At 33.8% G+C, this 60948-nt stretch overlaps 2 protein-coding genes and 1 long non-coding RNA gene across 3 annotated transcripts; 2 read left to right on the top strand and 1 right to left on the bottom strand.

The window, feature by feature from the left end:
• Positions 1-420: 420 nt before the first annotated feature.
• LOC148277797 (alanine aminotransferase 2-like) lies at positions 421-19346 on the top strand. Its single transcript, XM_088232374.1, has 10 exons — positions 421-640; positions 3270-3359; positions 5074-5171; positions 5741-5934; positions 6848-7050; positions 9682-9810; positions 12629-12835; positions 14374-14517; positions 17207-17321; positions 18832-19346. Exons 1-10 carry the CDS (start codon positions 518-520, stop codon positions 19014-19016), a joined length of 1488 nt encoding a protein of 495 aa, XP_088088500.1. The 5' UTR covers positions 421-517; the 3' UTR covers positions 19017-19346.
• mgl (low-density lipoprotein receptor-related protein megalin) lies at positions 19337-47448 on the bottom strand. The gene is made up of 20 exons (XM_088232378.1): positions 47445-47448; positions 42041-42346; positions 39641-39895; positions 38990-39166; positions 38257-38483; positions 37878-38147; positions 36192-37797; positions 35855-36114; positions 35469-35772; positions 35084-35374; positions 33820-35001; positions 33289-33739; positions 27216-33155; positions 26962-27120; positions 26652-26878; positions 25525-26562; positions 25274-25441; positions 23800-24079; positions 22607-22839; positions 19337-21745 (listed from the first exon to the last, which is right to left on the bottom strand). The coding sequence occupies exons 1-20, from the start codon at positions 47446-47448 to the stop codon at positions 21573-21575; spliced, it is 13551 nt and encodes a 4516-aa protein (XP_088088504.1). The 3' UTR covers positions 19337-21572.
• Positions 47449-50985: 3537 nt separating this feature from the next.
• On the top strand, positions 50986-57165 carry LOC148277795 (uncharacterized). The gene is made up of 2 exons (XR_015823368.1): positions 50986-51118; positions 53748-57165. It is a non-coding gene; the product is annotated as an uncharacterized LOC148277795 (long non-coding RNA).
• The last annotated feature ends 3783 nt before the right edge of the window (positions 57166-60948 follow it).

Here is a 60948-nt window from a genome sequence, read left to right as displayed (position 1 = left end):
TCCGATGCGTAATAATAAGTTTCAGAAAAGTTAAAGAATATAAATAAATAATCATGTATAAAAAAATCTCTTGCGAAATATGCGAGAAAATCATCAAACAAAAAAATCTCTTCTATGCGAGAAGTGTAAGTGTGTTATTTATAGTACTTTAAAACTTTTCTATTACTTTTACGCTAAAAGTGATTATTATAACAAGTATTTATAATATAAACACCCATTGACTGCAAAACGGGAATTATTTATTTTACTGCATACCGCATGGCGCAACCAACAAAAGGTTTAATTTACATTGAAATCATACAAAATATTATGTGGATACATGAGAATCGTTAGGGTTAATTATATACAAACAAACATAATATTATGTACACTAAGATACGGAAGATTGGGGGTAATGTTTTGATATAAACATCTATTTTTGCTGCCGTATCTTTATTAGTACTTTTCACCTCGCCCTGGGCACTTTTCACAAACGCGTTACTTTATACAAGAAAATATAATATTATTTATATCGAGAATGGCTCATGCAAAGCGTTGTATATCCATGGATAATGTAAACCCTAATCTTAAAGTGATGGAATATGCTGTGCTCGGTCCCTTGAACATAAGGGCAGGTGTGATTGATAAAGAATTGTCTAGTGTACGTATTTTTGTTATTTTAAAATAAACACTATTATTAAACAAACAATATTTAAGGCTCAAACTATACTGCAAGAATCACTCGTTTATGAGAAAAAATCCGAAAATGGTAGATAAATGATCTAATTATGCGACATTTCTTCCGCATGGGATAAAGCGATTTTAAGGAATTATTATTTAATATGATGAAAACTATTTTTTTTAATCATGCGGGCGCCGTGTTACAGTTGGTTAGACGGCTAACTGTGAAACTAGCGTCGCGGGATCGATTCCCGTCAGTTGCAAGATGGAAATCCAAGAAATATTTTTTTCTCAGTTGGCCTGGGCTGGTATTATGAACTCATAGCGCTTATTTACGTACTAAAAACGCGCTATACCGCGCTATAAATTCGTTCATATTACCAGCCCTGGGTGTTGAAGTGTACTTTTCATAATTTCTTTCCATATTCTTTCTTTTCCACCTGCTGATAAGCCTCTGAAATAAAGGCTTAGCGGTTATTCCCATAAAAATAATGAAAAAAACTAACTAAACTAAAACACGAAGTAAAGTAATCAAAGTGATTGTGTTTTGATTTTGTGTTTTCCTATTGAATACGGGTTCACGAATTTGATGATAAAGCCCAAATCTACATCAGGGCCCCGATTACCATTGTAATAGAATTGAATAAGTTAACAGATTCAGTTATCTATAAAGTTAAATCAAATTTCCTGTATGAATAGTAATATTCATATCCATAAAATTGTTTCCCTAAACATGTTCAATTACAAGTTACCGACGAAGGTACTTTAACCTTTCATACAAATATACACATTTTCGTACATAGATATCGATTCTACTTTATACCGTCTCGATATGTATCGATGAAGATAGCGTTTGTAATTGTTACCTTGATCTATTTTAGTAAATGTGAAATCTAAAATGATTTCCACCAAAAAAATCTAGATCCTATCTCGAGTTTTTTAGTTAATTTATCTGACGAAAACTAAATTTATCAATTAGTTCTAAAGATTTTAAGATCTAACTTAATAAAGCATAAATAAACAATAATGACATGAAAAAAGTCAGGTGTGCGCTTTATGCGATGTTATTTTATACCGTTTCGATATGTGCCGATAAAGATAGCGTTTGTAATTTATTAAATTATATTTTATTTAACATACCTATCATGTAAACAAAAGGTGGCGCTACTCATGATCTTTAAAACAAGCGTATCTTATATATTTTTTCAAAGCATTGATTACTTAAGTAATTGAACGCATAAAATGATATCAGTTTAATTTCGTATTTTAAAATTCATGCAGCATTTAAATTTGTTGCAACAGAGAGGGAAAACTTTTTTGAGAAGGGGAATATGGGAGTCTAGGCATTTACAGGGCTTATGATCTGTCATTGGCTGGTTTAAGTAGCCACTTTACGCACTGTGTAACATTCACTATTCTACCCATGTTTGAACATCCACATTTCCTTAACTCTTCCATCTGTTGACTTTTGAGAGAGAGAGTTGAGGAAATGTGGATGTTTTTGTCTTGGTATTTTTACAGGACCTCGACTCACATGTTTTATACGTGTATGATTCATATAATTAATTGTAGTGCTTTCGCACTTATAGATTACGCAGACAGGGTATAGTCTAAGCTTATAACCGAGTTGCACAGTTTAAACCCGCGCTGTGCCAGTGGGTACTCTGCAAGACATTTTTTACATTACATTTTTTTTTTGCACCACAACAGGCCAGGAAGCCTAATTACAGTGGTGAATTACATCACAGAGCACCCAGGCTTAAGAAAAATCACATTTTAATTTTTGTGTTCTCACCGGGAATCGAACCCGGAACCTTCCGTGCGTGAGTCAAGCGTCTTGACCACTACACCACGGAGGCCGCCATCGGACATCGGACCCTCCCTTCAAACATAGGCAGAATGGGGAATGTTACAGTGTGCAAAGTGGCCACTTAAACCAGCCAATGACAGCCCTGTAAATGCCTAGACTCCCATATTCCCGCTCCGCTATCCTGAACAACATCGCTCTGGATATTGATCTGATCCATGTATTCGAAGAGGTTTTCCGGAGCAGGATTCTCCTACTACTTTGACATGAGTCTCTTTCATGTATTTTTTTCTTTTTTATAATTTGTACTTATTGAATATATGTTTGTAATGTTTTTGTTATATTCAAAATAATTTAATTGAATTGAATTTAATTGAATTAGCCTTCTCAAAAATGTTTTCCCTCTCTGTTGCAACAAATTTAAATATGAACAACTCCTTAGGGAGAAAATCCAGCCAGTCTGCAAGCATTTGGAAATACTCAAAACATTGTTGATTTATGCAGCATATTCAGAAAATTTTGATAAAAGGGTTGTTTTTTTAAATGATAATGACTTTAACCATTATTAAAAGATTTTTCATGAAACGTAGGTCTCCCGACCAAAATTTTTCCCGTCAAATTTATTTGAGAATAAAATGATTGACAAAAATAAAATTTAAATCTGAGATGTACAATTTGAAGTACGAAGCTGTAAAGTGAATATTTTTAAAAATTAGTAATTTTAACATTTATGTTAACATGTAACCAACATATTATTATTTTTCTGGCATTTTTAATATTATACGTATATCAATTGTTTCAGGGTGTTAAAAAGCCATTCAAAGATACCATCAAAACAACAATAGGTGATTGTCATGCCATGGGTCAGATACATATGACGTATATTCGACAGGTAAATAATATTAAAAAATAATGCATGATAATGTCTCGTAAATAATAATAATGAATCGTCATTGTACCTACAACCCAATAACTTACTATTGCCAGTCCTTTTATTATCATTTGCTAATAACAAAACATATTTTGTACGTTCTGAAAAGAAAACAATCAGATTTTTACATTTTGTGTTAAACAATTATTTTCACGGTGTCATTGAAAATTTAGAGAGCCTGAAGTTATACTAAATGTAATGTACCTGGTTTCTTAATATCTGAATAATTTTACTACTTCACGATAGGACAAATTAATGACAACATTGTGACAGCAAAATGATAACTTTTTACCTGTCGATAAAATTGTTAGTTTTCTGTTTTTATTTTATTTTATTTTTATTTTTATTTTTATTTTTATTTTTATTTTTATTTTTATTTTTATTTTTATTTTTATTTTTATTTATTTCGAATACAAACAGATGTACAGGTTAAATGAATATTTTTTTTAAAAAACTATATAAAATGTATACATAGTAGGGCCTGCCATCCAATTATATGTATTCACTAAATAATACTGTAATAAAGCGACGACGGCTTGAAGTTTAAACTGTATAAATAGTCAATATACTATATATTAAAATAAGATAAACATGGACAAAACAAAGAGATAGTGGAAAGGAAAAGAAGGAAAGGAAAGGATAAGGAGCGGTAAAGGATGATTGAAGGAAAGTAAGAGTGGAAAATTGCATTTGATTTAAAGATTAAATGAATTATGAATGAAGAGCATGAATCAAGCCTATTAATTCTCTTCTGTACATATTGTATGGAGTGTTAAATATATCAAGACTATTAAATTTTTTGTTAAATGTTTCACATATACGAGGGATCGTAGAATGTTTCCGATGATTAGATTTAAATTTACGAATATAGAAAATATCAGAGAGTCTAGTTGGCCTGTTTATTAATATCAATATCTTGTTTTATAATGGTTCAAAATGATAAAGGCAAACAAAAACAATATATAGATAGTAATATATAATACTGCAAACATAGAATTATAATATACCAGAAGGCGCGTAGAACTAAGTTCGCATACATCGTACTCTGTCCAAAAGTTTCCCAATTACCCCCCCTGCACGACATCCCGCCTGCGCGCTTGCTTGAAGTGGTAATGTTGCTAGATCGCGAACAATATGTTATCATAACACAAGTATAAATTAATATTGTGTTATGTCATGTTATGTTTTAACGCAAAAAATAATATATATACACTGACTGGACCAAAAAAAACAGGTACTTTAATTAGGCAAACGTAAAAAAAACATTGAGTAATAATTTAGTTACTAAGTAAATTTGCACCACTTAATATTTTATTGAGGCTTATTAATAGAAAGCCTGGTGAAAAATTCGACAACCCTGACAATACTAACAAAATGTCCACCTAGTTTTATTTCACAATCTGACACGTCTGTCTGACGTACCATCGTAAAAAAATATTATTTGTGAATTCGCTGTTTACACATAAAATGTGATCACCCCCCATTCCCATTTTGATACTTAAAAACGACAAAACACGGCATAGTTGAATTTAAATCGGCATGGAAGTTGTGTACTACAGAATAACTAATGGCCAAAACGTAAAACTACTTATTTATGAGTAGTTTAGTCGGCTTCAGTTTGATTATTATAATTCTATGACGGCAAAGGTAATAAGTTGTTGTTTCTGAAAAATAGGTTCTTGCTTTGGTAGCATACCCCGAAATACTTATGAAAGATACACATTTTCCAGAAGATATGAAGGAAAAAGCCAGAGTAATTCTCAAAGAATGCAAGTAAGTTGAAAAAATAAATTATTTATTGTGAATTTGATTCATCAACAAAATGTATCCTACTGCGTGTAAAAAAAGAGTGGTTCGTGATTCTTTCCTCTCTAACCTATCCCTACTCCCTACGCTAGCGGTGAATCCATAAATTAAATTAATATAATTTGGGTGAAGCAACCATTTTTTTTCTTCTTTTTAATAAAAACCTTTATTAGCATAAATAAACAATACATTCAGTAAAAAAATGGAACACTTAAGGTTGAACTTGCCATGATGAGACACGACAATTTAAATTTATTAAAACAATTTGCCCCAAAAATTATCAGCTTATACAAATACGCATGCTTTTTTTTTAAATAAAGAAGAACAATTTGTTGCAAGTTGCAATATTTGTTAAACTTTTTTCCCTCTATTTTGCGCCCAGTTTTGACAGAACGCAATTCATACGTTTATTTACTTATAAAATCTTTTTTGTGTGTGAATTTGTAACTAATAAACATGTAATCTGTAAATTTGTATTTCTGCCCCTATTATCATGTTAAAGAAGATAAGTGATATGTTTTTGTTCTTATTAACAGAGGAGGTTCTATTGGCTCTTATTCCGATTCTTTCGGAATTGAAATAATAAGACGGCACGTGGCAGAGTACATCACTAACCGCGATGGCGGTATTCCCAGTGAATGGCAAAATATTATCCTTACCTCCGGCGCCTCTGAAGCAATAAAATCAGTCCTTAATCTTATAGTTTGTGATGTCAACGGAAAACCTCCTGGTAAGAATAAACTATTTTAAAAATATTTTTTAGCAAATAAAAACAGTATTCAATACCACAGAATTAAGAATAGTCACGAAGGAGCGTAGAATTACATACATTTGAATACATTGGACTGTGTCCAAAAATCCCCCCACTATAATCCACTTTCGCCGCGCGCATTCGTGATGTCGCCGCGTAATGTTGCACGATTAGAAAAAATATAATCATAACACAAATGTAAGGTAAAAAAAAAACAATCTGTTAATTTCTCTAAAATTTTATTGTGCACGCGGAAATATTGATTCACACAACAGAGTAGATAGGAAAGGGTCATTTAATAAAAGTTATTGAATTATTTAACTTTGAACTTAAAATATAAAACAAATTTAATTTACATAAAACGTATATTTTTATATCATGTCAAATAATTTTGATGTTTTAAAGATAATGTCGGTCAAATTATGTCCACCATCCGAGGTCCAATTTTCACTAGTTCTCTCATTAGATGAGCAAATTAGGGTAAAAAAATTTACTACCCTTGTAGCACTTAACGAAATGTCCATTTTCTTTTCTTCGACAATCTGACAAATGAAAAAATAATTTAATTTTTAAGTAATGTATTTGCTACTTACATATTCATTTGCTAATTACAATGAAGTGTGATCCCATCCTGTTTCTTTAAGATCCTAGCAGTATTTCTACATTTTAAAAGGATAAAACACGCCATAGTTGAATTAAAATCAGGAGTTGCATACTGAGCGACGTCTACAAAGAAACTAATGGGTCATTTATGAGTAGTTTAGTCGCCTTATGTTTGATGCTCGTATGCGGTTTCTGGACTATTCTTAATTCTATGATTCAATACTCTGATTCTTTCTTTTCCTTAAAAACTTTAATTACGTTTTTTTATTTATCAGGTATTTCTTTGCAGGTTGCCTCGTTCCAATACCGCAGTATCCACTCTATTCCTCCACATTGGCGGAGTTTGGTATAGCTCAAGTAGGATATTACCTGAATGAGTCAGATAATTGGAGTTTAGAGCTGTCGGAACTAGAACGAGCTGTCACTGAAGCTAAAAAAACATGCAACCCGAGGGCTATGGTCGTCATCAACCCGGGAAATCCAACGGGGCAGGTAAGTCTACGGAAATTTCCTGTGTATAATCAATCATTTTGATAGCTGGAAAAATCCCTATCTATATATGATCAAAACAGTGGATCAATTGGCAGAATAAAGGTTATTGTTACATGTCAGTATTTTTTCAGAACTTTCAGGCAAAGAATTAAGAATAGTCCAAATAATTGTTCCTCCGGAATCAAGTTTTTTCATTTTTCCCTCATAATGAAAGATAAAGATGCTTATCTAAATAATTATTAATCAATTACATTATTATTCGAACTTGAATCCGATAAGCTTCTACTATTATTCTTGCTCAAACCAGATGGTGCGTAAATTTTCTTATTTTACACCCAAGATAATAAGATGATATTTTTGTCAAAAAATCATAAATATTAATCATTAGTAAAGATTCAATGAAAACAAGAAAAAAAAATGTTTTGGTATTTGTACATTTTTTTAATGTACCATTAGTAATGGTCCATTACAAATATATATATTTATATTTGTAAAATCAGTTTTTTAAAAAAAAAAAAATATATATATACTACCGTTCTTATAATTTACCTAAATATTTCAATCTTTGTGGCAATTTTCAACGAGTTGTAAATAACTCCCTATTAGAAAATAAAAATCATGTTGGGGTAAAGTGGGGTTCGAACCTCGGACCTCTGATCCGTGAGTCCGCTACACTAGTCACGGGACCACAACCCGATCCGAGGTTATGATCCCGTGAAGTGTTGTAGACCCACGGATCAAAGGTCTTGACCAAACCATCTTATATAGTAATCCTTTGTTGATTTTATAAATTATACCTGTCTCAGATTTTCATTCTAGTTTGTCCTTTAGAACCTTTTACCAAAAAACATTTGACTTCTAAATTGTAACTATTAACGGTCTGACATGACATGATTAGAAAAGTAGCGTGGGTGTTTGCCTTAGAGAGAGGTGACTATTTGTTGAATATTTCTAGTCTACAAAAACATTGACTCTTTTTGTAGTACACTATCCAATAATTTATTTATTTAAACACCTTGTAGGCTTTTACATGTTTTACGCATATATATACATATAAAGACAGACAGTATTTTACGCCAAAGTAACAAAAAATAAAGAAAAAAATAAAAATATGAAAAAAAATCATCTTTATATATTAGTATAAAATATATTGGTATACTATACATATACTCGTAGTGCATACATACATATATTGCAGTGGAATGAAAAGAAATGCATTTTTAAATATAAAGATAGACATGTATTTTACACTTTTGTGTAAAATACATGTCTTTACTTTTAGTAGCCAAAAAAAATTAATTGAGAAGATTAAGAAAAATAAAAAATTCAAATAAATAATCATCTTTACATATTAGTAATAAATATATGGGTATACATAATAATAGATACATACATATATTGCAGTGAAGAGAACAGAAGTACATTTTTTCGTATCAGTTATATTAAGAGAATCTTAAAATTAGAAGAAGTTCGAAAAAATAATAATTTAGAATACAGATATAAATCAATAAATGGTACACAATTGAAATCAACATAGTATTATTAAGGTATTTCAATTTGAAGATAGTAAATTGATACACTGCATTTTAAAATTCAAAAGTGCTTCTTTTGCAAAAAAAATCATTTGCAAAAGCATGAATTCTCCTTATTGGCGAGTGTGCACTGTAGTTTGTTGTAGATATATTTACATAGAATAGTTTATTAAATTGATGCACTATCACTACTGGGACCATTACAGTTCAATGTTCCCACCCGTAGGTTAAGAAAAAAAAAGTGCTGTTCCTTGATCAACATAGATCAAACTGTGGGCTGAATGCACCAATGTCCCATTTTTGTCCTATTTGTAAACTCAAGACAACATCTGGACTTTTTCAGTTTAACATTAAACAAGCACTAAATAAACAGTCCAGATTTTGTCTTGATGTTGTTAAATGTTGTGTTATGCTATGTATGTACTATGCTGTTTTTTATTTTGTCTCTTATATTTTAATTTTGATTTTATTCACTTTTGTATATGGACAATGGTCCGTTAATTAATATAAACTAATTAAATGAATAGGGAAATATCACGTACTACGAATACCGATAAAAATATATGAAAGGGATTTAGAATAATTAATTGTATTTTTTAAATCAATATGGATATAAAAGAGAAATGTTTTCAATCATAAATGTAAAAAAGAAATTTTTTAAAAATGTTGCTAGAAAAATGCAACATGTTTGGCCTTGGCAGTTGTGACGTCAAGATTCGTGACAATATTCTAAACAAATTCGAATGGGCAGGAACAAATAAACATAAATCGTGACGTATTAGGGGCATGGCCAATGGAACTACCGTTTTTGCGGAATTCAAAATTAATTAAGTATAATTCAAGTCATTAATACAATAAATTATTCTCCAAGAACCACAATTTAAGCATACATCTCACTCCTGCATTCAACACGTTGCTTGATAACATCAGTATGCGTTCTGTGTTGTAGTGTCTTTTTGCCAGATTGATTTCAATATTTAGTTTATTTCAAATGTACTAGTTTATCCAGTTATCTTCAGTTTGAAAAATAATTCAACAAAGCGGTAGGTTTTCAATGCCGTCAATTATTATTTTTCTTTTCTTTTTTATTTTAATTTAGGTGTTATCAAGAAAAAATGTGGAAGATATAATCAAGTTTGCATACAAAGAAAAACTGTTTTTGCTTGCTGACGAGGTGTATCAGGGAAATGTGTATGCTCAAGGATCAGAGTTTCATTCCTTTAAAAAGGTACTGATTTATTAAACATTTATCATTTATTTACTAACCTGCAAATTATAATATATTGTGACAGTTTATTTTGAAAATTTTTAATCTTTAATATTTGAAAAAATGTATTTATGATCACTCTTTAAAAGTATTTTAATGCAATTTTTACTTCAATGCATTGGTTATTAGAGTTTGAAACAAACACGGCGGCTAGTGTGGGTCCCATTTAGAATTAAGAAAGTCGTACTTACGAAAGGTCCGCCTCGTGGTGTAGTGGTTGGCGTATTTGCTACCATGTTTGAGGTCCTAGGTTCGATTCCTGGCAAGGTGGACGTGAAGTATTTGATTTTAAAGGTGATTCTACACTGCGATGTTTCATAGTTCCTGCACTGGCAGCTGAGGCATAAGACCAATCACCTTACCTTCTACATAACAAAAATGACAAAGGTGCGCTGCAATTGGAGTACCAATTCAGTGCCACATTTTTCCTTATTTTGAGAATAATAAATTACGACTTGATTAAAAACATGCGATAGAAAGGCGTTAACATCTTCTTCTTCTTATGTTACTTAGTTATATATTTTCTCAATTCTACCAATACTAATAATTTTTGTACAAACTACTTTCAAAAAGAAATACTCTGACATAATAAATTATTAGTGTTCCAGTATGCAAAGTAATAATTTACTACGTCTAGATTCTAGACGTAGTAAATCAGCCATACTCAACTTGCAGCCAACCTTTTATGTGCGGTCCGAAACACATTTATTATCAGGAACATAATTAAAAAAAATTGCATTCTATGTTTTTAATATCTTTAGATACGCGGCAACAATTATTGCTCTCAGTGAACTGACTGGAACTGACACCGGTGGAATACAGATATGATGGGGAAAAAAAATATAGTGAAATACGCTGTTGTTTTTTTATATTTATTTATTTATTTTAGATTTTTTTAACAATGAACATGAGAGGTAAAAACAGAGTATTAAAAAAAATAAAGGATAATTACATAGCAATGAAATGAAATACATATTAATAGTAAAAATGGTAAACAAAAATCCCACATGGCCTGTTTGTACAAGAAATGTTTATGAACTTTTTGCTCCTATAATAAATAGACATGTATAATATTTTTGTGTAATATAACAAAGAGAAAAGAAAGTATTCTGTAAAAGATTATAAGATACTTTTTTATTTTATAGTAATTAAAAAAGGAAATAAAAAATATAACAAAACAACAAAAATATTCTATGCTGATAGAAATGTGTTAACAACATTATGTTTTAGTTTTTAAAAAAATTTGCTCATTTATCAAGTGGCGACGCCCTAATCTTAAATCAAAAGGGTTTTAACCAATACTGCTTTTGCCTTATACTTATACCATTAAAGTGTCCTATGCACCATTAATTGTGGAAAGGGAATGATGTTTTTCCCTTTACGATATTTGTTTGTGATATCCGTATATTATCTGCGTAACTTAGTATACATATGTATGTGACCTGAAGAAAACAAAGGTTGAGTGTGGCTGGTCTGATAATAATAAAAAGAACTAAGTCACGATAAATAAATAATATGGTTCTGAGAAATATGACGTTTAAGTTGACTGGTTAACAAAAAATACATATTTCTATCGCAGTATGGACATTTATTCAGATGGGTAAATAAAACCTTTAGGATTTTTTATTACCGTATGTATATCAATGCTTTTCAACCATTTTCTCCCTTAGAACTATCATTTTATTCAACTTTTTAACGCTTCACAACCCTCTAAGGCAGTGGTTCTCAAACTATTTTGACCCACGGACCCCTTTTCATAGTCAAAACTTGCCCACAGACCCTGAGTGAAAAATGACATAAATGCATAATAGAAAAATCACAAATTTAACTTTGATGTCTTGAATGGTGACGTAAAAATAAAATATAAATAAAACATTTTGTTAAAGAAGTATTTATTGAAATTATAAGTTTTGTTTTAAAATACAAAAAAAATTAATGACTTGGATGAACCTGATGGGATGTTATGAGTGTATTTATGTCCGGCTTTATATTTGTGAGTAGCAACCGCAAATCCCCAAAAGCACTAATTTCTAGTCAGTTTCTTTTTTTTGTTATGAGACTCATTGAAAAATTTTATAACTTCAGTAAATAACGTTTCACCTTTAGTATCGGTTTCCAAACATTTAGCAAATAACATTTCTTGGGAAATTTTTACTTCTTTTATAAATCTCACATAAGCTAAAAGTAAAGCTTTGTTTCCTGGTAATGTTGACTCGTCAAGCTGTATAGATAATTCAGATGTTTTTAAGTAGTCACATAAAGAGTTTTTTACTCACTGAGCATATTATTCTTATTTTGTATTAAACCTTGCGTGGACCCCCAAATCAATTTTAATTTTCCACGGACCCCCTGAAAGATCCTGGGGATCCCTAGAGGTCTGTAAGGACCACTTTGGGAAGATCTGCTCTAGGGGGTTAACACTGCTGTGTAAAAAATAAACTTTTTTTGTTGTTTTTTTTCAATGGAAATATTTGTATTCTTATGATTAACTCGAATATTTTAATTTTGGGCACCATATTCAACGAGTTGTAAATAACTCACTATTATAGAATGGGAATCAAGTTGCGGTAAAGCAGGGTTCGAACTTCTGTCCACTGATCGGTGACACTAGCCACAAGACCACAACCCGGTTAAAACAACTAATGAAAAAGTTTATTACAAAAAATATATTTTATATTTTTTACCATCTTTTCATCGCCAAGACAACGATATGGTCTAATAAAGTTTTGTTAAGAAATGTGCTGAATGAAAAATCCCAAATTAATATGAAATTGAACAGGTTCTGACAGAGTTGGGGCCCCCCTACTCCACGCTGGAGCTGGCCAGCTTCATGTCTGGCTCCAAGGGTTATATGGGGGAGTGTGGGCTGCGCTCCGGGTACGTAGAACTGGTCAACCTCTGTCCAGATGTCAAGGGAACCCTCCTTAAGGCCATCTCTGCCATGCTGTGTCCCAATGTCATAGGACAAGTGGTCATGGATTGTGCGGTAAGTATACTATTTATTTATTTGGATGCACCCTGACAAACAAATAATGCAGTTCTGTGAGTGAAATAGAACCAGAATGCTGAATCACCGTTTTCGACTCGATGAATACTCTCAGGTGAAAATTTTGAAAAAGGAATCGAATGGAAATAAGTCCGCCTCGTAGTGTAGTGGTTGGTGTGTCTTCCTAACATGCTTGAGGTCCCGGGTTCGATTCTCGGCAGGGTCAAACTGAAATATTGCATTATCTCTGATCACCTTACTTTCCTGTAACAGGTGAATGAGATACGCTACAATACAGTGCCTCATGTCGCAGTCCAATTCTCATAATAAATACAATATTTAGAACACATAAATAGCAAAAGCATAATTGAAAGATAAATAATGGAAACATATTGACATACATACATGAGTCGTTTCTGGTTGTGTCACTATAAACTGTTTTTGTAATCAACTAATGTGTGAATAATTTTTTTAATAAATAAAGTAAATATTCCTCAATAGGAATTATTGTTCTATAACACAAACCTTTTAAACTTTTTCAAAGATGGTGAATGGTAATTAAATCTTAAGTGTAATTATTATATGAAACAGAAACTTCAGGATTTTCTAGTTATATTAATCCTTTAAAATACTTTATTACTTAACTTGATTTTAAAATCTATTTTTTAATTGTTTTAAACTTCTATGCGTTATATATTTTTTAGGTTTAATTTTTGTTTCCAAATCTTGGGTAAAAAGAAATGTATGTTTTTAAAAAAACAGTTAAACCAAATAGGTTCTTTTCAGTATTTTAAAAGGTAATTTTACCATATATGATAGTAAAAAAGAATCTATCTATATAATACAGCACAAACTAACATGGCAGATCTTTAAGTTGTTTTGTAAAACCATCACCATCATCATTTACTTATCCGCACCTATTGTTGCATAGGTTATTACATTGGTATTTCAATTGCAGAGTATCTTGATCATTTTTGTAATCAATCATTAATTTTATTTTATTTTTTTATTTATGTTAAGGCAAGAATGATTTGTGCGGTTTTGAGAATAATATTTTTTTAGGTTTTTACATAATTTAGAACAATAAATTTGGATAAGTGCAAAACCACTTCAGGGGATAAGATTGACAGATCAGTTTTGTTACATGGAAGGTAAAATGATAGCTCTTACGCTTACCAGTCAAGAAACAATGAAATATTCACATCCACCCTGCCAGAAATCGAATCTAGTTTGATGAAATAATATGTTGAGTATATAATCCTGATCATTCTGGGTAAACGTGAATGAATGTAATAACTAGTTCTGTGATGACGGAGGAACACTGTTTCATTATTTGTTTGTTATCTTATTGATTATTAATATTATATAGTTCCTGGACTAAATCTGAAGCGTAAGACTGCTCGTCTCGCCTTCATGTATTAAATGATGAAGATACAATGCGATCGAAGTACTAAAGCACTGCCCCATCTATCACGGGATAATAATGAAGAATTTACTTTTTTTTCCTTACTGTATTATAAAAATTTGGTTCATTAAAGGTGGCCCCACCCAAGAAAGGAAGTCCATCGTATGAACTATTTGCTAAAGAAAAAGCTGAGATTATTGGTTCTTTAGCATTCCGAGCAAGTATGATTGCTAATGCGTTTAATCATTTTGAAGGCGTCCACTGCAACCCGGTTCAGGTATTTTACTTTATTTATACTTAAGTACCCATTTTACATGTCCGAGTAGATGAAAAATACAATTCTCTGCGTGAAATAGAACTATAAATCTAGTCGAGTGTTTTCAACTCGATGGCACCTCTCTGATAAAATTATTAAGAAAAGAAATCCATATATAAAGATTTAAATTTATATTATTTTTTTATTATTGAAATTTTTTTCACATAAGCATTCTTCTAAACAATTTTTTTAATTTCCGCCAAACTGCAAAAGCAGTTTTTTTGCAGGGATTTCTCTCTTTAAACATTTTGGTAACACAATATAATAATGTTTACATAAAATATAAAAAAATCTTAAATATATCAATAAAATAAAAGTTTAAAAAAATTAAATACAAGTAAATCAAGTATTTTTTGATAACGAAATATATAAAAAATAATAAACAAACACTTTTTTTGACACTGTTTTAAATTGTTTGGTTTCCCCATTTTTTAATTTTTTTTTACACACTAAACTTAGTATTTAAGAGAAAGATTTTTAAAACCAATTTTACTTTGTTTTTATTTATATCACTATTCTTTATTTCGTCCGGGAGTCTCTTTACTATGCGAGGGAGTATATACGCCCTGGTCCTCTCTCCATACGCATTTATAGCTCTTCTTTCTATGAAATTTCCTCTCACTTTTTGGCGCGTTTCATGCTTATGTGATATTGGCGTTTTGTAGAAATTCATGAAGTCCTCTGTTACCAGGCGATAGTATATCATATTCTGTACCGTCAAAACTTTACACATCGGGAAAAGATTTTCATAGTCATTTTGACAAGTTATCATGTTGGCTTTACTTGCTAACATTTTAAGGAATCTAATTTGTAATTTTTTTATCCTATTTGTATACGTTCAACAACAACTCACTCCATATGATATAATTGACTCAACCAGCGCATAGTATAAACAGTACAGGGTGGCCCGCGGAACACAGAATTTCAAATGATTAAATTTTATATGTACAGCTTTTAGTTTTTGGCAAACACTTTCTACATGTAATTTCCAATGAAAATTATTTTCGATAGTTAAGCCTAGATGTTTGTTTGACCATTTCTATCGTTTGACCGGCACAAGATGATTTTTTCAAATGGAGACATTCATAATCGTGACTATATAATAAGTCCTCTCCGTTGGCGTGTTCACCCGCCATACTTGAGATCCTGGGTTTGATTCCTACCAAGGTCAACATTGATCAATATTGATTTTAAATGTTTTACTCTGCAAAATTTCACCATCCCTTGACTAGCACCTGAAGCGTAAGACTGATCACCTTACCTCCATATGACAGGTGCTCGAGATACGCTGCATTTATTGTTCCAATGCAGCGTTTTTTGCACGATGATGACAATTGTAAATATGTTAGATGTATCACAAATTAAGTGTTTCAAATCGTATTTACTTTATGTTTTTAAAGTTTTAATATCTTCTCTAATATTTATTATTTGGTGCTAGCAAAACAATGTCCATTCACATTTATATCAATGCATGCCCTATGTATTAACATGTACAAAAATAAATATGTATATTTTCAAGTTACAGCTATTTTTAGTGGTTACTTATTTACGATGTATGTAGATACTTACATCCTATGTATAGTTTATGTAAACATAGAAGAAGAAACATTTATTGTGTTATAAATTCCCACCCATAGTAAATCATATCTTTATCTTGAGTCATTTTTGATAAGTTTTATTTGTTTTCTAAAATACTGTTTTTTAGAAAAAATACCTACAAATAGATTTTGTTACTATCCATTATGTTTGGTATCAAAGGCTAAAATATAATTTTTGTAATACATATTATATCGTCAGGTTTCTGGCACAAGTTGGTAGCTACAAATTTTGGAAAAGTGAGATGTCTTCATAAATGGCATCAAATATTTTGTTTGAGTTTTTCTACTGACATTTCTTGGTGGAACTGCATTTTAATTATAATAATAAAAATACTTTATAGTTTTATTCCACTTTTATTTATAATTACTTTATAAATTTTTTAGCAGTGACCGGGTTTCGTCGTGACCGACATCGTCAGATTGGTTTATAAAATAATTATAAATAAAAGTGGAATAAAACTATAAAGTGTTTTTATTATTACAAATATTGTTGTACAAAAAGTAAATAAAAATATTTCATATTTTATAAAAGCAAAAAAATGTATTTTACAATATTCAACTTGCAGTTTTATTTTGAATTGTTGATTAGGGATGCGCTTTCAACTTTAAAAGTGTAATATCTGACAATTTGTAACTCTTGTGCCAGAAATGTTATACTTTTGTTTCTCAACACCGATTTATCTTCCTTCTCCGAGCAAGACACTCCCTTATCAGATAACTATTTCGAGTTGCACTTTACTGTCATATTTTTGCATTTTAGAGAGAAAGGGAAAGGAAATAAGCGAAGAAAGTTTTTTCTTATCCTTTGAGGATAAAATTCAATGTTCTTTTTTAACAAAATTAGAGCCTACTCATATAAGATTGTTCAAATTTATAATGACTGGAAACCACAATTCTTTTAATACTAAGTAACTTTTATTTGCTTAGTATAAAAGAAAATAAAGAAATAAAATAATGTTGTAATCAATTTTGAGAAAAAATATTATTGTTTTAAGATACCAAAAAAAATTTCACACCACAATAATTATTCCGATAATATTGTGTTGTTTCAGGGTGCTTTATATGCTTTTCCACAAATAACGCTGCCTCCAAGAGCCATTGAAGCTGCTAAGAAAAAAAGAATGCCAGCGGATACTTTCTACGCCTTTGAATTACTTGAAAGAACTGGTAGGTATTTCCAAATCAAAAGATTTTCAAATATTTTCTAAAACAGCACAAAACAAGTACCGTACTCATAGTTAGAAAAAAGACTGATCAGACATCTAAAACTTTCCTTGACAAAACTTTTAACTTCAATTTTATTAGGTATCTATTACAGTACCTAAAAGATCATAATTTTTTTTCGTCAATTTTTACCAAGCAAATACAAACAAACAAGTGTATGAAATCAAAAATTCTACCGTACACTTGAATTACATAAAAAGTTAAGTGCGTACACACGCTTTTTAGGAATAGGAAAAAGTCACACGGAGCCAACTGGCAATAAAGTGTGAGCAGGTGCATTATAATGGTGCAAAAGCCGTGAATTGTTTTGCCACAAATCTGGACGTTTTTTTCGGATTGCTTTACGCAAACGGCATTGAACTTGTAAATAGTACTCCTTATTGACTGTTTAACCTCACGGCTAGAATTCATGATGCACTATGGCCATTGAAATCGAAGAACACAGTGAGCATCACCTTCACGTTCGACCACACTTGTCGAGCCATTTTCGGTAGCGATCCAGAATGCCTCCTCTAGGACGATCGAGCCTTAGTTTTGACGTCATATCCGTAAACTCATGTTTCATCACCTGTTATAACACGTTTTAGTCACGTAAAGTCAATGACGATGCAGAAGCATCGTCATTGACTTTATTTAGTAACACCTGAGCAACTTCCATTCGCCGCTGTTTTTGTTCAAAATTCAACAATTTTGGAATAAATTTTGCCACCACGCGTTTCATACCCAAAACATTCTAAAACATTTCATGGCATGAGCCAATCGATATGCCAACATCATCAGCGACTTCTTCGATTGTGATTCGGCAATCGCTCATAGCCATTTCATTAACTTTATCCACGTTTTCATCGGTTGTTGATGTGCTGGGGCGTCCGGGCCGTTCATCATCTTCAACTTCTTTACGGCCATCTTGGAAACACTTATACCACTCGTAAACTCTTGTTTTACTCATAGCAGACTCACCATAGGCCTTTGTTAACATTTCACACACTTGGTTACACTTTATTTTATTTTTTTACACAAAATTTTATACAAATCCCAAAGAAATGGATCAAATTCCATTTTTTTAACAAATGAAAATTGCCGAGCTCATAAAAACATGTCTAACCTTAGCGGCTGCCACAATATGGATGAAAAATTTAACATACCTCAGGGGCATATATATCAACATAATAAATGTAAAAAAAAACAATCCGCTCTCCAAACCCGCGAAATTAAAAAAATCACATTATTTTCTGAACACACCTTGTAGATATATGCAAATGTAAATGTGATTTCTATAAAATCATTTTATTTCAATCCTAATTATCCTAAAATTATAGTATCAATCCTTACCATGATATATTATGCCTATCCCCGAGGAATAATGTGTAGGCACCATGCTATGATATACCTATTTATTTATTTCATATATATATATATACATGAATTTTTTCCTCGATTTATTATTTTCTAGGTGTCTGTATTGTACCTGGCAGTGGGTTTGGACAGAAGGAAGGAACATTCCACTTCCGAACCACCATTTTGCCCCAGACTGAAAAACTCAAAGAAATGCTGCAAAGATTGTCAAAATTCCACAAGGAGTTTATGGACGAATATGGCGGTGTTGATGAATATCCAATGCGTCTAAGTCATATCTAATATTTTTTTGAATCAATTAACTTTAGAGGTGCTAAAAAAATACGAAAATAAAAATGTATTCAGAAAACCTTCTGTAAAGAAATGGCAATTTTAAAGTTTTTTCATTTAGTTGACAAATAATGATCCGTATGTTGTTAGCCTTGTCAGCGCAGTAAACATACAGTAAATTATCTGAGAAATGTATGAATATATTCATACATATTTTCGATTGGAAAAATTTACATTTCAATAAAAATATTATTTATGTCTCTTTATAATAATATAATAAGGACCACAGAGAAATTGTAGATTTGGTGGGTTTGATAAATTATAACAACACATTTAAACAAATCGTAGTAATTTTATTTATATCATTAAATGGAAAACATAGACAATTTGTTCCCTCTTTCATTTAAAAATATTAAAGGACATTTTACCTGTCTCTGTACCTGTACACTTCTCATGATTTGATCATCCTGAGGTTCTCAGCCTGAGAAATAATATAATGATTATAATAAATAGGTAGGTATATGTTTTATTACAAATAATACATTCATCGCTAGATTTGCGACACAGGAAATATATTATTAGGATTAAACCATATTCATTTAATAATTCATTTTAAATACTACATTTCTGCATACTATACAAATATTGAATTGACTGATCTGTTATTAGAGCCATTTAATATCCATGTCGTTATTTAAAAGTTAGTTTCAACTAATTAGGTAGCAAAAGTTTACAAATGATATTAAAACTGCATTCACTAACAAGTTTACTATTTTAAAATGTTGGTCATTTCCATAAGTACATTTTGCATTTGAAAGGATGAATAATGCAGAAAGCGAATGACCTATTTCAAATTTCTTTTGAGCGAATATTTTTATTTTATTTTGGCTTGTCAGGGGTAAATTACTTTTAAGTTCTTTATACCCTTTTATCAAACGGTAAGAGCGCAAGATTAATTAAAAAATATACACTAAAAAAAATATACATAAAACAGTTATCCATATTAACTAAAGAAACTGCGATATTGACAATTTAAATACATCACTTACATCTAACACTTTATTTATGAATTATTGGTATTTTAATTGGACGGTGTCACATGATATATTCATTTCATATTTTTACAGGTAGTCATCTAATAATATTTCATGGCATACGAGATACATTTAGCATCATTCGCTTTATATATGTCATTCGTTAAAATTATAAAATCTTTTACGGAAACAAATATGCTAATATAAATCACATTGTCTTTCAAATAATGTCTTGTGTATAAAACACATAATCTTCGCTAGAGGAATGACTTATTAAGGAATGCCTGAATTAAAATATAATACTTATAGTTCAAAATAAAGATGCAATAGGGCAAAGCAGTGGAAACAATTAAAGATCTAGATGTTGGAATGTAAGAATCACGAGGATAAAGTATCCTGTTGGAATTACACTAGATCTACAATTACAGCTTCAAGAAGACTAAATTTGCAGATATATATATATTAAATTGAAGCATATTTACAATTTACTCTACACCTTAATCCCGATAAAAAAATATTTGTCTCTCTTTAAAAAATTACCAACATTTATGATATTGTATAATAATATTTCTCTTCTCCATTGCTCTGATAAAAATCCATACATTCAACTCTTTTATTCGATCACATTTTTTATTTACACTTATAAAACAGTTTTCGCAATATATTAAACCTACATACATAACATTTAAATAAAACTATAGATGTATGGCAATCTATTTAAGCCTTTTTCATATTTAATAGATCAAAATAACATGGAAACTACTAAATTGGTTGTATACCTACTGGGCTACGTCAGTTTCTTGATCGTATTATAATAAATTTAAGATTACTTTTATTTGCATTCTCAACATTGAATCAACAGAAAAATAACTTTCATAAACAATATTCAAAAGATAAAATAGTACATTTTTAATAACCGACAACAAATAATATTTAAAACGTATTGCAGCCACACACATTTCAATGTCCATTTACACAATTAAAATAGTATCCTTTACAAATGAATAATAAAAAGTCATAGCATTGGGAGATATATAAATTATAATCATTCAATGAGTAGTAACTTTTTACACTTTCTTTTTATAGCACTGGAGCTTAACTTTAGAATTGTGCTGATTTGTGCTTGAAATTGTTCTACATATTTGGGTTTATTTTGGTCAATTGATTGTAAAAAAGTCGTAAATAGTTGAAATTTATTTTAATTAAATGAATTGAATAGTCATTTGTTTTTTTTGTTAGTCATTAACTTTTTTGTGTAAGTTCTGTAATTTTATTGTAAAGATTTGCGGTAGACACATTTTTACTATTGCATGATTGCTCGCAAATTTGAGTAAAACATCGTTGAAATTTTACTTATTGTCAATTTCGGTAAAAAACAACTGTCATAATGCGACAGAACAGCACTATATTGTCACAAGGCACGAGCGGCGCTCTACCAGAACACGGCGTAACCCTTACTAGAGAGGTTGTGGCACAGCGAGCTGATGTTGGGTACGTTGGAGACGCTAATTCTCCACACGGGGGAGGCGGACTGCTAGCAATCCTTGTCTTCCTGCACCAGGGACTGGGTATCCTTGCCCGTGTCGACGTGCGTGGGGTCGAGCTGGCGCTGGCGGCCGCTGGGCGCGCGAGGCTCCACGGAGCTCGGGGACAAGATGGCCGACTCCACCTTGTCCTTGGACACCTCTGATGGAACTTCGTAAATACCTGGAATTATAACATTTTTCTCTCGTGAAAAACTACTTAAAAAAGGAGAGATTTTCCAAAAAAGATTAATTCAAATTATCTCATTTATTTTTTTAGTTTGCTTTATTACATTATTACATTACACTAAATTTGGAAAAATAAAAACAGTTTAACATTACAAGCATAATCACCATCTTTTAATGCAAAATTTTCATAGATTTTGAGCTGTTGAGAGAAAGACATATTACTTTTTTTCTAATTATTATTGTATTCTTGTATTCAATAATCACATTTTTAATATTTAAAGCATTAGCTTTGTGGTCAAAGATTTCAATAAATGTTAGTAAATATTTGTATATAACCACTTTCTGACTTTTCTATGTCTACCGGTTTTGCCAGAACACTGCTTTTTAAAATTTTATTTCTTAAGTTCGCTTATATTACAATAAGCATATAAACTAATATTTACATCATCTTACAGTTAACATAACATTTCTTGTTAAATTCATCAAAACTCTTTTCTTTCTTCATACATTCAGGCATCTCTTCATACATTTTTAAACCTTTCTACACGACACCAACATGCACATCCATTTGCTTTGGCTCCACCTTCACATTGGTATTGGCTTCTAATAGCATATGTCCTATCAGCACGTTGATTTGACATTTTTATGCAAATACTATGGAACTGGTAGTGGTTTGGAAGTAGGTGAGGGACGGAGAATGTAAAAGTGTGTGTATAGTAGCTTGTTTCTTTATTGATGATTATGACTCTTTCTATATGACATCAGCAGTTATGCGTGCACTAAGGAAAAATCACATTTCAATGTTATTTTATTTTTTGTAAATACAATCAGTATCCAAGCAATCAAAAGTCCTCACCCATTACACCCGAGCCGTTCCCTCCTTGCACAGCATCGTACATCGGATTACTGAAGTCTCTATTCTTCCCGACCCTCTCCAGGCTGTAGGCCATGTCGATGGGTTCGCCCACCGGGTTGGATTGGGGCAGGGTCCCTCCCGCAAATGGCGCTCCCCCAAATTCTACATTAGAGCCTTGCCGGAAGGAAACGCTCTGTGAGGACGCTAAACTGCCTAGGCCAGCTCCTTTGACACTGCAACAACAAAAATTCATTATTCTGTAGAATATTTTAGTGTACTAAAACATAGTTATTTGAGTAGCAAAATCAATCAACAAATTAATAAAAAAATATATAAAACGAGAAAATAATGTGTCATCACTGACCCACGTCAAGAACACTTCACAATATACTTTTATAATTCATTGTTTTACTTTATATTTTCTACTTTTCATCAGAATTATTTTTAATTGTCACCTGAGAAAAATACAATACTCCTAAAAATAATACATCAAACATTTTTAAAAAATATTTTTAAAATACCATGAAATAATAAAAAGTAAAAAAAATAAACTTAAATGAAAATTTATAAAAAATATTTTTGAAATACAATGACTTTATAAAAAGTTTTAAAAAATTACTTAAATGAGCATTTTTTTTCAATAACCGAGGTTATAAAAAAATATTTGAAGAATAATAAAATGTACACATTTTTAAGATAATGGTTAAAAATTAATCATCATCATTTACCCCACCCCACGCCCGGTGGTGCATAGGGCACTGAATTGAATAGGGCACTCCAATTGCAGCGTATCTTGATCATTTTTGTTATTGGAAGGTATAGGTCATTAATCATCACTCTTATGTCCAGAAACAAAAAACACTGCACCTTTAAAAAACAATATTTCACATCCACCCTGCCAGAAAACGAATGCAGAACCTCAAGCATAGTAAGCAAATGCACCAAACACTACACTATGAGATGGATTTATATTCACCCAATTTTCCTTTTCAGGATTTTTACCTGAAAGTAGCAATCAAGCCCAAAACGGGTTCTAGTGATCATTTATCAGTGTGTAACATTCACCATTTTGCTCGTGTTTGAACATTGAACATCCATAATTCTTTAATAAAATTCTTCCTTTTGTTATCATACAAAGATTAACACATACTAATCATATTATTTAAATGATAATGTGAGGTTTCATCACTTACAATGGCCGTTTTTTGATGACAAAGCAGGCAGCTACTGCTATAAGTACCAATAAGGTGACAACTATGGGAACAACGATAGCGGTTGTCTTGGAGGACGAGCCCCCCGAGGCTCCTGCAGCCCCCGGGACCCCGAGCTCGCAGTGCGTCCCCTCCACTCCCGGGGGGCATGAGCAGCTCAGGCCAGAGCCGTCCCCAGCAGAGGATTCCTCCGTTTCCTCCATGCAAATGCCACCATTTTGACAAAGGCAAATTCTTGGAGCAGGTCTTGGTCGTTCCGCAGCTGTAAAGAGTAAAAGGGAACGATAAAAAAATATTTACCTAAGGTATTGACATATGTAATTGTTATACATGAATGCTATACATATTATACAATGTTTATACATGAATAAAATATCCATATACTCGTATACAATTGGTGTCAGTAAATTTTACAAATAACAGGATGAGTGAAAGTTGGAGATGAAATAAAAATAGACATCAATATTCATTATGGAGTCTTGCAAGGATGTATACTTTCTCCCATTTTCTTCATCTTGTCTACAGATATAGTCCAAGAGGCACTAGGAGGAAACATCTGATGGTATAAAAGTGAATGAACAAATCAATAATAGTCATTATGTAATAGATAACGTTAAAGGATTAAAAATGTTGATGAATAAAATTGATATGGCCTGTAACACAAGAATAACAGAGACTTCAACCTCAATCTGTGTATGCGAATTGTGCAATGCTATATCTTTTCAGTACTTATCTACGGTTTCGAAAGCTGAACTCTCTCTCAAACTACCACAAAGAAAATTGAAGCATTCAAAAGTGGTATAAAAGAATGCTTAAAATATCATGGGTAGACAGAATTCGCAACAATACAGTATTAAGATGCATGAAAAAAAAGAGAAATAGTAAATATAATTAATTTAAGAAAGCTACAGTACTTTGGACATTTGGTGAGGGGAGAGAAGTACGAAATCTTACGAGAGTGGGTTCCACTGCAGCCCCAAATCCTTATTTAGAGCTACTACCATGACAAAATAAAAATTTCTATGATGATAGCCAGCTTCCACCGTGGAGTAGCATCATAACAAGAGAGGGATGGGTGATTAAGATTTTTTTTTATTACTAAGCATAACTACATGTAGGTTTACCTCTCTGACTTGCAGTTATGCTTGAGGTCCTGGGTTGAATTACTTTTAAAAAAAAATAGGACAAGGATTGGCATATTTAGATAATAAAATAACACAAAGAGAAAATAAAGAATGATTCAAATACATATTCTATAATTTTCATTTTTGTAAAGGTGCCATTTTACACAAAGATAAGACAATCAGTCTAATGCTGTATCAGCATAAAGATATATAGCAATTGATGTATCAATGCATTGCCTAATGTAATATAAATACACATAAAAATATATTAAGTAATTAATATCCCTTTCCTGCACACCTTCAAATATATTTTTGTAGATTAAATTACATACCAGCATCACAAACCACTTCTTGAGTGGTGCGTCTTGGCAGAGGAGGCTGTTGGCTGCCATCTGGACACGCGCAGCGACGTCCACCCGGGACCAAGAGACAGAGGTGCGAGCATGGAGATCTGGCACAAGGATCCACTAGTGAGGTGTTGTACCGAAGACGGTGGTAAACTGTCAACAAAATCACATTGTTATATATGTGAAAGCAAAAAAACAGCAAATATAGTTGAGTAGTGATAACACAAATGACATACCTTTAACTCCTGATGGATTGACAAGATCTTTAGCAACAATTACAGGTACTCCTCTTCCAAACTTATCCTGTTTTACAAGCTCTCCCGAATCTCGGGTAACCCAGAACAAAGACGATTCGAATACGTCTAGAGATATGGGGTGTTTCAGTGCTTCGCCTCTTATTATTGTTTTTCTGTTACTACCGTCTTGTTTCATAGTTTCAATAGTGTTTAATTTAGTATCTACCCAGTAAATAATGTGATCCATAGCGTGGTCTATTGTTAAACCGGCAGGATGTCTGATTCCATCGGTAACTAGAGGTCTTCTCTTTGAGCCGTCCATCCAGGATACTTCAATTTTGGGAGCTGATCCTGAATCTGACCAGAACATCCTACCCATTTGAGGGTCTAGAGCTAAAGACGTTGGACTTTCAATACCAACAGAAACAACTGCTCTTCTATATCTGCCATCTGTTCGAGCGACCATTACTCTTCCCCTAGGTTTGGATCCTGTCCTGTCAGTTTCAGTCCAATACAGATTATCGGCAACCCAATCAACAGCTAAAGAAGTAGGTTTGGAATTTCCCTTCATATTGAGATCTTGTGCAAAACCAGTCTTTACATCTCCATTTTGAGCGTTGACCATATAGGAACGTTTGATTGTTTTGTCGTAACTGTCTGCCCAGAAAACTATTTCTGATTGAGGATCGTAGTCAATAGCTTCAATGCGTTTTTCAGATGTAATGACGTCCAACTCTTTATTCTTATGTACTTCAAATGCCCTTATTTCAGGTCCGTTGGCAAATAGTAATGTTACATTGTCATCATTTGCTTTGCATACTCCAGACATGGCATCAGAGAGTCTGAAACCGGGTCGACAATCACAGCTGTATGTTCCATTAAGATTGTGACAAATTTGTGAGCAATGGTGAATACCAGTTATACATTCATCAACATCTTTGCATTTCTTTCTGTTTTCGGCAGAAATTATATAGCCAGAAAAGCAGTCACAAATATAACCTCCATCAGTGAGATTGGTGCAGTGATGTTCACAACCACCTGAAAACACAAAATTAAATATTGAAATACACATTTCAGAAAAGAAACATGTAAATATAACATTTGTTTTTAGAATGTGCGATTCTCACCTCTATCAGCAAGGCCACATGTTTTAGAGCGATGACATCCCAACTCATCAGAACTATCACCACAATCATCCGCAAAATCACATACTTGCGTTTTGTCAACACAATGCTTGTTAGCACATTGATATTGGCTGAAAGGATCACATGGTTTGGTGCGAGCAGAACACAAGGTCATGTTGTTTTCATCAGATCCATCTCCGCAGTTGTCTACACCATCGCAAACTTGATATCTGTTAAATAAAATATTTTAATATTAAATATTAACAACAGTTGAATCTGAAAAAGAAGATATGCAAATGAAGAAATATGTTACCTCGGAACACATCTATGATTAGTACACTGGAATCTTCTAAGTGTGTCACAATTCAAATTAGCACAAAGAGTTGGAGATTCATCAGAATTATCACCACAGTCATCTGTTCCATCACACAAATCTGACTGAGATACGCACAAGTTGTTTTGACACTGGAATCTAAAAAAAAAGAAATTGTTAATAAAAAATAAGGACTTTTTCAAGGTGGAGTATAAAAATAATGTACAGTATTGAGAATATGGCTTTGTACAAACCGGCTTTCAGGGCAATATCTTCCACCAGGATAACGCGGTGGACAACCGACTTCGTCAGACAAATCTCTGCAATCTCTGTCTCCATCACAACGGAAGTATGCTGCTATGCAATGTCCTGATTTACATTGGAAGGTACCATTTTTACATTGGAAGCCTCCGCAGTCAATTTCATCACTATTATCGCCACAATCGTCTTCATGATCACATCTCCACCGTGAAGATACACACTTTCCATTGTTACAACTAAATTCAGACTCTGAACATTCTCTGTACTTTCCTTTGCACTGAGTATCAGCTTCATCACTTCCATCCCCGCAGTCATCTGCAAAGTCGCACATCCATTGTTTAGGTATACATCTATTGTTATTACATTGGAAGTCAGTCTCCGGACTGCATTTAGGACAGTTGGCAGCTAGTTCATCTGATGCATCGCGACAATCATCTTTTCCATCGCAGAACAACCATTTTGGTATACATCTATAGTTAGATTGTCCAGGGCACCTCTGCCATCCAGTAGTACAATTCTTTTGTCTGCACATGTATGCTGGTTCATCAGAATCATCACCACAGTCATTATCAAAGTCGCACATCCATAAGCGAGGAATACAGCGACCATTTTTACAGCTGAACTCTGTGTCAGGATCACAGGGTCTATTATGACACATTTGTGGATCTTCATCACTGCCATCTTTACAATCGGCATCTCCATCACACTTCCAACTGTCAAGAATACATCTTCCACTTGATTTACACTTGAATTCTAAAACTGGGCATTCGTGTTGGCATTGGAGTTCATCAGAATTATCTCCGCAATCATCTGTTCCATCACAAATGGTAGCCGAGGGAGTGCAGTTTGTGTTTTTACATTGGAAGGTACCGGCGCGGCAATGTCTCGCGGGGCAAGTATCTGGTTCATCAGACCCATCTTTACAGTCTTTCTCACCATCGCATTTCCAGAACCAAGGTATACATTTTTCATCACTTCCACCACATCTGTGTTGTCCAGTAGTGCAATTGGCAATGCATGTTTTCATATTTCGAGCTAGGTAGAACTGATTGGGACAAGCGCATTTATATGTAGTAGCACCTTCTTCTCCGTATCCTTCAATATTTAAATAACTAGATTCATGTGGAGGAGCGATGAGACATAAATGAGAACAGCCACCATTGTTGGTACCACACGGGTTAGGGTATGGCAATTGACGAAGTGGGTGGTTAATATGAATGTCATAAGGCCTATGAGTTGTATTTCGCAAAATTTGCAGATTTTTCCCCGTGTACTTATAAGCTTTGCTTATGGCTTTAAGATTCCAATCAGTCCAATAAAGATAATCGTCAAATACGGATAGAGCAAATACATGTGGAACACTCGGACCAGAAAGGACAATATGTCGGTGTCTTCCTTCGAGATCAGCAAATGCGATATAGTCTAAATGTGCATCTGCCCAATAAATTCGATCAGTAAAATAGTCGAGTGTTAAAGCATTTGGCCACGCAATGTCATCTTCCCAAGTCAAAATTCTAGTGAAGTTAGAACCATCCATACCTATTTTGGCAATATAAGCTTGAAGATGCCATGATGTGAAGTACAAGTAACCTGTTCCGGGATGGACAACGAGTGCTCTGGGGTCCGCAATTCCAGTCTTAAGAGATTTTCGTTTTGTGCCATCGAGTTCCGATACATCGAGATTTCTCGAATGCCTATCTAGCCAATACAGTTTTCGACCAATCCAATCAATAGCTATGCCTTCCAAACCATGTGAATCGTGTCGAATAACTGGTTCCTTTTCAGTATTATTCAGATAATCAGAACGATATATTGTTTTTGCGGTAACATCACAGAAATACATTTTGTGTTCTTGATTATCAAAGTCCAAAGCTACAACATTCATAAGATCTTGGTGCATCAAATTATATAATTTAGCATCAATGGACATGTTTCTCACATAATATTTATTTGTAAAAACTATCCATGGTTGGGTACCATCGATTCTTTTGCAAGTATGTTCATCAGCTTGTCTTTCATAATATTTATCATTACACTTACAGTAGTAACTTCCAGGTGTGTTTGAACAAAATTGGGAACAAACTCCCGGTGTTTCTAAGCATTCGTCGATATCTGCACACGCTTTTCCATCTGAGAGCAATTTATAGCCTTGATTACAATCGCAATAATAACTAGTCAAAGTATCAACACACTTATGTCCACATTGATGTATTTCCACCTTGGCACATTCATCAACATTGCAGTGAAGAGGTTCATCAGAATCATCAGTACAGTCAGATACCTTGTTACAAACAAATCGATAATCGATGCATTGCCCGTTTGTACATTGGAATTGTCCAGCAATACATGTCGAATTTTCTTTCTTACAATTAACTTCATCCGAACGATCTCCACAGTCATCTTCTCCATCACACCTGTACTGATTTCTTATGCATTTGAAATTCTGACAAGTGAATTCTTGCGTCGAGCAAGTCTTATATCTCGAGTTACATTGTTTTCCCTCATCTGATCCATCTCCGCAATCATTGTCATGATCACACAACCAGCCTTTGTTAATGCACCTACCATTAGTGCAGGTAAATTGATCTTCTTGACAAGGCTGTGGAGTAGCACAATGGTGTAAAGTAGCATTTTCATCAGCTCCATCTACACAATCTGGATCCCCATCGCACAACCATTTTTTAGGGATACATTGGGCTCTGCCCCAGGCTTTATTTTCTTCACAGGTGAATTCTGTTTCTGCATCACATTTCCGCTCATTGCACTGATGTCTATCATCTTCGTCACTATTGTCCAGGCAATCATTATCGCCATCACAAATGTAGATTCTAGGAATGCAGTTTCCATTATCACAAGTAAATAAGTCACCGAAACACGTTCTGCCTTCGGATCTGCAGTATTCTGGTGGTTCGTCGGAACCATCGCCGCAGTCATCATCTCCATCACAGTACCAAGTGGCGGGGATGCAGCGATGATTGGGACATCTAAAGCTATTCTGAGGGCACGTCCTTTGAGAACAGTGTAGTGGATCTTCATCTGAGTTGTCTCCACAGTCGTTATCTCCATCACACAACCAATATGGCTCAACACATATATTTGTTTTCTCGCATTTGTGATGATTTGGCGGACATGTAGTATTACGGGGACACCGTTCGTGAGTTTCGTCAGAAGTAATATCATCCTTACAGTCATTAACACCATTACAAACTTGACTCTGTGGTATACATCTATAATTAGCACACGTGAATTCACCATTAGTACACGGAGGATAAACACAGCCTTCTTCATCGGAACCATCTTTGCAATCATTCTCGTGATCACATTTCCACGACTTAAATATACAGCGACCATTTGCACATCTAAACTCATTAGGAGAACATGAATGGAAAGTACAGTATTTGGGATCTTCATCTGATTTATCTCCACAGTCATCATCTCCATCGCAAGCCCACATTCTGCTGATGCATTTTCCATTGGCACAATAGAATTTGCTTGCGTCACATGTAAGATTTCTAGAGACACACATCCTGCCTTCATTTACAAGTTTGGTGTTGTCATCACATCTACATTCTGCTGTATTATTAGGTCCAGGATGACAGCTCTGAGCACAACCTCCGTTATTCTGCATGCATGGATTTTTCATACAAAGTTGTCTGCTCGTACTGTAAATATGAATGTCTCTCGGCGAGTCTTCCAGACGTTTTACCATTTCGATCATATTTGCACCAGTATGTTTCTCTGCTCTGTACACTCCTCTAAGTTGTAAATCTGTCCAGTAAATATAATTTCTAAAAACAGTAATAGCGAATGGATAAATAGTTGCTGATATTAGGACTTCTCTATCTTTACCATCAAGAGTAGATCTTTCAATCTTTTCTCTGACAGCATCAGTCCAATAAAGCATACGGTCATCATAATCTATTGTTAAACCGCTAGGCTGCGATAAATCTTTATCGATGATAGCCCTTTTTAATGATCCTGCCATTGTTGTTTTGAATATTTTTCCAGAGGTGCCAAAACGGCCCCAATCAGTGAAGTAAAGAGTTCCATTACAAGGATCTAATACAATTGCTCTTGGTCTCTCCACGCGAGCAATCATGACAAGTTCCGTACCATCTAAGTTCATGGCATAAATAGAATTGTTTGAGCTATCTGTCCAGTAAACTTTTTTTTGTGTCCAATCATAAGCGATTCCTTCTGGATTAATACCCTTGTTAATAATATTTTTAATATTGTTTCCATCGGGAGCATTGGCAGGTGTCCACCCGATTCTTGCCCACGGTCTAATTTGAGTAAAGAACAATTTATTATCGGCATAATCAAAATCGATTCCAACGACATTTGTTAAATTAGCGACAGGATTAAATGGAACCCCGGTAGATTTGGGATCAAGGTTTATTCCTCTGATTTCTGTGCGAGTTGCAAATACAAGGAATTCATTGACCGTATCACATTTCTTAGGATCAGTTCCAGAAGGTCGACCAGTTGCACAATCACATTTAAGAGAAACACTACTCTGTGTATAATCTGGTGGGTAGCTGAAACAAAGTTGATCACAACCTCCATTTCCTAATTTTTTGCATGGGTTATTATCATCAGTAGGTTGGTTCGTCAGATCAAATATGACAATATCTCTTAATTTTTGAAGGTTTGTTCGGACTTTCTCTGGAAGGGTAGTATTACCAGGTAACTTAGATGCCTTATAAACTGTTTGGAGATTTCTATCTACCCAATACACATCACCCATGTGTACAGCAATACCCATCGGATTTGGTAGGTTTCTCCTTATGACTTGCCTGTTTCCGCCGCTGTATGATATCTTTTGAATCATATCAAGTTTTGAATCTACCCAATAAACATCGTGAGTTAACATATCAACTGTCAAATCTCTGGGGTTAGATATCCCCGAAGTTACGACGGGAGTCCAGTTTGACCCATCTAAGTAAGCTTTACCGATTCTCGGGTACTGGCCATAATCGATCCAATACAACAATCTCTTGAGTGGATTTACAGCCATCTCTCTAGGTGCATCAGTAGTGGTTTTAACGATGACCTTTCTGTTAGATCCATCGAGCCAACAGATTTCTACATAATTTTCATGTGGGAAAACATTGGTGAAATAGAGGTTTCCAGAAACCCAATCAATAGTCAAGCCTCTGATGCCGTTGCTACCAATTCCTTCTTTAATAATATGTTGTAATTCAGTGCCATTTGGTCGAACTCTAAATATTCCATTCCAATGTCCTCTATTGAATTCCACCCAATAAATCCAGTTTTCTATGAAATGTACATCTACGTGCAGAATATGATGGCCTTGTCCTGTAATAGGTAACATGGCTTCTGAGCTATCCTTCAAGCTGTAACCTCTAGTCATATCTAACTGAGATACTACAGCAAACGATTTATATGGCACACAATTGACATCATTCTCTTTCTTATAACCGATAGAACATACACAAACTCGTGTACCAGCATCACTTGGGATACATATGTGCTCACATCCACCATTATTTTGTAGACAAGGGTGGTTGATCATTTTTTGTTTTTGGAAGATTGTCATAAATTTTAACTCACTTTCATTATCAATAATATTTTTGATATTATCACCATTTGGCAAATCAGCCTTAATAATCTTTTCAAATGTAGGGTCTAGAATGTAAAGCCTGTAATCTAAAACGGCTAAAGATTTTGGATATCCAATGTCGTTTCCTTCTGTTAGTAGTGTTCTCCTGTTTAACCCTTCTGTTGTAATGACAATAACTTGCGCAGGGTAGTGTGTACTGAAGTAGATGAGCTTTTTTTCGATATCAATAGTAATTGCTTCTGGTCGATCAATATTATTCACCAAAACTATTGGTTTGGATCCATCCATATTGACTTTACCAATTTTAGCTGGTACCCCAAATCCGCCTTCATCAACCCAGTATAATTTCCTGGAAATAAAGGTAAAATATTTATCAATCAAAATTTCTTGAAGTGATATTCACATACAAAACTTTAATATAATGCAATAAAATATTACGCATTAAGTAAATCAACTCATACAAAATAAATAATCAAACATACCCGTCTGTTGGATCCAAACAAATTCCTTTAGGCCTGGCTACGGATGTAGTATTTCCATCATTTGCTAGAATAATGCTTCGGTGCTTAACTTTTCCATCTACTCTCACCACTTCTATATTACTGGCAATTCTGTTTCCAAGGTAGATATTCCTTCCTAACCAGTCAAATGCTAGTGTGGATGGAGCTCCAACTATACCAGTATCAGAGGTTAGGAATTCTGTTTTATTTCCTCCTCCATAAGGAGTTGAAAACAGTGTGCAGTTTTCATCATCTTCATTTTCTCCAGTTGTAGATTGTAGCCAGTAAAGTTGGTGAGCTTGTCTGTCATAGTCGAGCTGGGAACCTCCTTGTAGCCCTACTACTGGAGCTAAAAGTCCCGCTCTTCCATTTCCATCCAGCGAAATATCCACTATTTGAGATCCTCTCAACACCATTAGGTATGGTATTTCCTCTAAAAATAAAACACATTTTATTAAGGTAAGATCTTTTCTCATTGTAATTATAGAATAAATCACTTTAAAAAAAAATTACCTTCCGTACAGCGTCCATCACTCTGTAATCTGAACCCGGGCTTGCAGATACAAGTATAACCTGGATTGGGATTAGGACTTAGTAAGCACAGGTGTTGGCACACACTTTTAGTGCAAGGTGATGTATAAAGAGGCTGTAGAGATGGATGATGTACATGAATTGAGAGTGGCTGAGAAATCAAGTGGGATACCACTGTTTGATTATTTCCTTTAAACTTATGAGCAGATAAAACTCTGTTAAGCTGTCGGTCGGTCCAATACAATGTCTCCTCAAATAATGTTAAGGAGTGTGGATGTAAAAGATAGTGACTACTAGCCAAGACTTGTTGTCTGCCGGTTCCATTATAATAGCAGAAATCAATAAAATCTAATTTGGAGTCTGCAAAATACACTCTTTGTGTTGAGGTATCTAAGGTTAAACCATTAGGCCAGTATATTTTAGTGTTGATAATTACTCCTCTTTGAGTTCCATCCATTCCTACACGTTCGATTCTAGGGTTTTCACCCCAGTCAGTCCAGAACAGCCATCTTGCATCCGGAGCTGGATCTAAGCACATACCTCTGGGTTGCGTAATGTTTCCGTTTAATAGTGTTGTCCTTGCGGAACCATCTTCTTTAGCTACTTCAATTGTATTTAATTTGCTATCGAGCCAATATAGATTTCCTCCAATCCAATCGTATGCCAATCCTTCAACAAGGTCTAATCCTGTAGAAACAACTACCTGAGATTCGCTCCCTCTGTCTAAACGAGATATCTTTTTAAGCTTCATATCAGACCAGAAAATGGTTCCTGTGTGCATATTTGAAGCAGTTGCCACAACATTTACAACAATTATGGGTACTCTTTCAAGGCCTTGCTCCTTGAGATCAGCTACAAGAATCGAGTGCCTATTGGATATAATGAGGAAAGCTGATGAATGGTTAACGGCTTTGCACGAATGTTTATCAGCACCCAGTATATATCCATCTACGCAGCTGCACAAATATGATCCTTTTGTATTGGTACATGATTGCGAACAAAGCCCTGGAGGAATACATTCATTAATATCTTGGCAAGTGAAACCATCAGCTTGTAGTTCTTCTCCAGCAGGACATATGCACAAAGCGCCTGTTGGAGTTTGCTTGCAAGTATTGGAGCAAAGTCCACTCTGATGAGAACATTCACCTAGATCACAGCCTTCACCTGCAAATTATCAATTTATTTAAGTATTCCTATTACCAAAATATTACACAAGCAAATAAAATTATAAAAACACTAGGTTTACCTTCATCTGCCCCATTGGGGCAGTCGATTTTCCCGTCGCAGACTTGTGTAAGGTTGACACACCGGTTTGTAACATTAGGGCATTGCCATTGACCAATATCACACCTGAATGGAGGAGGCACGCAAGCGTGGATGTAACTTTCATCGGAATTGTCACCACAATCATCCTTCCCATCACAAATATATGCTTTGAAAACGCAGTTGGTGTTGTTACATTTGTAGAAATTGGGAGCACAATCAATTTGTCCACAAGACGACGGTTCATCAGAATGGTCATCACAATCCGGCGTACCTAATGGTAAGAATATATTGTTAGATCAATAGATAAGTTTTAAAATAGATATCAAAATCTTTAAATATGCTCAAGTAATGACATAAATTTTTACCATCACAATGCCAAGTTCTAGGTATACAAATTCCTGAAGATACACATTGGAATTGTTTTTCTGTATTACATTTGTCTGGAGCAATAGAGGGGCAGCCTAACTCATCACTCCCATCATTACAGTCAGGTATGCCATCACACTTGTAAGTTTCTTGTATGCACTGGCGTAAGTCTGCACATTTGAACTGAACGGGAAGACACGTGATTGGTGGACAATCCACTTCATCTTGTTTGTCAAAACAATCGTCATCACCATCGCAGACCCAAGATTGAGGAATGCAATGGCCAGTTCGAGGACATGTAAACTGAAAGATTGAATAATTTTAATAATACCTTCATATTTAAGGTCTTTAGGTAAACTATTGGAATAAAAAAAACATTACATACCTGGAAATAAGCACACGTTTTTTCGGCACAGAAATCTCCTTCATCCGAACCATCCCCGCAATCGTTTTCCGAGTCACATTTCCATGTGTTGGGTACACATCTGCCGTTCTCACATTGGAATTGTGATGCTCCGCAAGTTACATTGACACAGCCGGTCTCATCAGAGAAATCACCGCAATCATTTTCCGAGTCACATTTAAAATTCATCGGTATGCAACGAGATGATTTACACTGGAACTCATTTGAGCTGCATGTTGGTTCTGAAAATTTAACTTGCCTTTAGAAAAATTCTACAAGTTGCCAAAATTATTTAATTATACAGAATATTGAAACTTACTTTTACAATTTTGTTCCTCATCACTGTTATCTAAGCAATCGTCATCTCCATCACATACCCAACTTTTTGGAATGCATCTCTGATTATTGCAAGTGAAATCCCAGGAATTAGGGCATGGCTGTACAGGCGGTTCTGAATTAGGATCTGCTAAGCAGCGGAACCCATCATCAGCTAACTTCTCTCCATACGGACACCCACATCGCACTGTTAAACCTGTCGAGTCATTTGATGGTACGGCAAAACAAATTTTATCACAATTGCCATTGTTAATGGAACAAGGTTGCTGTCTTTCCACTCTTTGCACTTTTTCGCTATAAACTTTGACGCCGTACAGTCTGTTGGTTTGTGGTTCTCTAACCATAGTTTCTTCCTGTTCTCCAGTGAGTTTGTGTAATCTAATAATGGCATCTAATCGCCAATCAGTTATGTACATAAAATCTTTATGAATAACTATTGAAAACGGATGTCTTATTAAGCGAGAGTTAACTGTCTTGACATCTGTTCCATCCAAGTTTGCATGTTGAACATGATCTAACAGAGCGTCACACCAGTAAACTCTATCAGCTTCAAAGTCAATTGACAATCCATTAGGCCATCCTAGAGTTACGTTCTTAAAAACTATTAAACCAGAGCCATCGGAATTAGCTCTGCTTATGTTAGCGGGTCTGTCCCATTCGGAGAAAAATATAAAACCTTTGTTGGGATGAATAACAATAGCTCTCGGTCTTTTCAGGTTTTTCAAAAGAGTTCTTCTGTAAGTCACATTTCTAGTTGAAAGGACATTCAGTGTTCCTTTACGTGAGTCTATATAGTATAGATTTTTAGATACCCAATCTACAGCCAAACCTTCCACACCCTCGTTCTGAGAAGCCAAAACAATTTCGCGAGATGTTCCATTTCTGTGTACTCTGTAGATGACATCTTGTAAAACATCAGAATAATAAATGTGGCCATCTCTCGCATCAAAATCAAGCCCCACAAATCTTGCTCTTCGCGAAACGACAGGGAGAATAGCGTCACTGAAGCCTTCGATGACCGGGTACAGAACCTTTCCTTTGATAAATCTTTGCTGAGAATACATTAAAAATTCCGTCACTAAAGCGCAATTACGTAAATCAGACTCAAGTTTCCAGCCGATGTTACATGCACATCTGTACCCTAGACCTCCCCCTTGAATAGCGGTTACTATACACATCTGAGCACATCCACCATTGTTGTTTCCACACGGATTATTTGCATATTGCTGCTTTAGTCCATGAACAACTTTGATCGCCTTTGGATCTCGAATGTCTTTCATCTTATATATAGGTTGAATACTGTTAGCTCCTTCAAACTTATCTACAGACATGATACCTTGCTTAGTCCCATCCGACCAGAATATTCTATTTTCAAAGAGTGCCAGTCTGGACGGACTCGGTACTGGTTGTCCTCTTAAAACTAAAAATCTGTGTTGTCCTTCGTAGTCTACAGTTTCAATATAATCTAACAATGAATCACACCAAAATACTCGTTTGGCTATGATGTCGACAGTGATTCCAGATGCTTTGTAAGCGGCTTCTGAGACAATAGATTTGGCGTGAGTGCCATCCATGTTAGCTCTGAGAACCTGTAATAAAATATGAATCAAAATAAATTTGAAGTCTTTATTCTGTTTGGTTAAAGATATAGAATGAATGACATTTTTACCTGACTTCCATCAGCTACAAACATGTAGCCTAAAGTTGGATCGAGGGCCAGATCAGATGGATTTGTCAAATTTGAGCCAAGAACAATAGCGTGTCTCCTTCCATCTAATTCGAATACATCTATCTTCTGTCCAACAGCATCTGCCACATACAGTTTGTCCCCCACCCAATCTACAGCAAGCGCTACAGGAGACCAAGTTCCAGGGATGGTGATGTCATTGTCAGCATAGCTCGGGATACCAGTAGGCGAGTTGAGCGATTGTATATGGACCTGAAATATTTTAAAGAATTGAGCATTTTGTAAATTATGTTTGATACAGTTTTGATACGAGTTTTTAAAATAAAGCTTTTTATCAAATGAATATGTTTAATTTACTAACCTTTCTCGTTTTTGTATCTGACCAGAAGAGTAGGTTTTTCTTGAAGTGATAGTCCAGTCCAGCTCCGCCTGTCGAGTTGGCGATGAGTCTTACTGACCAGCCGTGAGTGTCCATAGATAGGATCGCCTTTTCATGAGCAAATAACAGCTGTGGTGCTGATTCTGGAGGAGCGATACACCGAGAGCCTCCTGTCAAGTTATATCCAGGAGCGCAAGAACACTTATACCCTTTAAATAAATAAATAAAAGAATGCAAATTAACTATACTCAAATCTTAAAATACAAATTTGCATCAAAAAAATTATTGGTAATGTGCTTTAGTTTGCTTGGGTATTTGGCAGCGCTTATGGGCTCTAATGGTTAAGACATTCGAGTTCCAGTTTTGTTCCTAGTACAAATAATATATTTAATCCTTTTTGGAGACTAGATGTCACGATTAACAACTATAATTAGGACTTATTGTTGTGGTGCATAAAATGATAGAAAAAAATGACAAAATATAGTTTTTTGATAAAATTTCTCATTTTCCTTAACCAATCTACATGTCAAAAACCTGTATGGGTTGGTACAAAAGATCATAATATAAGGAACAGCATTAGCAACATTTTTTTTTAATACATTACACTATTTTTTTAATACATTACACTATTTTGATTATACAATCAAGGTAACAAATGAAATTAATAAAACATCATGCACATAATACTAAAAATACAATATTTTTAAATTCTAACCTCCTTCTCTATTTGTACAGAGTTGATCACAGAAGCCCCACTCGGAGCACTCATCTCGGTCAGTGCAGGTTCTATTATCAGGACTAATGACTCCACCAGACGGACAGGAACAAGCTCCACCATTGAGGGAAGCAATACACTTGTATTCACAGCCAAGAGAAGGACATGACGAAGTTGCTGGAAGAGTTAACAATATTTTTGTATACTTGTTGATAAGTTTAGTCAGGATAAAATTGATAAGAACTACCTGATAATATAACAGCTAAATGGCATTATCATACTTTATTTGAATATATCATCTCAATAATATCTTGCTGTACTAAACAACTAGTGTTAGTTGGCAAATACTAACTTAAATGAACCCCTTTTCATGTATGGCACTTAAATGCCATGACGATATGCTGTGGGGAATAATATTGATATGAAAGTAGAAGGATTATTGTGTAACAAAAAGTACTGGATAGACTTTCATGTACCCTTCTCAAAAGGTTACTTTATCTTCATTAAAAATAGTCTAGAAAGAAAATAGTTTGAAAAAATCAAGTACATGTATCGGAATCTAATCTTGGTTCTAAAACAATAATGAAACGAACAAATAATTTCTTCAATCGTGATTAAGAAAATAGGATATTGATGTTGTTTATAACTTACAGCAAGCTGTTTCCTCATCCGCTCCATCTTCACAATCCTTCTTTCCATCGCAGAGTTGTACTTTGGAAATACAGCGGGGTGAGCCTGCCGGGCCTCCTTTGGGGCAGAGGAACTTATTGTCTGGACACGCTATGGCTGTGCAGTTGGCTTCGTCAGAGCCATCCGCACAATCGTGGTAACCATCGCAGTGGAATGTGGCGGGTATGCAGAGAGCATTCGCGCAACGGAACTGACCAATGTGACACGGCGGGAAATCTGGAAACAAAAATAACTTTACTTCGTACAACAAATTAATTGTCATGACGCGGAGACGACTCATTATGTTGAGACATATACTGCAAGAGCTTCGATTATCTTTACAAGACGTCAAGTTCTCATTGGCCTGGACGTTCACTGCTGACAGTTCATGTCTGAACTATGAGATGCAAGTCTGACTTGGGAGGACACAAAGACAACTGCTGGCAGCACACAGAGAATCCTGCAGTGCAATTCTGAACGCTCTTGTCGGGGGAGAGAAAGCGTTGCCCCTGCTAAAGCGCCCAGAATGCCAGCCCTAGAGGCTATTCGTAAACACAACATACTCCACATGAGGAGCGGAATGAGATGTACATTTCACAGAGTAGGTTAAATGATGACACTACCGGTAATTTCGGTGAATGTTGGGTAGCTCCTCGTGATGACAAAATTAAAATGAATAGTGGTACACCCGTCACAATAGATCTTCACAGGTCGCAGTGACGTCAGGAGCCTGCATAGCACTGACCCTCACCACTAAGAATAGGGTACAGTCTTGGCTTTCCAGACAATATTTCGAGCTTCACTATTTTACGCAAAACAAAATATTGAGCACGGCGTTTCTTTGAGATGTTGCACCCCCAATAGTGCACTGTCATGAGTTTAAATTTGGCTGCTTTGAATTATGGATGCAGTTTAATCACTTATTTTTTTTCTTGGAGAACACTCACATATCTCTATGGTTTTTTTGAGCGAGATAACAAACTTCAGTCTTCTTTAAAATAAATTGAGTCAAATATCGAGAAGAACATTCCAGTAATTATGATGCTACAGTGTTCTTCTCATATTTTAACAGGCAAATGAGTAAATACCACAAAAAAACTGGGCCATTAAAATGTTGGCATACATTAAGTTACAAGCGTTAATAAAATTTGAAAAGTTTGTTTTGCTCTGATGCAAAATGGCTATTCAGACTTTAGATATACGACTATTACTCGATTGATTTAAAAGAATAGGTACTGAAGTTTATGGTATTAAATTTTTTCAATTTATCTATTTAATACGGATATGTACATTACAAAAAATATAATCAAGGCATACATAACAACAAGAAAAATTAACAATACAATTTGAACATGAAAAAATGGTAAAATTAAAATACCCAGTAATTAGAGTAAAAGGAAGCTATCCTCTCTGAACTTTCAGTGACATGAAAGATGTCGACATCCGAAGCGATACGGTTAAGTAAAAACATTGCTCTTCCCATTGGCATTACCATTGGCTGCCTGGGCCGCGATTATGAACGGCCATCTTCATCGGTATATACTGAGATGGTATAAACTAATATCAATATTTATGTACAAAAGTGTGTATATTTGTATGAAAATTCAAAGTATCTTCGTCGGTAACCAGTAATTGAACTTGTTTAGAAAAAAAATTGTAAACACATTCTATTTTTCATACAGAAAACTTAATTTTACTTTGTAGATAAAACTTAAGATAAATTGTAACTTCCCATCTAAATTATTATTATTGAGAATAATATTCCGGCGCCCTCCAACATACCCGTCAGAACAGTTGTTCCAATACACGGTGCTGGATATGAGACAACTGTACCTAAAAGAAGCACTTACACATTTCTGGTCGAACAATAAGGAGAGGTCTCAGCAAAATGTCCGTACGAGGTTTTCCCAGAGCATGAATTATGTCATACCCAAAACCCGTACGAGGTGATTTCCAAAACTCATACTAATTCATGTTCAAGCGAGCATTTTTTGCTTGAATCGGGATTTATTGGAGTTTTTAATCGCTTTGAAGTGAGCACTTTTTAGTACAGAACCCTATTTTCAAATTTAAATGAGAAATATTTTAAATGTTAATGACGTAAGGACGCGGACTAATTGTTTGCGGTCATTCCATTGGCTTGTTTCGATCATATGCTGTCGATATGACAAGTAGGTAGAACATACCGAGGTAAGATACAGATAGTATACCGTCTCGATATATACAGATGAAGATAGCGTTCATAATCGAGGCACAAGCAGGAAGATAAAACAGCATAAGCCGCCGATGTATAAGCAGTCCAAGTTAGACTGACTACAGAGAGTGTGCGATGTGGCTAATGGACCAAAAAGTTTGGAGGCTTGTGAATATCGTTTGACTTACGGCATCCCGTCTCGTCGGAGTTGTCTCCGCAGTCGTTCTTGTGGTCGCACTTGTGCGTGGCGTCCACGCAGCGCTGGCCGCCCTCGCAGCGGAACTGGTCCAGGCGGCACGCCGCGCCCGGGCAGCCGTCCTCGTCGCGCCCGCTGCGGCAGTCCACGTAGCCGTCGCAGCGCTTCTCGCGCGGCACGCACGCGCCCGCCGCCGCGCCCGCCACCGCGCCCGCCGCCGCGCCCGCCGCGCCCGCCGCCGCGCCCGGCGCCGCGTCCGCGCCGCAGTGGAAGTCCTCCGGCTGGCATTTGCGGTACGCTGAAAAAAAACAAACGGAATTAAAAATGAGGCGTGAATTTTTTATTTCACGTGCCTGAGTGGGCTAACGTATTTTGTTAAAAAATGGTTTATTTGAAACACTGAGGTATAATTAAATAGAGATGATGTTTCATAGAACGATTTTTATTAAATTGAACGTAGTTATACAGAAAGCAACCAGCCATAGAAAAGTGAAACTAAGATAAAAGCACATTTGTGAAAATAGTAAATAGTCAAATCTACACAAGAGTTGGAATGTTTTTGACTGAAATGAGAAAACAATGAATACATTAGTTTTTTTCAAAATATTATAAACAATAATCTAATTACGTTTTTACCAGTTTTAATATTTTTTTAAGTACCGTATGATTTTTCTAGTGCTGTGGGTGTTTTCTGCAATTTGAGAAATACCATTTTTGTGATCGACACTATTTTCAAAAAGTGTTTATTACAGTTTTTTTTGTATGAAAGCGGTTTGGCTGTTTTTAGCAGAACATATAATTGACCTTACTGCACCCGATAACACTAATATCTCATTTTTTCAAAATTGTAAAATGGCTACTTTCTACATAACTACATTCAATTATGTTCCGAAGTGAGCATTGTCGCGTGAATATTGCCGTGCAAAACGCGTAGTGGAGTAAAAAAGACTGACTGTCCAATGTCCATGTCAGTTTCCTGTGAATTCAAGCTGTACGTCGCGCCTTTTTACGCTGCTTCACGTTTACTCATTACAAGTTAGGTTCTGAGGTTGAATGGAACACAAGACGGGTTTAGTACTGCATCAGGGACTCGATTATGATGGGAAGATAAGGACGTCATACCTTCACCATGACGCTATAGTTAAAGATAAATTCTATCGAGCGATTAGGGAGATACACTACCGATCCCCCACCTTCAAGTTTTGGGTAGGTAAATCGATATGAAACAAGGGGAAGCGTACGTCACGGTACACATATCTACGCATTAAAATGACATAGTTTCAATATGACGTCATCGTTGAAGATAAAATTCTCCCGACCGATTACAAAGATACACTACCAATCCCCCCACCATCAAGTTTTGATGTAAGTACATCGGTTTGTACCGACGGGTCTAGAGCCCTCGATACATTTATCTACGCATTAAAAGTGTTAAAACATTTGTTTCAACGAGCAATTTTTTCGAGACGAATGTACCGCGCTCACTTCGGTTTACGAGACATTAGTCAAGCACCAAGAAGTCTATTCGGAAATGGATCAAAATGTTCGAGACAACCGGCTGAACAGTAAGAATAATGAATGAAGTCCGCCCGAAGTCAGCGAGGATACCAAAAGTTATTCAGCGTGTTAGTGAATCAGTAAGGGAAATCCACAACAATCGACTCGAAGAAGCCAAGCCTTAAACAATAAGAGGACCACTTTACGAAGAATTTTCCGCCACGATTGGCATCTAAAAGCCTATAAAATTCAGCTGACGCAAGAGTTGAAGCCGAATGGTACCGACCGTCGACCGTTTGAAGGAGATGTTCCCCGGGAAACTCATTTCACGAGGAGGAGACATTGAGTGGCCCCCACGGAGCCCGGATCTCAGCCCGTGTGATATTTTTTTGTGGGGATACTTAAAATCAGGAACATTTAAATTTGTAAGTGACAATTATTGATGGAAGTTTATCTACCATATACCAGTCTCGAAGATGTCGCGAGAGCGATGAAACCGGTCACTGGATATTCCAAATTTGTGGATAAAAGTCTCACTCGTCTTTTATTTCTATAATAAATTAAAATCAAGAGTCTATGAAGACAATCCAATAACAATAAATCAGTTAAAACAAAACATTGTACGGGAAATTAACGCCATCCCGCAGGCAACTTGTCAACGTGTTTTTGAGAATTTGCGAATCCGTTTTAAACAATGTCTACAAGCTGGTGAAACTCACTTGGAGAGTTTAATTTTAAAAACTAAGATATCCTTAAAATTTCCAATTTTTGTAGTTTCTGAAAATATAAATAAAACATTTCTAAATTCTACATTTAAAAAAAAAATGAAACCAGGTATACAGTTGAGGCCCGCCCTGTATTAGTTAAAGCGTCAATTGCTTACATTATTTACATTTTAATTTATTCAATCGCATCTTCCAAATATTCATTTGTATATTACTATAGAAAAATTCATTTATTAGAGACACTTTAAACACTCTAGAAAAAAAAACTATTTATTTCTTGAATTTTTTGTGAAGCTTATTATAAATTTTGACTGCCATGCATATGGGCCCTCTTTGTATAAATGATTGTTTCGTTAATGGAATTTTCCATTTACTTTCATTCCTGGTGTTATGAAAGTGGCTCTCTTCTTGTGTACTAAAATATTCAGGTTTTGATTTAACAATAAGACCAGGTTCCATTATATAAATACCCATCACTGTTAATAAATTGAATCTAATAAAAATTGGCCCACATGTTGCCACATGATTTATTTAAATAATTCAACAAGAAAATACAATGGTACAAAATACACATTAAAAAATATATTTGTATGATTGAAGCCACTTCACTGGCCCATATACACGTTCCGGAGTGTCAAATGCATTATTTTTAATGGAGATGAATTTTCCCTACTCTGTACGTTAATTATGTAGGTGAAACACACAAAAAATTGTAATGTCAATATTCTTCAGTTAACTATCTATTTTCCATCTACCAACTGTTTGCACTAACTAAGCCAGAATGTTCACATGATCGCTTATCTCGTAACTACAATATATGTTTAATACCATAGATATAACATTTAATTGTAGTAAACCTACATTTAAAACGAAAATTCTCGAACAATTATTATTTTTTAATTCTGTTTCTCTATGATTTGTTTTTAAATTCCAACTTCTTATCAATTCCCTCATGTCAATCATACTCTTATTGACTCGGATATCTCTTATAAGAGAATGCATTTGATGTGACTAATGACTTTTGTTACATATTTCGACATTTTTGAGAAGTTTCAACCGTTTTGAAGTAATTAGTTTAAAAAAATTACTCCTGGGGATCAGTTTTGCGTAGTTCTGTCACCCGTTTGGTTGCGTAAAATTACTACTCTTTCATAAACCTTAATCATAGAATTAAGAATAGTCCAGAAGGAGCGTAGAATCATATTCAAATACATCGTACTGTGTCCAATAATTCCCCCACTATGCTCCACTTTCGCCTCGCGCATTCGTGATATCGCCGCGTAATGTTATAACAAAATAATTATAACACAAATATAAGGTAAAAAAAAGCAATAATTAAGATAATGTCGGTCAAATGTCCACCACAGAGTTGTTTAATCCGAGGTCCAATTTTCATTAGTTCTCTCATTAGATGAGCAAAGTAGGGTAAACAAATTTACTACTCTGGCAACACTAACGAAATGTTCATTTTTTTTCTTCGACTATCTGACAGATGGAAAAATAATTCAATTTTAAAGTAATTCATTTACTACGTACACATTCATTTGCTACGTACCATGCAATGTGATTCTATCCTGTTTCTTTAAGATCCTAGCAGTATTTCTACACTTTAAAAGGACACAACACGTCATAGTAACACAATTCAAATCAGGAGTTGCGCACTGAGCGACGTCTACAAAGAAACTAATGGGTCAAAACGTAAACCTACTCATTTATGAGTAGTTTAGTCGCCTTCTGTTTGATGTGCGTATGCGGTTTCTTGACCACAAATTATTACTTTTAATGACTTCTTTTTGTCCTTATTTGACTCGTTTTAGCATCAATTCCACGAGACTTTGGGCTGTAGAATATAGGAACCAATATAGGGCCCACAAAACGCTTTTCTTCCGCTATAGAATGAATGACCAGAATCTTATACGGATTGCGAAGGTTAAAGATCTAGGCATCACTTTTGTGAGTTCCCTGACATTTCATGATCAGATCGAAACAGTTTGTAGTAGTTCATTGAAGATGTTAGGATTCGTCTTGCGCACTGCTAGGGTTTTTGGTAGTACACGAGTACTGAGAATTCTTTATAACTCGTTGGTGCGAAGTAGACTCGAGAGTGGCTCGATGATGTACTCTCTTATGGTGGAGAGGGTTCAGAAGAAATTTCTTCGGTTTCTCTACATGAGGGAGTGCGGATATTATCCATGGCTTTATCCCACTGAGTTCCTCCAGGGTATGCTTGGTTACAGCAGTTTGAAGACTAGAAGGATTGTGTATTTAACAACGCACTTCTTTCGATTGTTGCGCGGTATTATTGACAACCCTGAAATTATGCGGAGCATTAGCTTTTATGTTCCTGATAATTACCTTAGACAGCGTCAGCATAGACTGTTTCACATTCCAATATACAGGACTAACTTGCCAATGATTATGCCTGTTGGAAGAGCTATCTCTATGTTGAACAATATCACTTTGGATATTGACATTTTTCACGTCTCTGAGGGAGTTTTTCGTTACAAGATTCTCTTACTTTTTTAACATATTATTCTTTGGATATTATGTATACTAATGTGTTTTTTTTATATATTCCTAATTATTTTAATTATTTCAATATGTATGAATTAATATATTCCGTTTTGTAATGTACATATATATGAATGAATAAATAAATAAATTGAAATTGAAATAATACGTATCAGTAGGATAGGTTCTACTATTTTCAATACGCTTTTCCACCCCGATCGCGCCGTACCTAATTCAATGTATTTGCGAAAGTCTACGAGACATAGCGCCGTACCTATATTTCTTTCTCACGTGGCGAGGGTGATAAATCGGCTTGGGTTAAAACATCTGACCACGGTCGACGCAGGATTCAGGCGTTCCCTATAAAAGGTCGGATAAAAATAAATCTTTTATGAAACCCATTGAGCCTAAGTCACCTAGACCCGTCGAGCGTTATTTTTTTATTTGCTAACCGATTGGAAAATCTTTCTTCCGCACAATGGATCATTAAGCACACAAAGTATACTGTTACTCTGTACCAGGAAGTAACCGGTGCTCGTGGGATATGCGTGTGTAACATACTGTAAATATATGGAAATATTTTAATCAGGAGGACGATTTTAGAGGCGAAAAAATGTTCTCTACAACATACTCGTATGATAATAAATTATGCTCACTTCTTACCCATTTCAAAAGAATACATTATTAGAAATACATTTAATAAAAAAAGAAAAAGAAAAGTGGAACGAAGTGTGTATAAAGGCTAGATTTATTGATGGCTTTAATACTTTGAATCTTTTAAACTTATTATCTATGTTTTATTTCGATTATTTATTGACAATTCTGGATGGAATTCCATTGTAATGATGTAATAACTTATATTTACATATAAGCTATTAATTTTAAAATACTTGGTACACTTCCACTTATATATTTGACCAATTAGCGCTTTCACCCTCTTAAATGAATTAAAACATAATTTTGACTAATCAAAAAACATAACAATTTTACATGTAGTTTTAATTTTACATAAAGGTCAAAAGTTAGATACATAGATTAGAAATTTTAGAAATAAATAGTATACAAAAAAATAGCGATAGAATTGTAATAAATCAGCAGATAGAATTCAAAAACTCACTCTTATTGGCCCCCTTAGCTGGACCCTGTGCATTGTAATAAAACAATAAATGTTTTTCATATAATAGTATCTTCTCTTAAAGTACACCGCCAACACATGTTTCAATAATTTGTCTCACTCTGATCCATTGGAATATTGTGTATTGTATCTTTTTCATCTTATTTTTAAATGTATCTACACAACAGATAATATTTAGTTTTATATAAATTATCCTTACACTGTATAACATTCACCAGTCTGAAGATGCCCATTAGAGGGTGACAGCGCTAATTGGTCTAATAAATAAGTGGAAGTGTACCAAGTATTTTTAAATCAATAACTTATACCTAAATATAAGTTATTACATCATTATTATCTATGGTTAACTTTTCCGAACCTGTACGTGAACAAAATCCGCGAGTTCTCGAGGATGCTATATGACATCGTACTGCTCCCACTGTGACACGTTGAACGGCACTGATCTAAATTCTAGCTACGAGTTAGCGAGGCGATACAGCGGGGAGTTGGAGGGGGATGGGAGGGGGATGCATGTAAAATGTAAAGCATGAAATTCGGATTTGTATGATTATGGCTGGGAAAAAGCCACCAAATAGCAAAAAGCACACATGTAAACTGACTAATACAAAGATTATTACATTGTAGAGCGATGAATTAATATTGAAAGAATTTGGCAGAAAATTTTTTCATTAATTTTGATACATTCTCAACATTATGGGGTAGGATTATGGATAAAAGGAAATCAATATGATTAACAATAAAAATATTGAAAAAACATGCTATCCGAGGGACCCCCGATACCCACTTAGGCCCGAAAGGGTTCGTTGCAATAGTTCAAAAGCATAATCTATAATACATCTAAGTTTTAATGGCCATAGCAGGCTAGAGTCTCGCTTATAAATATGCCTATATCCTCACCCGGTGGTGCATAGGGCACTGCTTTGGTAAACCAAACGCGGCGTTTATTGACTATCTGTCACATGAAGGTAAAGTGACCAGTCTTACGCTTCAGATGCCAGTCCAAAGGCAAAATCTTTAGAGTAAAACCAACATTAAAAAGAAATATTTCATGCCAACCATCCCAAGAATCGAGCCCGGACCTCAAGCATGGTTGCATCGCCAACCACTACAGAGAGCAGCTATCGAGTCGAAAACACTCGTCCAGGGTCTGGTTCTATATTTCACACACAGAACTGAATTCTTTATCTGCCTCAACACAGTATCTCTACCTATTTAATGTATCGATGATCTACAACCTTAAAATGTTTGATTATAAATAAAGTTATTATTCGTATCTTTTAATTATGGCGCCATCACGCACATAATATAAACCTATTTTTGCATGAAACGTGAATAAAGACAGAAAATAACAAAAGTAATTAAAAAATATCACAAATGATAAATAATCCGTACTAATATTAAAAATGCGAAAGTATGTTTATTTGTTTGTTTGTGTTTTCTTCGCGTCTCAACGAACCGACCGATTAACATAAGTTTTTGCATAGGGATAGCCGGAGAGGCAAGAAGTAAAATAGGGTACTTATTTATCGTCCCAAATTAAAATACAGCAAACAAATGTATAATAAATCAACAATGAGCAACGTTATTTGAAATGAGTAGGCGGTAAGGTGGGATGTCAAAAAGAATCAATTTGAAATTCATTCTTTAAATTTCTATAATTGATTTGCTTTATCTATGGTTAGTTTGGTTCGCTTTTCGTTTTGGTTTTGGTTTTGTAGTGGGATTTAGTGCCAACAGAATAACGATGTGACATTGTCATTAACTAACGGATCGTCGTATTCTATTCATAGCAATAGTTGGAGTACCGGCAATCGATGCAAACTACTTTCTGCATTGAAAAAAAATATTTCATCGGAGAAATTCTTATTGATAAACGACAAAACTAATTAATTACCTAACAAATTTCTTTCTAATATCACGCGAGCGAAGCAGCAGGTAAAAGCTAGTTCATAATGTAAATCGAAAAACGTAGTACTTTATATAATTGGTACACATATTATTTATATAATTGGTACACATATTATTTTTCTGTATTTCATTGCTTTATATTTGTTTTATTATATATTATACTATATTATTTGTGTTTAAGTAGCATGTATTCTTGGCACATATATTTGTATAATAATGATTTTTAATTTCTTACATTTGATTAGCTAGGCATTTATAATTAAGTAGTTTTAGTTTTTCTTTTTTATGTTATTGTTTTATTAGTATAGGACTACTTATGCTCCAAAGATAGAAAATCTTCATCTTAGAACAGGCTGTGCCATGTTAGATGGAGACTATCATAAACAGAGAACACTCCGTTTTCATTTGACATTAATTGGTTTTATATAGATTACCTGTTATTAAGTATGTATATATATATTTTTGCAATAAATTTATAAAATAAATAAATAATAAAGCGTACAGTTAGATTAAAAAAAACTAAATAAAATAGTTGATATACAACAAACCATCACGCCGTTTCCCCGCAGGGGTAGGCAAAGAGGATAGAACGCCATATCACTCTATCTTTGCATACAGACCTCGCTTCCTCTACATTCATACATCTTCTCATGCACGCACACCGATTATTCCTACTTTTGACATGTCCATCTTCAAGTATTTGATGGACTTGGTCGTGCCATGTCTTTCTCGGCCTTCCTCGTTTTCTGCATCCATCAACATTTACATCGTAGATCCTTTTAGCCGTTATTTCGTTGTCCATTCAATCTTCATGTCCAAACCAACGCAGCGCCACTTTCTTAATTCTGTCGATAATGCATATCTCAGCCTTACACAGTTCACGGATCTTGACATTTGTGCACCTATCATACATCGTTTTACCACACATTTGCCTGAGGGATCGCATTTAGACAGCATTTAACCTACTTTCTTCATCATTTTTATAATTCCATACTTTATTCAGATAAAAAACATAAGTACACAATATTACTACTGGGTAAATACAATTTTAAAGAAAAAACGATTCTTGTGTACATAATGGGAGTGACGTCTTACAATAATTTGTTTGATTTATTTTCAATTGATAAGTATTTTCAGTATAACATATAAATTACAAAAAAATACGGTGTTTTCAATCAGTGCTACTCAAAAAATAATTATAAATATAACTCATCACTTCTTTCTTAAATTTGTTGTATTCCTGACTGCAATTTTTATTTTATTTGTTCATATCATTAAAGAAAAATATTCCTCTGTAAGTATAGTGATGTGCTGTAGTTGTTCTAGATTGCGTACTTACATTTTGTGACGCAGAAACACTACTATTTATGTTGTCTTTGTGGATTTGAAGTAAACAATTATTTTTAAATAACGATTTTTATATCTAAAACCCTAAATTTCTTAAATAATTGGGACAGTGGGAAAAGTAGACGGTTTTTAAATATAACGTTTATAATTAATTTTTGTAGTTTATTTGTAAATGTCAAATTCAAGTGATGAAGAATTTGTGGTACGACATTAAACGGGGTATAATGTGATATAGTATTATGATGATATATGATAGCGCAGTATACATTTATGATTGTAAGATACCGTGTTCATCTTCCAGACGCTCGTTTTTGGCAAATGAACCAGTCTGATAGAAGTTATGGGTAGAGTGGAAAAAAAATTCAGGGAATATAATTTGCTCGCGTTGTGAGCGGATTGCCAAAATAGAGCCGGCGCGGCGCGGCAGTGGCGAAATAAAAGCCGCCGCGAACCGAAGCAGTAAAACATTTTCAACCGACAAATGGTATTTTACTATTCTGCATAGTTTTAACATTTGCCAGAGATTCGAATACCCTTTGCATTATGAATACTTCTGGAGATAGGAACAGATAAATTACAAGCACAAAGCACCTTACAACAGCCTAGGAAACTTCGAGGGAATATATTTATTTTAACAGTCTGCAACAGAAAACTTACATGCTTACTCGCATGTAATATTGTAATAAATTCGCTCTCCGGCCAACTCGTACAGCACAAGAATTTAAGCTTTATTTATTTTTATTTATTTTATTTCATAAATTTATTGCATAAAATAAGTATACATATTTAGTAACAGGGAATCTATGAAATGGAGCGTTCTCTGTTTAGGATAGTCTCCATCTAACATGGCTCAGCCTGTTCCAAGGTGGGGATTTTTTATCTTTTAAAGCATAAGTAGTTCTATACTTATATGACAATAACAAAAAAAAAAATATAAGAAATTAAAAATCGTTACTATAATTATTACTTTTAAATAACTTTGCATAAAAAAAATATGACGTGTTTTCGTTAAAGTGGATAAAATCTGAGTAATGTATAAATTAAATAATTAAATTAAAGTAAATTCGAAGGAAAATTTTCGGCTCCAAAAGACATTGTGTTTTTTTATTTTTATACAAAAATAACAATATCTAGATCGCGCCAAACTAATTACAAATAAAAGTTTATCGGCGCGTTTCTAATACAAATAAAAATTACAGGAAATTATCATAAATTATCATTTTGCGTCACCTGTATTATTTCGCTAGATTACAAGCATAGGAAAATGAGTATTTTATATACTTCCTTCTATTCGAGTTCAATCGAGGAAATAAAGTTGCCAAAGTTGCTGGCGGTATTTGCGCAGTGTATGGTGAAGATAATGAAGAAGAATACGGTATTGACTAATTTGTTGCTCTAGTTCTCTTCATTCAGGAATGGAGCAAATTTACGATTAATGATTTTCTTTTTTTTGGGCCTTTTCGATTTGATTTTTTTTTGCACCACAACAGGCCAGGAGGCCTAATTAAAGTGGTGAATTACATCACAGAGCACCCAGGCTTGAGAAAAATCACATTTTTAAAATTTTTGTGTTCTCACCGGGAATCGAACCCGAAACCTTCCGTGCGTGCATCAAGCGTCTTGACCACTACACCACGGAGGCCGCCGATATTTGGCTGGTGGAGGGGTGGTAACCGTTCTGGTTCTCCCGATCGGACTTGTTTCTTCTGGTTTACTAACAAGCTATTAGCTTGAACTAACTAATGAACTAACATACCCCATCGCCTTCAGAATTAGGAAAATTTGATTGAGGGTGACAGACAAATTGACTGTATACAGGTGTTCTTTAAACCCTGTCACATCCGAAACCACAATGATCAGTATGGGCAAGAAGACATATAAGCATATTTAAAAAATATTTAGAACAAACATTAAAAAAAAAAAAAAAACAAATGGTTGCTTACTTCTGCAGGGAAGAAGTGAGGGGTGCGCGGCGCAGTATCATATTCCTTCCTCTCCCTCCTCGTTTCTCCCCTGCAGAAGTAAGCAACCATTTGCTTTTTTTGATATTTTATTTTTTTAAATTTTATTCGTTCTAAAAAAATATTTTAATAAGCCAATATATCTTCTTGCTCACACTGATCATCGTGGTTTCGGATGTGACAGGGTTTAATGAACACCCTGTATAATTGCAGTATAATAATAACTTGCTAGATTTTGTAACCAAACGGTTCTTGTGTTGTCAAAATACGCAGTTGCCATGTGTATTTATGTCTGCTAAACCTCAGTAGCATAAAACAAAATATCTAAATTATGTACTTAGTTGCATTTATGAAATATTTTGTACTCTGGATAAATACTATTGCTCAAATTCTCTGAAATGAGTTTCCAGTGAATATTTCTAAATAAATAGAAGCGCTTTCTAGCACATAGCTCATCAGCTCTCTCTTATATGAGTCACAAAAACAAGACAGGGTTGGTGAATGTTATAGTTTCAGAATATTTGTCTGTGTCCAGGCGGACAAAGAACACAGTTCTGAGAGCGAAATAGAACCAGAATCCTGTAAGAGTGTTTTTGACTAGATGTCTTCTTTCAGGCAGAAATCCTGCAAAAGGAAATCGAGTGGAGAAATGTTCGCCTAGCAGTGGAGCAGTTGGTGCTCTCGCCTACCAAGCTTGAGTTCCTAGGTTCGATTTCCTGGTCGGTCAACATGAAATATTTGTTTACAAGGACAATAGTCCCTGAACTGGTTCCTGAAGTGTACAAATGATCACCTTACCTTCCTGAAACACATCGATGGCGAGTTTCATACAGAGATAACTAGAAATGACTAGTTTTGAGTAATGGCTGACCATTGATTTTGTAACAAATAATATGAAAATACCACGTTTTATTTTTTTACATTTTTTAAGTTAATAAGGGTCTATAAAATACTGTCTAGCAAAAAAAAAAAAAAAACTTTTCTCCACAATATCCATATCGATTTTGAAAATACAACTATTTATTCTAAATCCATTTTTTATATTTTTTCGGTATTTGTAGTATGTGATATTTCCCTTTTATTTACATCACCGTAAGTCAAGTATATATTTTTATTTTTTATTTTAAAAATTTATTGCATAATATAAGTATACATATTTAATTACAGGGAATCTATACAAAACATGTGAATACAAAATGAAAACGGAGCGTTCTCTGTTTAGAATAGTCTCCATCTAACATGGCTCAGCCTGTTCTAAGATGGAGGTTTTTTATCTTTTAAAGAATTAGTAGTTCTATATTAATATAACAATAACAAAAAAAACTAAAACTACTTACTTATAAATGCCTAGCTAATCAAATGTAAGAAATTAATAATCTTTATTATACAAATATAAAGTACATATATAAGTGCCAAGAAAACATGTTACTTAAATATAAATAATATAGTATAATATGTGTATAATATAAAACAAATATAAAGTAATGTAATACATAAGAATATAAATAATGTATGTATTATTTAAATAAAGTCTACTACGTTTATTAGTCTACGTATATATATTTTTTAATCTCTAGCTACACTATTTATATGTGCAGTTATTTTTATTTAAACATTTGTTTTACATTTTGAGTCTTTTATATTTGGCATTAAACCATTAAATATTTTTGGGGCAATTACATTATATTGCTTTTTACCAAATGCGGTTAATTTGTGTTGCTGAACGAGTGTTTATATTTTGTTGGGTTCTTTTGACATCACTCAATTTATCATAAAATTTAAGTAGTAGGGACCTCACAAACAATTGTCTTACATCCAATATCTTAAACTCAGCGAATAGATCTTTCATTGGATACTTCGAAGTTTAAAAAAAAAGATCTTCATGATCCATTTTTGTGCTATTTTCACTGGCTCAAGAATTGAACGAGAACAACCTCCCCAATATGTGTTTTTTTATTTTTTTTATTAATTTTTAACATCTTTTGTAAAGGTTGTCTGAGTCTTTTGTTTAGTTTTGTCTGGTAATTTATTGTATAATTTCAGTCCATGGTTTATTAGTCTCGACTGTCCTTGTCTCGTTTTAGAATGTTGTGTATGATATTTTTCTGATATTCTCGTATTTTGTCCATGTTTACTACATTTTTTTTTTTCAAGTTTTAGTTCTTCGTCTACAATTACATCAGTGGCTAATTTATGAATAAATTTAAAGGATTCTAGTTTAAAGAGTTCAGTTACATTTAATTGTTTAGTTTGTTCAAAAAGTTCTTTAGTTGCTGTTAGATAGGGAAGGTCATATACTAACTTTAATATTTTATTTTGCTGTCTTTGTAGTCTGTTTATGTCATTTTGATTTCCTGTTCCCCATAGTAGTTGCATATAACATATTTTAGTTTTTACATAGGCTTCATACATTTTTTTTTTCCTTTATTGGAACAAAGTTTTTGATTTTTAAAAATAGACTCGATAAAGTCGCCACTTTGCTAATTAAATTGTTGATATGAATTGTCCATGTCAATTGTTAGTCCTAAGTATATATATAAGTTTTTTTTTATTTCCACATAAAAAAACCCGCGCCTTACAGGAGAAAACCAATAGTTTTTAAGAGCAATACCATAGAATTAAGAATAGTCCAGAAACCGCATACGCACATCAAAAAGAAGGCGACTAAACTACTCATAAATGAGTAGGTTTACGTTTTGACCCATTAGTTTCTTTGTAGACGTCGCTCAGTAGGCAACTCCTGATTTGAATTCAACTATGCCGTGTTGTGTCCTTTTAAAGTGTAGAAATACTGCTAGGATCTTAAAGAAACAGGATGGCAACACATTTTATGTGTAATTAACAAACGAATGTTTAAGTAGCAAATGCATTGCTTAAAAATTAAATTATTTGTCCATCTGTCAGATTGTCGAAGAAACAAAATGGAAATTTCATTAGTGTTGCCAGGATAGTGTTTTTTTACCCTACTTTGCTCATCTAATGAAAGAACTAATGAAAATTAGACCTCGGATGAAACAACGCCGTGGGGAACATTTGAACGAAATTATCTTTAAAACATCAAATATTATTTAACATGATATAAAAATATCCGTATTATGTCAAATAAAATTTGTTTTATATTTTAAGTTCAAAGTTCATTTATTCAATGACTCTTATTAAATGACCCTTTACTTATCTACTCTGTTGTGTCAATCAATTTTTCCGAGTGCACAATAAAATTTTGATGAAAATAAGGGATTGCTTTTTTTACATTACATTTGCGTTATGATTTTTTTTCCCCATCAAGCAACATTACCCGGCGACTTCACGAATGCGAGCGGCGAAAGTGAAACATAGTGGGGGAATTATTGGACACAGTCCGATGCATTCAAATATGATTATACGCTCCTTCTGGACTATTCTTAATTCTACGAGTAATACCTTTGTAGAATTAAAAAGGGGTGTTTTTTTAACAGTCATCGACATGATTGAGTTCCACTGCAAGTAATTTACTAATGCCCATTAGGTGCGGATTAGGGTTCCATGGTGGTAATGATATTTAATGTATCGGCTTTAACATAAGTTGTAAACAAAAGGACAAAAAAAATGACAACAAATTTAAATGTACGCTAGTAGGTACTTTATGACACGAAATGCATCAACCTTAATCCCTGACGTAACACAGAACAGGTACTGGACTTTTAACTGCAGATTTGAAATATATTGAGCATCAGATGGGAGTAATCCATTTATCCCTCCCAGCCAGTTGGTTTCGCCATTATTCCCAGATCCGAATCAGTATTTAGGAAGAGGTGCTCTCGTAAACTGGGTACAATAGTCATAAAATGTAATTGAGATAATTGGCGGTTTAAATACAGGGTAATATATAAATATAAATAAGTAGGTAATTATCACCTGGGCCCGTATTACAATGAGAAATTAAAACAGTCATCTTCAATCGACTACAAATTAAATAATATGCATAAAATTTCGTTTTCGAAACATGTTCAATTACAGGTTACCGAGAAAGACATTTCAAATTTTATCACACATATACACAAATTCGTGTACAAAATTCGATTTTACTTTATAGGCAGTTAAAGATTACTGTTAACTTTTTATTGTAATCGGGGCCCTGGGTCCGTATTCTAATTGGAAGTTAAAATTTATCTTCAATTTCATCTACTATGTAAAATATTTAGTCGGCCTCGTGTACCATGCAAGAGGTCTCGGGTTCGATTCCCGACATGGTTGAAATGAAATATTTATTTAAAAAGGTGTTTTTACACTAGAATATTTCATAGTCCCTGGACTGGTACCTGAAGCGTGAGACTGATCATCTTAACTTCATGTAACAAAAATGATCAAGATACACTACGATTGGTGTACCAAACTGTGTTTTCTGTATGAAAAATATAATATGATTACATTTTTTTTTCTTAACAAGTTCAATTTCAGATTACCGATGAAGACATTTAGAATTTTCATACAGATATACACATTTTTGTACATAAATATCGATGTTAGTTTATACCGTCTCGATATGTATCGATGAAGATCAAGTTCATAATCGCGGCGCTGGGCCCGTATCAAGTGTGTGTAAAGTAAAATCGAATTTTCTTTACATACAAAATGAATATTTATATGAAATGAATTTTGAGGTATGTTTAATTACGGGTTTCTGACGATGGAACATCAAATTTTCATTAAAATATACACATTTTAGTTTAGGAAACTTTTTATCTTACGGACATTTGAAACTATTTCTGTTAACTTGCTAACCCATCTGGGTCTTGGAAAAAAATAAACTACGTTTATTATTGTGGGATATCAGGACTCGAATAGAAGAGCAAACAATTTGAGATCGGAGATACAAAGTTTTAAAAGCCCGAACTATAAGTGCAATATTTCATAGTTACTTCGCTGGCACCTTGGCATTTTGTAAGTACGCTGCATTTAATGAACGAATTCAGTGCCGTGTGCGCCATCCGATGAAAACAAAGGTATGCAAATGATCAGCTTAGATATTTGGAGGATGGCCATTTCAAAATAACATCGGGCCCTGTCCGAGGTCCATAAAAACTGAAATTCACGAGCCTAAACAAATAAATACTGTCTGAAGCCTTTACAGCACGTTTCATTAAAGTACCTAACGGAAATAAAACCGATACCACTTCACAAAAATAGACGGATTTAAAAAAAATTGCTTCGATAAATTAAAGTACTGAAAAATAAACGAATTATGGCGATGTTTGATTAATCATCAAAGAATAAAGAAAATTTGATATTTTATCGTGTTTAAAAAGTAAAAACTGAGTACGTATATGTGTCATTAGATTAACAGTGGATTTTTTAAATTGGCTCTAGTATTTTTTAATATTTTTCTACTTATTTTGTTTATGTAATAGCTGTAAAAATCCCAAATAAAATAAAATAAATAAATAATTATGTTTTTATTTACTTGACTCTCCTTATAAAGAAAACATGTAAATTAAAATAAAGTTTGATCCAAGTCTAATCCTGTTAAGTGTGGTTTATTTCGTATTTACGATTGAACTCTACGAAAGTGGTATTTATTACCAATTTAATTAATAAATTGAAAAAAAATAAATGCAGTTACAAAACTTTGTTTCAACTGTGTTTTGCATCATTCGTTCCACTATTTTTAAAACTACATCTACATATTGTAAAATACATAACCTTGTAAATAAAATTAATTGTTAATTAACTAAACCAGCTAGGTAACGAGTATGGTGAAATTGATATATTTCAATATTTAAAGCATTAACTTTTTGGACTAAATGTTATGAAATATTTGACTTCTCTATGTCTACCGGTTTCGTCATTTGGTGTCCTGACAAAGAGATGGGTACGTCTCGAAACCGGTAGACATAGAAAAGTCGGTAAGTGGTTATATACAAATATTTAATAAAATTTAGTTAAAATATTAAGTTTGTCTTTTTATAATTATAGGCTAAATATTCTAAAGGTTATAAAATTATCTGAATAAAACTTCTTAACGTTATTCTTTATTTTCTAAATTTTACTAAACATTTCTTTTTGTTATAGGTATCTCTATAATAATATACATATTCATGTATTCATGTGTACGTATATAAGAATATGTTTATATATATATATATATATATATATATATATATATATATATATATATATATATATATATATATATATATATATATATATATATTTATATATATATATATATATATATATACGTATGTTTACGTATGTTATACGTATGTCAAACTATGTAACTTTGTGATATATTATATTATATAGATATATTATCCATTACTTTATTATACAATTCATTAAAAAATAAATAAAAAATACCACTATGAATTCAGTCGATATTAGATATTCAATTGAAATGTCAACTGGCCGCATTGTTCTCATAATTACTAGTGCTAAAAACAGCCGCGTGGAGCGCTATATGTCCTGCAATATGACGCATGAAATTAATTATGGTCTTATGTTAAAAGTACCATCTCAAAGAAAAATAGTCCTTAAGAAACAATGTTTGAAATACTGTTTTCCAAATCAATAATCTTCAAATAATTTGTGTAATCTGCAAGTTTAATCTAGGAGAAAAAACCCGCACTAGAGTTTATACATTCAAAATATGGTATACTTATTTGTATGAAAAAATAAGCTGGAATAATCGGCTAGTTTCTTGGCTCACCGCAGGCGCCGGGCGCGCTTTATTAAAATTTATATTTATATTAGGATTAAAATACAAACGGTGGAAATGATTTAAAATAAATGTTAATTATTTATTTGTTTTTCTGTAAATAAAGTAACGATAAAACTTTAGTATGGTTGGTCAAATATAATAGTAAGCTGCGCATAATCGCTTCTATATACGGTTCGCCCCAGTTGTATACATATATACCCATGTGGATACATTTCCTTATTTTAACTTATTATTATTTCTTGAAGTCTTTCTTTTGTTATTCTTACTTTTAACTTCATTTTCATATTTATGTTACACTGCTACACTTAAATGTATTGCTAATAAATGATAAGGCCCATAAGGCGTGTAAACATATTTTTTTTAATCTACTCACAAAATCGAAACAAGAAAAATGAATAAATTATTTAAAAAAATTAAAAAAAACAATGCCGATGTCAATGTGTGAGATAAATTGTTCGGGAGGGCAACAACAAAAGTTTGATAAATGTTAACAAGAGCAAATGGGGTCATAAGTACTGTAAATGCCTTATATTCTAAACATCCATTTTCGCTACTCGAAAATATCTTTGTTGTAACTTGGTTTTTATTTCAATTTTCACAAATTTCTAATTTAAACACAATTATTCTCCCGAACTCGATATTATAAATAATGCAATTCCATTACGCTTTCGAAGTAGATTTACGAAAATCCTAAATTAAACAATAAATCTTTTTCAAAACAAATATTTAAATTTAGTATCCAGCGTGTCAATATAAAGAGTGGAGAGTACCGAATAACTGAATATACTTAGTGGGTCTTGCCTCCTCCCATACCGCGGAATAAAGAAAAAAGAACTCCGGACCCGGAAAGGGCCGATAGAGAGTAGAAAGAGAAAATAGAAAGAAGTATAAGGGTGTCGGAAGCGGAAGCAATCGGACGCACGTGACGGAGATAGCGGGAATGATGGTCGAATAAAGAAAATGCGGGAAAATCTCCCGCGCTTTCTTCTGTCAGTTAAATAAATTAGTTCTTTCTTCATAACTACGATAAAACTTTCGTTTACTTTTCTTGGAGTATAGGTTTCTTTATAGTATAGATACAAATACTAATTACTAATTACGATCAATTCGAAAGCAAGT

The sequence above is a fragment of the Micrasema longulum genome, unplaced genomic scaffold, assembly GCF_059751315.1.
Source record: "Micrasema longulum isolate JH-2025_06_02 unplaced genomic scaffold, ASM5975131v1 h1tg000978l, whole genome shotgun sequence".
Taxonomy (NCBI): Eukaryota; Metazoa; Arthropoda; class Insecta; order Trichoptera; family Brachycentridae; genus Micrasema; species Micrasema longulum.
This window is presented reverse-complemented; position numbering and strand designations above follow the sequence as displayed.

What these genes read in the sequence shown, in the direction of transcription:
- LOC148277797 (XM_088232374.1), top strand. Translation starts at nt 518, where the DNA reads ATGGCTCATGCAAAGCGTTGTATATCCATGGATAATGTAAACCCTAAT. An exon ending in ATATGACGTATATTCGACAG is followed by an intron (nt 3,360 to 5,073) that starts GTAAATAATATT and finishes TCTGAAAAATAG; the next exon opens with GTTCTTGCTTTGGTAGCATA. An exon ending in GTAATTCTCAAAGAATGCAA is followed by an intron (nt 5,172 to 5,740) that starts GTAAGTTGAAAA and finishes TCTTATTAACAG; the next exon opens with AGGAGGTTCTATTGGCTCTT.
- mgl (XM_088232378.1), bottom strand. An exon ending in AGATATTGCCCTGAAAGCCG is followed by an intron (nt 27,121 to 27,215) that starts GTTTGTACAAAG and finishes CTTTTTTTTTAG; the next exon opens with ATTCCAGTGTCAAAACAACT. An exon ending in ATGTGGCCTTGCTGATAGAG is followed by an intron (nt 26,563 to 26,651) that starts GTGAGAATCGCA and finishes TTGTGTTTTCAG; the next exon opens with GTGGTTGTGAACATCACTGC.